The 72,089-nt window shown below is 38.6% G+C and overlaps 2 protein-coding genes across 2 annotated transcripts; both read right to left on the bottom strand.

Moving 5' to 3' along the window:
- Positions 1 to 5,231: 5,231 nt before the first annotated feature.
- Positions 5,232 to 6,029, bottom strand: LOC148802393 (uncharacterized). Its single transcript, XM_088897887.1, has 2 exons — positions 5,677 to 6,029; positions 5,232 to 5,592 (listed from the first exon to the last, which is right to left on the bottom strand). Exons 1-2 carry the CDS (start codon positions 6,027 to 6,029, stop codon positions 5,232 to 5,234), a joined length of 714 nt encoding a protein of 237 aa, XP_088754013.1.
- Positions 6,030 to 28,613: 22,584 nt separating this feature from the next.
- On the bottom strand, positions 28,614 to 43,964 carry LOC104590267 (DNA repair REX1-B protein). The gene is made up of 4 exons (XM_010248855.3): positions 43,735 to 43,964; positions 34,317 to 34,410; positions 34,129 to 34,233; positions 28,614 to 29,049 (listed from the first exon to the last, which is right to left on the bottom strand). The coding sequence occupies exons 1-4, from the start codon at positions 43,896 to 43,898 to the stop codon at positions 28,780 to 28,782; spliced, it is 633 nt and encodes a 210-aa protein (XP_010247157.1). The 5' UTR covers positions 43,899 to 43,964; the 3' UTR covers positions 28,614 to 28,779.
- Positions 43,965 to 72,089: the final 28,125 nt, after the last annotated feature.

Genomic DNA, 72,089 nt, shown 5'->3' with positions numbered 1-72,089 from the left:
CGTTTAAACCAGATCATATATCTTCCTAACATAAATCGAAAACTTGTCCATAATCAATTATGTTAGTTGCCACCATGATTAAACCTACCAATCATATACGAAATTGGAGGTTCAGTCGGCCATATCTTATTCTCATTGAATGAGAAAGAGATCCTTCTTGCTTAATCAATAAAAATAATCTTCATAGGAAATCGTAAAAAACACATGAATACCCATAAACAATGATCTGAAATAAAAATCAATTAGATCTCACAATGTTTATAGAATCAAAGTTTCCCTAACCTTTCAACCAGAAAATAAAAGCTTACACACACTTCATGTAAAAATCGCAGCTTCCAGATGAGAGGGAGCGAATTCTGCTTCTTCCTCCTTGGTTGTTGATTGCTCCCTTCGAAGGTTGAAGCTCTCTTGGATGATTTTTTATGCCCCTTGGGTGCTAGTCCGCCCCGTTTATATAGACTTAGGAGGGAGCTGTCTCCTGCTCCTCTTAGGAGTTCTTTCTCCATTGGGAGTTCAGTTCTCTAATAGATAATGCCTAGATTAGATCTAATCTACTCCTATCTCTTATCTAGTAATTTTAATCTCTTATCTTTCTAGAAATACAACAAAAAATTGAATATGGTAGGACTCTTTGATGATTCATCCAAATTCTTATTCTTGCATGCTAAATTCGTATTGGGCTTTCTCAACGATTTGGGCCGCTGCAAGGCTTCTCTGCGAACTGGGCTTCTGCTGCGAATTGGGCTTCTCTACGAACTTGCTTAGACTTCGGGCCCAATTTTGACCTCGATGCAGTCCGAATCTATCAAAACACAAAACATGAAAGTTGTAGAGTTTTTTTATATTTCCAATGCATCTTGAATCATCTCAATCGAAGTCTGGATGGAAGAGTTATGCCCAAATTACCACACTGCACCGAAACTGTGCAAAATTACTCAATTAGCCTTGTTTTTCACCTAACGCCTTCTTTCATGCCCTAAATCGAAATACAAGAATAGTGAGTTCAATTAGGCACTAAATAAGTATAAAAGACTGAATATTAAGGGATAAAAACAAAACAAACAACTATCCTACCGATCTTTAAACTCAACTTGAAGGGATTAGAGATCCATCATATGGATGGCTGAACCCTACAGGTAGGTTGGGTGAAATTTCAAAAATTTCCTCTCCCCTCATCTGGGAATCACATTCCCTGTTTTAGAAAATTTGCATTTTGAATGATCAATCTTGAACCATAAACCGAACCAGATCTGAAAACAAAAGAAGGAGAGAGATATACCTGATACGGAGAAACAGTATCTCCCAATAGAGGTGTTCACGCCCAAGGAAGGAACCAAAAACTGCTCCCACTAAAGATGGCGCAGTGTAGGATGGAGCAGAATCAGCAATGTTCGTCCAACGAACCGAATCCTTCACAAGAATTCGCTGGAGGCTATGAGTACAACTTCATATCAGCCTTTCCCCAAAGGCTGATCTCAAGATCCAATCTTGATCGTTTCTACTTGAAATAGGATATCGAACTGGAAGTTATGGCGGCGGTAGGAAGGAGGCGGCAAGGAGAAAATAGCTCAGTCTCACTAGGTGCTATGTTCTCTCTCTGATTTGAATGTGATGATCTTCTAAAAGTTGCCGCCCCCTTCTCCTTTTATAACCTTAAAGGGATCAGTTCGTAATCCCATTAGGAGTTGCTGATCCAAATCATATTTGGATCTGAATTCCCTTTAAGAGATAATGATAGACCCTTATCTTATCTGCAGATTAGATCAGCCCTCTCCTAATTTGATTAGGAGGTTTCCAGATCTGAATCTGTATTCAGATTTGGACTCTCTGAGTGGATAGGGTAAGACCTTATCCTATCTGCTAATCTAATCTCAGATTCGCCCCTTTCTTTAACTGATCAAATCATCCCAATACGAAATGGGCTTTAGGCCCAATAAGTATATGTGCTCACTTAGCCTTCCAAACTGCTGCCCAATTGGGCTTTCTTGTATGGCGTGGGACCCAAGCATTGATCTACACTACACATCAGCCACAAGGGTTGGGCCCAGCCTTTGTTACAAGGCCTAGCCGAATTCACTAGAAAGCCCAGTGAACCCCCTGAGCCCATCTCATGGACTCTATGTGCCCAACACTTACACTAAGTGGTCCTTAGGCCAAGCCACCTTGTAACACCTAGGGATTGTGGGCAGATGCAAGATTAGCCCATCAGGCATTACCCTCAATGGTCTTACACTTAACCTCAAGGCCCATAATGATCATACACTGCCCAACAAGAGATGACCTCTCCCTCGGCTGCAAGGGACAGTGTTGCACTCTCTACTCACATAGAACCCGGGAATAAAAACCTTTTGCAAACAATTTGAAACCGTAACATATATATATATATATATATATATATTTATATCTGTATATAAAATATATTTTGCAAAACAAATCTCAACGATTGAAATCGGCTGCCAGCAGTCTTGGTTTCCATCAGAGAGAGTGCATCCCCGATCATTACCTTTGTCCGACAAAGGGGCCGATCCTGTCACTATGATCACCCACTCAGATGAATTCTCAGACTGTCCCAACAGACCCAGGTTTTGACCCCCTCTAAGGATCTCACTGATTGGCATATCAAAGACAACCCAATCCGACAACTAGTGCAGTATCATAATCGAGTCTAGGGGTCAGGTGTAACTTTCCAGTTTTACCCACTAATCTCCAAGGTTCAGGGCAATACTGGAAATCTGGTCCGATTCAGGGTTTCAAGTAAACTTACACTACATGTGCTTTGGGACTCACCCTGGCAGCTGAGACAGGCACCCCAACACTTGGCAGCACACCAGTGTCAACCTTAGCAAGATAAATCTCCCCAGACTTATCCAACGGCTGTGAACATTCTAAACTAACACGAGTCTCAATGAGTGTCCAGTTTAAGAGTATTACAAAGAAACACACCACAAGAATCATGAATCAAATATGCACTTTATTCATTTACAATAAATGTCAAAAGTACATCAATCTGATTGGAACTAAGGGCATACAACTGTCTAACAGCTCCCACTTGCACTTAGATCCAATCTAGTATAAACTGGAGTCCATACTTTCCACGTGTTTCTCAAACACTTTCTGTGTCAGTGGCTTAGTCAATCGGTCTGCTACATTTTCCGCTGATGCTACCCTCTGAATCAGGACGTCCCCTCTACCAACAATCTCCCGTAGTACGTGGTACTTCCTCTCGATGTGCTTTGACTTCGAATGGGCAAGTGGCTCCTTAGCCTGAGCAATAGCTCTATTGTTGTCACACAACAAAAGGATGGGTGATGTGCTGGACGGAACTACTCCCAATTCATGAATGAACTTTTTCATCCACACGGCTTCTTTGGCAGCTTCACTTGCGGCAATGTATTCAGCTTCGGTTGTGGAGTCTGCCGTGGACCCCTGTTTGCTGCTTTTCCAGCAAACAGCACACGATCCTATCGTGAAAACATACCCAGATGTAGACTTGATGTAGACTTTCTATCATCTGGATCCGACTGGAATTCAGCATCAGTATACCCATGGACTTGTAATGAACTACCATCGAATACCAGACAAAACTCTTTTGTCCTTCGAAGGTACTTCAGTATATTTTTCAGAGCGGTCCAGTGCTCCTACCCTAGGTTAGCCTGGAATCTGCTTACCACACTCACTGCCTGAGCAATGCCAAGACGAGTGCACAGCATGGCATACATGATGCTCCATACATGATCCTATCACTATGATCACCTACTCAGATGAATTCTCAGACTGTCCCAACATACCCAAGTTTTGACCCCCTCTAAGGATCTCACTGATTGGCATATCAAAGACAGCCCAATCCGACACCTAGTGCAGTATCATAATCGAGTCTAGGGGTCAGGTATAACTTTCCAGTTTTGCCCACTAATCTCCAAGGTCCAGGGCAATACTGGAAATCTGGTCTGGTTCAGGGTTTTAAGTAAACCTACACTGCATGTGCTTTGGGACTCACCCTGGCAGCTGAGACAGGCACCCCAACACTTGGCAGCACACTAGTATCAAACTTAGCAGGATAAATCTCCCCAGACTTATCCAACGGCTGTGAACATTCTAAACTAACACGAGTCTCAATAAGTGTCCAGTTTAAGGATATTACACAGAAACACACCAAAAGAATCATGAATCAAATATGCACTTTATTCATTTACAATAAATGTCAAAAGTACATCAATCTGATTGGAGCTAAGGGGCATACAACTGTCTAACACAACTCTCCTTCATCTTTCTCCACAAATATTCTTGGTTAACTATTGCAAGTCGTTAAATCAACACTTTCAATTTATACACGACTCATCTATCAACCAATTCAATTTTTGCTACTACAAACCAGGTAGTAAACTAGGGAAAACATTTTTACTTCCTCTCTCTCTTTTTTTATCTCTCCTTGGTGGAAGTGAGTGCATTTTATTCTCCATCTCACTTTTAGGATCACTTGGTCAGTATGTGCATTTTATGTTCCATCCTACTATTTGAATTGCTGGCTAGTAGGTGCATTTTATGCTCCATCCTACTATTGATTTTTTTGGCTGGTAGGTGCATCTTATGCTCCATCCTACCAATTGTAGTAATGGTAAAATATTTACCCCATTTACTTAAACTTGAATTTAGGACTAGCTTAAAAGGGATGGCTTCAGATGAATGGTGTACTCCCTGATCATATTTCTTTACTCGGTTCACAAGAATCTTCCCAGAATATTGTTTCAATTGATTTCAAAAGAGTTGAGTTTTTTTTTTTGAACTGAAATAAATACTACTTATCAGATCCTATACTCCCCCCCCCCGCCCCACACACTTAATCTATGCATTGTTGAAATGTAAAGGAAAGGGGGAAATAACTAAACTATAGATGCAAAAACAAGAAGAAAAAGAAAAAACAAACTTCCCTATTTTTAATCATCATAAACCGGATCCTCTAGGTCTTGTAATTGCAACTTCTGGTGCTTTCCCCTTTCATCCATCATGGGTGGGTTCAAATCTGGAATAGGGGCCTGCAAAATAGAGGGTAACGGTTTCTTGTCAGAAATCGACAACATAATATAAGGAGCATTACCTGACTGTTGTAACTCCGGAGAACCATTCAATGCTGCAATAGTTTCTTGCAATTTAGAACTCAAGGTTAACTCTTCTTTCTCAGGATGCTTACTAATGGTGACTTCCAATACATCCTTTCCATCAAGTTCAAAAACTTATTGTGCTGGATCCTTGCATTTAGGAGGTAATTTCTTTTGAAAAATTGCTGAAACATTTTCCCCTATGTGGACTTTCTCATCACCTTTCAACTTCTTTTTAATGGTGCACAACTCCTTAAGGAATTTAGCATAGCGGGGTACTTGCTTGATTGCATCAAGGAGGAGAATATTTACCTCAACCTTGCAGAATGTCTTAAGAATATCCTTGTCTTGCTCCTCCTTGGATTTTGCAAATCGGCTGGGAAAAGGTGAAGTGGTCACTATGGCTTGGGGTTGTTTACCGCTTGGATCTTGAGTTTGGGGTGGCAGTGCTTCCTTTTCTACTTCCTCTTCAGTTGTATTCTTGGGCACTCCCTTGCTAGGTCCATTCAGATCATTTCCACTTCTTAAAGTGATTTCACTAACATTCTTTTTCGGATTAGCTGTGGTCTAGGAGGGTAACCTTTCTGATCCTTGAGATTCTAATCGACTCACAGCAGTTGCCAATTGGCTGAACTGATTCTCTAGGTTTCGGATGCTTGTCCTTGTCTCCTGTTGAAATTGTTGGGTGTTAGTTGCAAGTGCTTTAATAATTTCATCTAGAGATATACCTGGGTTAGACGATGAATATTGTGGAGTCGGTGGTCTAGACTGATATTGTTGTTGGAAGCCAAAGGGCTTGGCTCCGTAGCTAAGGTTAGGATGATCCCTCCATCCTACATTGTAAGTATTTGAATAGGGACCGTATCTCCTTTGCCGGAATCCTCCAACAGCATTGGCTTGTTCATAGGGTTCATCTTGCAGTGTAGGGCACATGTCGGTTGGATGACCCGTAATTGAACAAATGCCACAGGTCTTTACCTGTTGTACGTGGCCTACTACCAATTTTTCCATAAGAGAGGTGAGGGTATCTAATCTTTGATCAATGGAAGAAATACTTACTTCACAGACCCTCCTCGGAACGGCCTCTTGTCTATTGCTGAATTATTGTGCATTGGCAGCCATGTTTGATATTAATTCCCTTGCTTGAGTAGGAGTTTTATGAAAGAATGGTAGGATCCATCTAATGGACGCCATAAAGGTTGCGGAATGGGTGGGGCGAATTTCAAAAATTTCCTACCTTCTCCCAACTGGGAATCATATTCCCTGAATTTAGAATACAATATTCAAGGATCTACTTGAACCCTAATCAAACCAGATCTGTACCAAAAGATAAATGGGAGGATTATACCTGATCCGGAGAAGCAGTATCTCCCAAAGTTGGTGTTCACGCCCAAAGAATGCTCCAAGATCTGTCCCTGCTGAAGATGACACAGCTGTGGATGGAACAGAACCAGCAGGGTGCGTCCTACACACTGGATCCTTCACAAGAATCCCCTGGATGTACTAAACACTGAATTCTTTCAGTCTTTCTCGCAAGACTGATGTCAAGAACTGGTTTCTTGACTTTCTTTTCTGCAAAGATCAAATCTTGCAACAATGCAGATGGCGGCGGCAGGAGGAGATTTCCAGAAACGAAAAAGCTGAACTGTTTTCTTTTCTGGAGAGAATGAGATCTAATCTCAATTCGCAGGAACCTTTCTTGCTTACCAGAACCTCTTGGATCGAAATCTTATTTCTCTCTCTTGGTTCATTCGAAAATCTCCTCTCTTTTCTTCTTGATTAAGAAATCTCCTAATTAGGAGTTATCCCAATCCAAATCAGTATTTGGATAGGGGATAATCTTAATCCCTTTCCCAGATAGAGTTAGCTTACTCCTGATCTTATTAGGAGGTTACCAGATTCAAATCTGATTTGAATTTGGTCTCTAAGAGTGGATAAGGCTAAGAGCCCAATCCTTTTTGCTAACTTCAATCTCAAATTCGCCCCATTGATGGGTGATCATATCAGCCCACTTCGAAATGGGCTTTTGGCCCATTAAGCATTCAGTGTTTAATCAGTTTCCAATCTGCTGCCCAGTTGGGCTTCTTTGTATGGCGTGGGACCCAAGCATTGATCTACACACCAGCCACATGGGTTCGGCCCAGCCTTTAATACAAGGCCCAGCCAAATTCACTGAAAATCTCAATGAACCCCTTGAGTCCATCGTATGAACCCTATGGGCCCAACACTTACATTAAGTGGTCCCTGGGCCAAGCCATCTTATAAAAACCCAGGGACTGTGGGCAGGTGCAAGATTAGCCCATCAGGTATTATCCTAAATGGTCTTACACTTAACCTCTCAGCCCTTAATGATCAAGCACTGCCCGACAAGAGAGGACCTCTCCCTCGGCTGCAAGGAACAGTGCCGCACTCTCCTCTCACATGGATCCCGGGAATTAAAACCATTTGCAAACATTTTGAAACCGTACATATATATGTAAATATATTAATTTTGCAAAAACAAAATTCCAACGATTGAAATCAACTGCCGGCAGTTTGGTTTCCATCAGAGAGAGTGCATTCCTGATCATTACCCTTTGTCCGACAAAGTGGCCGATTCTGTCACTATGACCACCCACTCAGATGAATTCTCAAACTGCCCCAACATACCCAGGTTTTGATCCCCACTAAGGATCTCACTGATTGGCATATCAAAGGCAGCCTGATCCAGCACCTAGTGAAGTGTCATAATCGAGTCTAGGGGTCAGGTGTAACTTTCCAGTTTTGCCCATCTATCTCCAAGGTCCAGGGCAAGACTGGAAATCTGGTCCGGTTCAAGGATTCAAGTAATCCCATGCTGTATGTGCCTCGGGTCTTACTCTGATGGCTGAGACAGGCCATCCCAACACTTGGTGGCACACCAGTATCAGCCTTGGCAGGATAAATCTCCCCAGACTTATCCAACGGTTGTGAACATTTAAAACTAACATGAGTCTCTACAAATGTCCAGTTTTAGGGTTTTACACAGAATTAAACCAAACAACATGAATCAAACATGCACTTTATTTATTTCCACTAAATAACAAAAGTACATCAAAATGATTGAAGCTAAGGGCATACAAAACTGTCTAACATTTTATTCACCAATACACCTCCACTGGCAGCATCGATCATACTCCTATCCATTGGCAGTAATCCTTCATAAAAATATTGGATAAGGAGTTGATCCGGAATTTGATGTTGAGGGCAGCTTGCACATAGCAGTTTGAATCTCTCCCAATACTCGTAGAGAGTTTCTCCACTGAATTGTCTTATCCCACAAATTTCCTTTCTGATATTAGTAGCTCATGAGGTAGGGAAGAACTTCTCCAGAAATTGCTTCTTCATCTCATTCCATGTAGTGATGGAACTGGAGGGTAAGTAGTAAAGCCAATCCTTAGCTTTATCAGCTAATGAGAAAGGAAAGGCACGCAACTTGATCTGCTCCTCGGTAACACCTTGAGGTTTCATGCTCAAGCAAACCACATGGAATTCTTTTAAATGTTTGTGGGGGTTTTCACCTGAAAGTCCACTGAAAGTAGGAAGTAAGTGGATAAGACCAGATTTGAGTTCGAAAGGTACCGTTAAATCTGCATATTGGATGCAGAGTGGCTGTTGCTGTAGATCTAGTGCAGCAAGCTCTCTAAGAGTTCTTTCGTTGGCCATGATTTCTTCTTCAGGGTGGTTAAATAGCTCGATGGGTTCTGTAGCCGACTTCACCTCGGGAGATGGGAGTGATGTTGATTGGTTGCGGCGTTGCTTGGATTCCATTCTTAAACGGCAAACTGTGTTTTTGATTTTGGGATCGTATTGGAGTTCACCTACACGAGAAGAACGAGGCATAAACCGAGCAAAAGAAAATAAGTCTTACTTATGACACCAATCCCCGGGCGCCAAAATTTGGTGGGTGTAGAATCCAACCAAAGATAAAAGTCCTACTCGAATTAAATATTTTTGTAGAAAGTGATGAGCAAGGTCGTCTCCACAGGGATTGGGTGGATTTATTTCCAAGAGAAAAGAAAATAGAGGGGTTGTTATAAAAGCAAGGAAAATAAAATAAAACAAGGATTAAATCGATGGGAGGCAGCTTCTGGTTGAAGGGACAAGTTCAGCTTTGGTTCTTATCATTGATCATCAACGCAAGGATAAATTCATATGTTTATGAATAAATTGGTTATAGCCATTAACAAGCTCTAACAACCAACCTCTACTCGTATTATTCGGCAACCAAAACAAGCTCTTTGATTGCTTCTCTTATTAATAGACAGTCCTAAAGAAGCTCTTAGGATTTAATCTATTAATAGCATTAAGAGGGGAGAGACCCAATTCTGGTCAGCGATCTCACAAGCTCGGACCGTTTAAACCATATCATATATCTTCCTAACATAAATCGAAAACTTGTCCATAATCAATTATGTTAGTTGCCACCATGATTAAACCTACCGATCATATACGAAATTGGAGGTTCAATCGGCCATAGATTATTCTCATTGAATGAGCAAGGGATACTTTTTGCTTAATCAATAAAAATAATCTTCACAGGAAATCGCAAAAAACACATGAATACCCATAAACAATGATCTGAAATAAAAATCAATTAGATCTCACAATGTTTATAGAATCAAAGCTTCCCTAACCTTTCAACCAGAAAATAAAAGCTTACACACACTTCATGTAGAAATCGCAGCTTCCAGATGAGAGGGGGCGAATTCTGCTTCTTCCTCCTTGGTTGCTGATTGCTCCCTTCGAAGGTTGAAGCTCTCTTGGATGATTTTTTATGTCCCTTGGGAGCTAGTCTGCCCCTTTTATATAGACTTAGGAGGGAGCTGTCTCCTGCTCCTCTTAGGAGTTCTTTCTCCATTGGGAGTTCAGTTCTCTAATAGATAATGCCTAGATTAGATCTAATCTACTCATATCTCTTATCTAGTAATTTTAATCTCTTATCTTTCTAGAAATACAGTAGAAAATTGAATCTGATAGGACTCTTTGATGATTCATCCGAATTCTTATTCTTGCATGCTAAATTCGTATTGGGCTTTCTCAACGATTTGGGCCGCTGCAAGGCTTCTCTGCAAACTAGGCTTCTGCTGCGAATTGGGTTTCTCTACAAACTTGCTTATACTTCGGGCCCAATTTTGACCTTGATGCAGTCCGAATCTATCAAAACATAAACATGAAACTTGTAGAGTTTTTTCTTATCTTTCCAATGCATCTTGAATCATCTCAATCGGAGTCCGGATGGGAGAGTTATGCCCAAATTACCACGCTGCCCCAAAACTGTACAAAATTACCCGATTAGCCTTGTTTTTCACCTAACGCCTTCTTTCGTGCCCTAAATCGAAATACAAGAATAGTGAGTCCAATTAGGCACTAAATAAGTATAAAAGACTGAATATTAATGGATAAAAATATGATAATTTTCATTCTCATCAATGTGTTGGATGGAACTACTCCCAATTCGTGAATGAACTTCTTCATCCATTGATGAACCTATAATTTATCTATAATTTTTGAAGACTTTAGCATGGATTTTTATGCCGATTTTATTAATTTTGCCTTAATTTAACTTAATGCTAAGAAAAAGTTCTAGGGGTAATTAATCTAAGAAAAAGAAGGAAAAAGGCAAGGAAAGAAGGTTCATAAAGACCAAATTTAGCCCAGCCCGGTTGTGGAAGCAAGAGATAGCACATTGGCTCAAGAAGAACAAGTGGATTCCTTGAGAAAACCCAAGAAAATAAAGCCTAACTAAGAGTAGAATTCGGCCCAACAAAGAAGGCCCATTCTTAGCCCAAAAGAGCAGCTCAAAGTATACCTATCATGTGCTAAGAGAGAGCCTAAGTGCAGTCCAAAATAGCAGCACAAAGAACTAGGGGCGGCAACCCTTAGGAGGCTTTCAAGAGAACTCTAAAAAGTTCAAGAAAGGGGTGTAATACACCCCATTCTAGATGCTTCAATAAGAGGCAAGAACCCCCTTGAAAAACTATATAAGGAGGCCTCTATGAGGGGGGAGAGGTTTTCAATTGCTTGAGAGGAAGGCTCTCCCACTCTTAGAGGTTCGGCCACCTTGAGAGAAGAGAAGAGAAGAAGGCTAGGCGCGAGAAAGAAGAAGAAGAAGGGCTGAAGGAGTTCAAGTCAAGCAAGTAAGAAGAAAAGGTGAGTTCGAAATTGGGGGTTTGTGATTCAGAGATCTTTTGTAATAACTCAATTATAGTTTCATTCTCCTTTGATTTGAATTCAGTTTCTTTGTTATATTTTCTTTCTTCTTTCTCCTTCTTCCATTCTTCCTTGATATATTTCAGCTTGTAAAATTTCAGTTCAGCAATCAAATACTTTTTGATTCATTCGAATGGTTATGAATTGTACTTGAAGTTTCTTGAATAAGGGTATTATTATAGCTTAATTCGACCAATTAACCTAGAAAAATCAGATCTGAATTCTCAGATCTGAGATTGCAAGATCTGAATTGCTTGAAAGAGAATTCAGATCTGCAAATTTCAAATTGGCCGAATGGATCTAAAGCTTGGAATTCCTAGAGTGCTTGAGAGAGACTCTAAGAATTCAGATCTTCTATTCAAGAACTGAATTGGATGCAAGATTAGAGATAACTTGCACAATTCAGTTGGTGATCAATTCAATTTTGAATTGATACCTTAGATGTGCTTGAAGAAATGCATGCATGAGGATTAGATCCTTGATAGAGATATGGGGATCATCACTCATGCATAGATTGAACATGCACTCGGAAGAGGCTGTTCATGAGCTTGGGGTCTAACCAAACCAAGGCTCAATCATGATTTATTCGAATGATCCAAGTTGATAGATTGTTGAATTCTGAGATTGACATTTACTGCTTACTCTTCTAACCTGATTTGAAGGCAATTGGGCCAATGATTTAGATAGATTTTAGTTTAGGATTTTTAGCTTTCATTAAAGTTTTGATTTATTTGCTAATCAGATAAGAAGTACTTAATTTAGTATTAATACTTGTTTCCTAAATCCTTGTGGGAACGATACTTGATTCATTACTTTACTACTTGAACGGTTAGTGCACTTGCTAGTGTCACAATGAGCCACATCAAGTTTTTGGCGTCGTTATCGGGGATTTAGGGAAACAATATTATGAAACATTGGGCATTCTTAATCTAATCTCATTCAGCATTGCATTCATAGTTGGTTTAATCTGCTTAATTTTTCATTTCAGCTTGGATTACAACTGTTGTACTACTGTAGTTGTGTTTTAGTAGATTACTTTCTCTTCCCTATTTCAGTTTAACTTTAATAAAGGGATACCTATTTTCCTTTCTATCTTGGAGTTATTGTCTTCTAAAAAAAAAGAAAAAAAATTGACAACATGAGTGTTGCAGATCTGAGTTGCATTCGGCACTCAGATCTGCTATAGCAGAACTGCAGCACTCAGCTGAAAAAAAATCTGTTCATATTTCAGCCCTTTATTATTCTTTTCTTTCATTACAAAAAGAAGAAAAAAATATATTTAGACAATGAAAAAAAAAGAGAGAGAGAACCATATAACCAAAAGAATGGAAACCAATGGTTTGGATCAGAACTCAGATCTGAGTTTTGCTATAGCAGATCTGCAACAGTTCAGATCTGAGTTCCCTTGAACTCATACCTGAACTGATGTAAATTTAAAGGGTAATTGGGGGTTATCATCACCCCAATACACCCTAGAACAAATCTGATATCGCCAAAAAACAATTGGATAGCCATGGGTAAAGAAATTCAGATCTGAAATCACCCAGATTTGAACTGGGGTTGTGAACAGAGCAGGATACAGGGCAGACTTTGCAATGTTAGATAACTTGTACTCTGATCTATTTGAACTGATTTGGTTGAGGAAAAGTTTGTTTATTTTGAGATTTTTTTTGATGCCTTAATAGTTTTAATGCAATGCAGCACCTCCACACAATCTTTTATTTCAGACTTCTCTTCTGATATTGTAGATCTGCAACAGTTCAAATCTGAGTTCTGATGAACTCAGACCTGAACTGATGCAATCATGAGGTGAATTGGGAGCCATAATCACCCCAACTCACCCTATTATCCATTTGCACGCCCCAAAATAATTGGATAGCAAAGAAGGGCATTTAAGACCATAACTCAGATCTGGATAGCAAAGGAACTCAGATCTGAGTTCAGTTATCACTTCGACTATTACAGATCTGCAACAGTGCAATTTTGAGGGGAATTGAGTGTCGTCACCACACTAATTTACCCTAGGGGACTTATGGTGTTCCCCCAAAAGAACTTTTGGTAAGCAGCATCTGAAGAAATTTAGATCTGAACTAATTCAAATCCGAATTGCAGTTGAGGACTGAACCAGAACTTTGAATTTTTGATGAACTGTTTTCTCTGCCCTATGCACTTATAACCAAGGTAATGTATATGAGGAGATGTATGTTTGAATTGAAAATTTAAGTTACCTCAGATATCTAATGAAAAGCAGCACTTTCTAAGTGTTTCTAGTAAGTTCAGACCTAGCAGATCTGCTATAGCAAGGTTGAATCTGGGCAGGTTTGAGAACAGGTTTGTATTACAATTAACATTACTAAATTGGCATTATGAATGGTCCTGGGCTGATCCTTGAAATTTCTCAAGTTAGAGAGCTCTTATTTTCAGTTGTGAATGATTAAAAAGTCTAAAGATTTGAACTCAATTCAGATCTGCTACTGCTACACTTTAGCTTACAATACAACAGCCTTGAATTTGAAAATGTGTGGAATGATTATTTTGTTACTGTTGCACTATGGGTTGCTATTTTTGGCTTATAGGACATTTGAATTCATAAGGAATCTGAACCAAAATATTGATTGGATTCATTATGAACTAAACTACTTTCAATAGCAACAGCTTATGCATGTCAATATCAGACCTGATTTCAGGTCATAAGAATTCTTCAAGATTTCTTGAAGCCATACACTTGCATAGCTCATAAACCTGAACCCAAACCTGGCTCAGGTCGAGTTATAGCCCAATTTAAGTCCTCTAAAGGCACATTGACAATTCAGCTCTAAATAGCAGCCCACAGTATAGCAGATGTAAATGGTGATGTGCAATAGTTCCAATAAGTATATTCAATTCAGACTCCAATTATTTTGGTTTGTTAATTGCATATTTGAACTCAGATAAATTGTATCTGAATTCAAATGCTATAATTAAGGAATGTAAATAAGATTGTTGGTTTGGATTCCCTTTTTAATAATCAAAATCATTTATGATCTAAAATCAGTGGTTATTTGAATGCTAATAACCACTGATTTCAATATAAATGACTACTGTAATTTCATATCTGAACTCATATCCAAAGGTGACTGTTCTCAGTAGATAAGTTTGCAGATCTGATTTCAAGTCTCTGCAATTTATTGAGGCATACAAGACATATAAGTTGGGACTTGAAATAAGAAGTCTTAAACTCTTGAGTTCAGACTTATTTCCGACCTAATTGCATCATAATTCAGACTTATTGATGTTAGGTGTTTTTTGTAAGACTGTTCTCAAAAGCTAAGACTTCAGGTTTGATTCTATTAAGAGCCTGAAGAGCAGTCTAAAGATACTAAATTTAGCAATTGATTTTAGATCTGATTACAGTAGATGTTAGATATGTTTACTTCTATTTAGTCTAGAATAGTGTGTAATAATATCCATTGCTAATTTAACTAGCTTTCTTTTTCATTAATGATCTACTTCACACTTGAATAATGGTTTTCAATAATGGAGCTCTGTTTAATTGTTTATGAAAAAAAAAGAGAGAGAAAGAAAAAGAGAAGCAAATGTCTATGGTTTGTCTTATTAAATAGAAATTATTTGGCTTTGTAAATTTTTCTTGTATAGCTGATAGATTAGGATTACTTACATTCTTTTGAATTGTGAATAGTAGTCTTTTATTATTTGGTTTAAATTATTTTTAGTTAGAACAAAGCTCTTGATCTCTCTTGCAAGTAAATTCTAGCAGAAGAGGCTCCACCAAACGCAGTTTTGAAATCCATTTGCCAAATCTCGTATCATGGTACGCTACTACATCTAGCAGGATCCTAATGGATTTAAGCATGGCGACCAGTGAAAAGTTTTTCTCATAATCGATTCATTCTTTCTAAGTGTACCCTTTCGCCACAAGACGAGCTTTGGAGGTCTCAACCTTACCATCGGGGCCCTTCTTCCTCTTATAGATCCATTTGCAACCAATTGCTTTTATCCCAGGGGGCGAATATAACAGAGTCCAGACTCCATTGGTCTCCATTGAGTCCATCTCAGCAGCTCTCATGGCATCTACCCACTTCAAGGAGTCTACGTCCAACATAGCTTCCATATAAGTCACAGGATCCTCCTCACTAGTCGTGGCTTCCATCAAGTAACAATCCTAGTCATAGCCAAAACGAACTGGAGGCCTGGAAGCCCAAGTAGATCTTTTAGGTTGGTCATATACTGGAGCTTGTGGGACATCTCCCACTACCCCTGAGCTCTCATCATCAAGAACAACTTCTTGACGATGATTGTTTAGGATGTAATCATCTTCCAAGAAATGGGCATTTCGACTATAGAATACCTTCCGTTCTCCTGGGTTATAGAATAAATAACCCACAGAGCCTTTGGGGTAGCCTATGAATAGGCAACAACTAGTCTATTAACACGTGTCGGACAACCCCAAATGGCTCACACTTGGTTTCTTACTGATCCAAATCTCATAGGGAGTCTTCGGAACTGATTTGGTTGGAACCCGGTTCAGCACGTATATCACAGTCTCTAATGCGTAACCCCAAAACGATGTGGATAACTCTGAGGTTACGGGAAGTGATCGGCCCATATCTAATAAAGTCTGGTTCCTCCTCTCTGACACACCGTTTAGCTGTGGTGTAGCAGGAGGAGCTAGTTGTGATACTATTCCATTGTCCTTTAAGTAGTCCCTGAATTTGTTAGAGAGATACTCGCCACCTCGATCATCATCTTCCAAGAAATGGGCATTTCGACTATAGAATACCTTCCGTTCTCCTGGGTTATAGAATAAATAGCCCATAGAGCCTTTGGGGTAGCCTATGAATAGGCAACAACTAGTCTATTAACACGTGTCGGACAACCCCAAATGGCTCACACTTGGTTTCTTACTGGTCCAAATCTCATAGGGAGTCTTCGGAACTGATTTGGTTGGAACCCGGTTCAGCACGTATATCACAGTCTCTAATGCGTAACCCCAAAACGATGTGGATAACTCTGAGGTTACGGGAAGTGATCGGCCCATATCTAATAAAGTTTGGTTCCTCCTCTCTGACACACCGTTTAGCTGTGGTGTAGCAGGAGGAGCTAGTTGTGATACTATTCCATTGTCCTTTAAGTAGTCCCTGAATTTGTTAGAGAGATACTCGCCACCTCGATCTGATCGAATGGTCTTAATTTCTCTCCCTAACTGCTTCTCGACCTCTTGTCTGAACTCCCTGAACTTTTCAAATGATTCAGACTTGTGTCTCATCAGGTACACGTAACCATACCGTGAGTAATCATCAGTAAATGTTATGAAATAAACGTGCTGGTGACGTGTCCTAACACTCATGGGATCACATACATCAGTATGTACAAGGTCAAGCGTGTCTGTACATCTTTTAAGTTTACCGTTAAATGGTCGTTTCGTCATCTTACCCTGTGAAAGAATGGTAGGATCCATTTAATGGACGCCAAGAAGGTTGCGGAATGGGTGGGCGAATTTCAAAAATTTTCCTACCTTCTTCCAACTGAGAATCATATTCCCTAAATTTAGAATACAATATTCAAGGATCCTACTTGAACCATAATCGAACCAGATCTGAACCAAAAAGAAAAGGGAGGAATATACCTGATCCGGAGAAGCGATATCTCCCAAAGTTGGTGTTCACGCCCAAAGAAGACACCAAGATCCGCTCCTGCTGAACATGACACAGCTGTGGGTGGAATGGAACCAGCAGAGTGCGTCCTACACACTGGATCCTTTGCAAGAATCCTCGGGAAACTTTGAACACTGAATATTTTTCAGTGTATTTCGCAAGACTGATGTCAAGAATTGATTTCTTGACTTCTTTCTTCAAAGATCAAATCTTGTCAGAAAGAGTGGCGGCGGCTGGAGGAGAACTCCTGGGACGAAGATGGCTGAATTGCTTCTCTTCTCTCTGGAGTATGAATGAGATATGATCTCAATTCGCAGGAAGCTTTCTTGCATTTCCACAAAAGCCCTATTCGAGATCTGATATGTTTCTCTTCTAGAGTTTTCCTCCTTTCTTCTTGATTAAGAAAACCTCCTAATTAGGAATTATCCCAATCCAAATCAGTATTTGGATAAGGGATGATCTTAATCCTATCTGCAGATTAAGTTAGCTTACTCATAATCTTATCAGGAGGTTACCAAATTCAAATCTGATTTGAATTTGGTCTCCCAGAGTGGATAAGGTTAAAGGCCCAATCCTTTTGCTAACACTAATCTCAGATCCGCCCATAGATGGGTGATCATATCAGCCCAGCTTGAAATGGGCTTTTGGCCCATTAAGTGTTCAGTGCTTAACTAGTTTCCAATCTGCTGCCCAGTTGGGCATCTTTGTATGGCGTGGGACCCAAGCATTGATCTATACACTAGCCACATAGGTTCGGCCCATCCTTTATTACAAGGCCTAGCCGAATTCATTGAAAAACTCAGTAAACCCCTGAGCCCATCACATGGACCCTATGGGCCCAACACTTACATTAAGTGGTCCCTGGGCCAAGCCATCTTATAAAAACCCAGGGACTGTGGACAGGGGCAAAATTAGCCCATCAGGTACTATCCTAATTGGTCTTACACTTAACCTCTCAGTCTTTAATGATCAAGCACAGCCCGAGAAGAGAGGACATCTCCCTCGGCTGCAAAGAATAGTGCCGCACTCTCCACTCACATGGATCCCGGGAATTAAAACCATTTGCAAACATTTTGAAACCGTACATATATATATATATTAATTTTGCAAAACAAAACTCCAACGATTGAAATCAACTACCGACAGTTTGGTTTCCATCAGAGATAGTGCATTCCCGATCATTACCTTTTGTCCAACAAAGGGGCTGATCCTGTCACTATGATCACCCACTCAGATTAATTCTCAGACTGTCCCAATATACCCAGGTTTTGATCCTCGCTAAGGATCTCACTAATTGGCATATCAAAGACAACCCGATCCGACACCTAGTGAAGTATCATAATCGAGTATAGGGATCAGGTGTAACTTTCCAGTTTTGCCCATCTGTCTCCAAGGTCCAGGGCAACACTAGAAATCTGGTCCGGTTCAAAGATTTGAGTAATCCCATACTGCATGTGCCTTGGGTCTTACCCTGGTGGCCGAGACAGGCCATCCCAACACTTGGTGGCACACCAGTATCAGCCTTGACAGGATAGATCTCCCTAGACTTATCCAACGGCTGTGAACATTTAAAACTAACACGAGCCTCTATAAGTGTCCAGTTTTAGGGTCTTACACAGAATTATACCAAGCATCATGAATCAAACATGCACTTTATTTATTTACACTAAATGTCAAAAATACATCAAATCGGATTGAAGCTAAGGGAATACAAAACTGTCTAACAACTCCCATTTGCACTTAGGTCCAATCTGGTTCAAGCCGGAGTCTCATACTTTCCACGTGTTTCTCAAACACCTTTTGTGTTAGTGGCTTAGTCAATGGGTCTACCACATTATTCGTTGATGCTACCTTCTGAATAAGGACGTCCCCTCTACCAACGATCTTCCGTAGTATGTGGTACTTCCTCTCAATGTACTTTGACCTCGAGTGGGCCCGAGGCTCTTTAGCCTGGGCGATCGCTCCATTGTTGTCACACAACAACGGGATGGATGATGTGCTGGACGGAATCACTCCTAATTCGTGTATGAATTTATTCATCCACACGGCTTCCTTGGCAGCTTCACTTGCGGCAATGTACTCGGCCTCGGTTGTGGAATCTGCAATGGACCCTTGTTTGCTGCTTTTCTATCAAACAACACACGATCCTATCGTGAAAACATACCTAGACGTAGACTTTCTATCATCTGGATCCGACTGAAAATCGGCATCAGTATACCATAGAACTTGTAGTGAACTACCACCGAATACCAAACAAAACTCTTTTGTCTTTCGAAGGTATTTGAGTATGTTCTTCACAGTAGTCCAATGCTCCTGCCCTGGGTTGGCCTGGAATCTGCTTACCACACTCACCGCCTGAGCAATGTCCGGGCGAGTGCATAGCATGGCATACATGATGCTCCCTACGGCTGAGGCATAGGAAACATCTCTCATGCTCTCAATCTCCTTAGAAGTCTTTGGAGACTTCTTCTTAGAGAGAGTGACTCCATGCCTGAAAGGAATGTTTCATTTCTTGGAGTTCTCCATGCTATATCTTTTGACAATTTTGTCAATGTAAGCAGCCTGGGATAATCCAATTATCTGCTTCAATCTATCTCTATAGAGTCGAAGACCCAATATGTATGAAGCTTCTCCAAGATCTTTCATGGAGAACTGTTGTGATAGCCATACCTTGACCGAAGTCAACATTCCTATATCATTCCCAATGAGTAGGATATCGTCCACGTACAACACCAAAAAGGTGACCTTATCCCCACTGGACTTCCTGTAAACACATGGCTCATCTTGATTCTGCTCAAAGTCAAACGTTTTGACAGCTGAATCAAAACGGATGTTCCAACTCCTAGAAGCCTACTTAAGTCCATATATGGACCTATTAAGTTTACATACCATGTCTTCCTGACCAGTAGCAATGAAGCCTTGCGGCTGCTGCATGTAGATATCTTCACCAAGATCTCCATTCAGGAACGCAGTTTTGACATCCATTTGCCCAATCTCGTAGTCATGGATTTAAGCATTCAGGATTCTAATGGATTTAAGCATGGCCACGGGCAAAAGTTTCCTCATAATCGATGCCTTCTTTCTGAGTATACCCTTTCGCCACCAAACGAGCTTTGTAAGTCTCAATCCTGTCATTGGGGCCCTTCTTCCTCTTGTAGATCCATTTGCAACCAATTGCTTTTACCCCAGAGGGCGGATCTACTAGAGTCCAGACTCCATTGGTCTCCATCGAGTCCATCTCAGCTCTCATGGCCTCCACCCACTTCTGGGAATCCATGTCTTACATAACTTCCGCGTAAGTTACGGGATCCTCCTCACTAGTCAACTCTTCCACCAAGTAACTATCCTGGTCATAACCATATCGGACTGGTGGTCTGGATACCCGAATGGATTTTCTAGGTTGGTCACTACCTGGAACTTGTAGGACATCTCCCACTACTCCTGAGCACTCTTCATCAAGAACTATTTCCTGACGATGGGTGTCCAGGATGTATTCGGTTTCTAAGAATTGGGTGTTTCGACTGCATAACACTTTTTGCTCACTTGGGTCATAGAATAGATAACCCACAGAATCTTTTGGGTAGCCTATAAATAGGCAACGGCTGGTCTTGGATTCCAACTTGTCCGCACTTGTTCTTTTAACGTGTGTAGGACAACCCCAAATCTTCAAGTGTCTTACACTTGGCTTCCTTCCGGTCCATAGTTCATATGGAGTTTTCAGAACCGATTTGGTTGGAACCCGATTCAGCACGTAGATATCAATCTATAATGCATATCCCCAAAAGGATGTGGGTAATTCTGAGCGTACGAGAAGTGATCGGACCATGTCCAACAAGGTTCTATTCCTCCTCTCTGAAACATCGTTGAGTTGAGGTGTGGCAGGAGGAGCTAGTTGTGACATTATCCCGCTAACCTTTAAGTAGTCCCTGAATTCGTCAGAGAGATACTCGCCACCTCAATCCGGTCGAAGGGCCTTAATTTCTCTCCCTAACTGTTTCTCGACTTCCTGTCTGAACTCTTTGAACTTTTCAAAAGATTCAGACTTGTCTCATTAGGTACACGTAACCATATCGTGAAAAATCATCATTTACCAGCTTTGTGATTCGGTCAACACCGATATGGCCAAGTCGGTAATGCCAGAGGCACGTGGAACTTACTGTATCACGATTCCTTTTCTTGGGATTTTCGACCGACATAGTTTCGGTTAAGTTTGTTTCTAGAGAAGGATGTAGAACATAGAGACCGTTCTCCAGTTCCCCGCACACGATGAATTTGTTATTCCGTTTAACAGTAATCATATTACTAAAATAAACAGTATATCCATCTGCACACGATTTAGAAACAGAAATTAAATTTCTTCTCAAGTTCTGTACATAAAGACAATCTTTAAGTACAAGCACTCCTCTAAAAACTAATTTTATGGTTCCTATTGCCGCAGCTGCAACACTTGCAGTCGTTCCCAAGAATAGTGTCATTTCGCATTCACTCAATCTTCTGCTAATTTTGAACCCCTGCAGTGAGTTATACGCATGAGTTGAAGCCTCGGAGTCAACACACCAGTACACAGAAGTAACTAACATATTAGTTTCTATGACACAAGTTTTGACGTTACCTTTCTTAGATTCCAGGTAGGCAGGACAGTTCCTCTTCCAGTGGCCGGTCTGTTTGCAAAAGTGACAGACATCAGATGCCTTGATCTTCTTCTGCTTCTTAGGCTTGGCGGTTTTCTTCAAGGGCTTCTTTGCCTTTCTCTTTTTCTTGCCCGATTTGTTAGCTTCAGAAAGCATAACCACAGGCTCATCCTTCTTGAGTAGATCATCGGCCCTCTACAACATATTGCTGAGTTCCTGGACGCTGACATTCAGCTTATTCATGTTGTAGTTCATTGTGAACGCATTGAAGGAAGAGGGCAAAGAATTCAGGATGGCATCCACTTGCGTGCCAAGATCTAGCCCGGATCCAAGAGCTTCTAGTTCATTAATGTAGCCCATCATCCGAAGGCAATGGTCATGAACTTTCTGCCTTTTGGACATCTGCGCGGTCATGAACAATTTCAGGACCTTCTGTCGGGTAGAACGGTTCTGCTCTTCATACATCGTCCTTAGACAGTTCGATCTGATCGAACTGCCTCTGTATTGAGTTGTCTAGTGATGCAATGACAAAACAGCGGGCTAGGGAGTTCTTATCCCCCCAATCTTGGTAGTCTCTCCTACGGGCCTCAGAAGCCCTATCACCCGGACGCTCCGGGGCAAGATTTTTCACCACCTTAACTAACTTTTCGGAAGTTAGGACCAGCATAAAATTTATGTACCATTCGGCATAGTTTGGGCCCTTAAGCTTATTATCGTGTAGAAGCTTTGCGAATTGACCGTTTGTCATTTTCTGATAAAACAGCAAAATCATTACTCCACAACCTTGTTTTGATTCATGTTACCTACATAGATATGGCTTTTAATCTATGTTCCATTCCCATTTGTTCATCTCTGAGATTTCCCTCCTTTCTCAGCGACGGAGACGACGAAATGTCTCTGGAAATGTGGGAAATCACATGGGGTGCGTGAAACCAACTGTTTCAGCTGCATAACCCCACCACCTTTCTGTGACGGATTATATCCACTCATCAAATGAGTTTCCCTTTGGCCTCTGTCAAACAAGGTTCAGAGCCGTTTTCAGGTAAACCTTTCTGTCCAGTGAGTGCACACCCATCATATTCAGGTTACGCCAAGGTACCGTGAGAGAGTTCTCATTTTCTGGTGAAGCCTCTCCCACATCAGTCTATGACGCCCCTATCATCTTATGAAACACTCTAATAGATCCAACAGCAAATGGATAGCCCAATTTTATGGTGTGTTTCCTCATTACTGAAGGACCTATCATTGTGCTAATGACGGAAGGCCTTTAGAGAGTCCATCAAATGGATCTCCCTATCACATGCATTCATATTTGCCGGAGGGACCAAAATTATGCCATATTTTTAATTTAGGTCAAACCAGAGTGGCTCCCACTGACTTTCATAAAGTCAGATTTCCGGTGGGCCTTAATCGGCTAGGGTTTCCGTACGCATCCCTTTTCAAGGTTGTGGGGCCCACCAAGCAAAGAGGGGATCATCCAATGACCTCTAGGGACACCATGGCAATGATGTGCATTCAACCATGGTGTGCGCAAGAGCCACTAACGAGTCATCATGGGCCAAGTACTTATGGCCCATGGTCGCAGCACATCAAACATCCAAACATCACATGTAGATGAGGAATTGATCCAATCAATTAACTGCTGTAAAGCCCATCGAATAGCCCATTTAAAATCCAAGTCATTAACAATTAATGTCTACTAGGTGTATGGGCTGAATCGCAAATAACAGTTCGGTCCATACAGCTCATCTCACAATAATGGGCTTTTGTAGTTTTAACCCTTTAAAATTGGGCTTTACAGGTGGGCCAAATTAATCCCTGTAATTGAACATCATATTTGGAACAATAAATGTGAGAAATATGGACTGAAAAACAGTCCCTTTCGAACCCCAGATTCGGTCCAAACAGTTTTGGTCCAATCTGGTCCGAGAGGATCTAGAACTGATTTTCAATTCAAGAATTAATTCACGACAGATCTGAAATTAATAATTTTGATTTCAAACAATCACAAATCAATCCATGGACTGTTCGCACCACCTGCAAAACAGAGGTTAATCACAAGGGTTGCAGTTTCACAAACTGCAAATCGCAGAAAGCGATTTCTCCAACTGCAAATCTCCAGCGCCGCCTTCTTCTTCCTTCTTCTTTAATCAAGAAAAATAAAAAACAGAAATCATATTTCTATTAAACAATTACATTCTTGATCAAATCCTATACATTCAGTCTAGAATTTCAAAAATTTTCCTACATTCTTCCAACTGAGAATCATATTTCCTAAATTTAGAATACAATATTCAAGGATCCTACTTAAACCATAATCGAACCAGATCTGAACCAAAAAGAAAAGGGAGGAATATACCTGATCCGGAGAAGCGATATCTCCCAAAGTTGGTGTTCACGCCCAAAGAAGACACCAAGATCCGCTCCTGCTGAAGATGACAGCTGTGGGTGGAACGGAACCAGCAGAGTGCGTCCTATACACTGGATCCTTCGCAAGAATCCTCGGGAAACTTTGAACACCGAATATTTTTCAATCTTTTCTGCAAGACTGATGTCAAGAATTGATTTCTTGACTTCTTTCTTCTTCAAAGATCGAATCTTGTCAGAAAGAGTGGCGGCGGCTGAAGGAGAACTCCTGGGACGAAGAAGGCTGAATTGCTTCTCTTCTCTCTGGAGTATGAATGAAATCTGATCTCAATTCACAGGAAGCTTTTTTGCATTTCCACAAAAGCCCTATTCGAAATCTGATATGTTTCTCTTCTAGAGTTTTCCACCTTTCTTCTTGATTAAGAAAACCTCCTAATTAGGAATTATCCCAATCCAAATCAGTATTTGGATAGGGGATGATCTTAATCCTATCTGCATATTAAGTTAGCTTACTCCTAATCTTATCAGGAGGTTACCATATTCAAATCTGATTTGAATTTGGTCTCCCAAAGTGGATAAGGTTAAAGGCTCAATCCTTTTGCTAACATTAATCTCAGATCTGCCCATAGATGGGTGATCATATCAGCCCAGCTCGAAATGGACTTTTGGCCCATTAAGTGTTCAGTGCTTAACTAGTTTCCAATCTGCTGCCCAGTTGGGCTTCTTTGTATGGCGTGGGACCCAAGCATTGATCTACACACTAACCACATGGGTTCGGCCCAGCCTTTATTATAAGGCCTAGCCGAATTCACTGAAAAACTCAGTAAACCCCTGAGCCCATCACATGGACCCTATGGGCCCAACACTTACATTAAGTGGTCCCTGGGCCAAGCTATCTTATAAAAACCCAAGGACTGTGGATAGGTGCAAAATTAGCCCATCAAGTACTATCCTAATTGGTCTTACACTTAACCTCTCAGCCCTTAATGATCAAGCACTGCCCGACAAGAGAAGACCTCTCCCTCGGCTGCAAGGAATAGTGCCGCTCTCCATTCACATGGATCCCGGGAATTAAAACCATTTGCAAACATTTTGAAACCATACATATACATATATATATATTAATTTTGCAAAACAAAATTCCAACGATTGAAATCAACTACCGGCAGTTCGGTTTCCATCAGAGATAGTGCATTCCCGATCATTACCTTTGTCCAACAAAGGGGCTGATCCTGTCACTATGATCACCCACTCAGATGAATTCTCAGACTATCCCAACATACCCAGGTTTTGATCCCCGCTAAGGATCTCACTGATTGGCATATCAAAGACAGCCCGATCCGACACCTAGTGAAGTATCATAATCGAGTATAGGGATCAGGTGTAACTTTCCAGTTTTGCCCATCTGTCTCCAAGGTACAGGGCAACACTAGAAATCTGGTCCGGTTCAAAGATTCGAGTAATCCCATACTGCATGTGCCTTGGGTCTTACCCTGGTGGCCGAGACAGGCCATCCCAACACTTGGTGGCACACTAGTATCAGCCTTGACAGGATAGATCTCCCCAGACTTATCCAATGGCTGTGAACATTTAAAACTAACACGAGCCTCTATAAGTGTCCAGTTTTAGGGTCTCACACAGAATTATACAAAACAACATGAATCAAACATGCACTTTATTTATTTACACTAAATGTCAAAAGTACATCAAATCGGATTGAAGCTAAGGGCATACAAAACTGTCTAACACCCTGAAGGCAAGGTTCACAGGTTGGAAGATCTTCTACAGTTAGAAAATCCAAAGGAACATCCTTTACCAACCTTGTTAGGCTGTTCACGGGTCGGGTTGGGTCAGTTTACTACAGTTTTTCCAACCGACTCGACCTGGTCAGGTTTCCTGACATAGAAACCCAAACCGACCTAGTGTTAAGCAAAACCGACATTGTCGGTTTGAATCGGGTTGGGTCAGTTTTGGTCGGTTTCGGTTCTAAGTTCATCCCTATAATAAAATCTTGCTAATTTTAAAAACAATCATAAATTGAACATCATTTCAGCCATCTCCTATGATAAAATTTAAATGAAAAGTTAATCACAAAAGTTGTTCATTAATCACTATTCACTAATCCAAAGTTTCTTGCAACCATTCAAAAACTCGGTGGCCTAATGAGCTTTGGAACTTCATGTTTGAAGTAGGAACTAAGTCGGTTCAATTCGGGTCGGTTTCGGTTTTCTTGTGTGAAAACCGAAACCGACCCGAATCATCGGTTTAGGAATTTGCACAACCCGAAACCAACCCGTGCTGATGAAAACCCAACCGACTCGGGTTGGGTCGGTCCGGGTTGGTCGGTTTGGTCGGGTTGGACCTTCTTATGAACAGCCCTAAACCTTGTGATACGATCTATGTTGATGTGGCCAAGTCGGTAATGCCACAGGCACGTGCTTGAATCCTAAACCAGACCAGATCTGAAACCAAAAGGTAAGAGAGGATATACCTGATACAGACTAGTAGTAACTCCCAATGAAGGTGTTCACGCCCAAGAAGATCATCAAATACTGCTCCCACTGAAAATGACACAGCGTAGGGTGGAGCAGAATCAACAAGGTAGTTCTTTAGCAAGAACCTGATTCTTCACCAAGAATCTGATGGATGGCGAGTGAACACAACTTCAAATCAATTTTTCTCCTAAAAACTAATATCAAGAACCTTTCTTGATCGCTCCTACAAGTGGAGATCGAACTAGCAATGGCAGCAAAAGCATGAGAAGGCAAGAGCAGAAGATGGCGTCAGTTCAACTGTATGTTGTCTTCTCTCTTGTATCAGTAATCCAATGAATCAACTGGGGTTCGCCCTTCTCCTCTATTTATAACCTTAAAGAGAGGTTATCATAATCCCATTAGGAGTTTCTTAATCCAAATCTTGTATTTGGATCTGGACTCACTTTAAATGATAAGGATAATCTCTTATCTTATCTACAAATAAAAATCAGTCATCCTAATCTGATTAACAGTTTCCTTATCCAAATCTCTATTTGCATCTGGACTCTCTGAGTGAATAGGGACAATAGTTTATTCTATCTACTGATCTAAATCTCATAACCATCATTATTTAATTAATCATATTAAACTAGTTCAAATTGGGGTTTAGGCCCATTAAGTCAATGTGTTCACTTATCCTCCAAACTACCGCCCATTTGAGTATCCTTGTATAGCGTGGGACCCAAACATTGATCTACACATCAGCCACATGGGTTCAGCCCAGCCTCTGTTACAAGGCTTGGCCGAATTCATTGTATGAGACAGTAAACCCCTGAATCCATCACCATGGGCTCTTAATGGACCCAACATTTACACTAAATGGTCTCTGGGTCAAGCCACCTTATAAAAACCCAAAGGCTATGGGCAGATGCAAGATTAGCCCATCAGGTATTACCTTCAATAATCTTACACTTAACCTCTCAGGCCATAATGATCAAACACTTCTCGACAAAAGAGGACCGCTCCCTCGACTGAGGAACAGTGTTACTCTCTACTCACATGGATTCCGGGAATTAAACATTTTGCAAACATTTTGAAATCGTAATATATATAAGTATATCTCTATATAAATATATTTTGCAAAACAAATTTCAACGGTTGAAATCCACTACCGACAATTTTGATTTCCATCAGAGAGTGCATCCCCGATCATTCACTTTGTCCGACAAAAGGGATGATCCTATCACGATCATCACCCACTTAGATGAATTCTCGGACTATCCCAACATACCCAGGTTTTGATCCCTCTAAGAATCTCATTGATTGGCATATCAAAGACAATTCAATCCGACATCTAATGTAGCATCATAATCGAGTCTAGGGGTCAGGTGTAACATTCTAATTTTGCCCATCAATCTCCAAGGTCCAAGACAATACTGGAATTTTGGTCTGATTCAGAGTTTCAAGAAAACCCACATTGCATGTACTTCAGGTATCACCCTAGCAGCTGAAACAAGCTACCCCAACCAACTTGACAACACATCAGTGTCAACTTTAATAGGATAAATCTCCCTAAATTTATCCAACAACTATGAAGATTTTAAACGAACACGATCCTATATGTGTACAGTTTAAGGGTATTACACAAAAACACATCTTGATAACATGAATAAAAAATGTACTTTATTCATTTACATTAAATGTTATAAGGTGCATCATTCTGATTAGAACTAACTTGAGAGATAGTTTTGTCATTTTGGAAATTTTATTAATTGACAAGAAAAAAGTCATTAATATGTGGATGCCCTTCATTTCTAACCTGAGGGGTAATTTGATCATTTTGGAAAGTTTATTTGTTGGTAAAATAAATAGTCATTAATAAGTGAATAGACGCATCAATCTTAACCCAAAGGGTAATTTGGTCATTTTAGAAAGTTTGGTAGAGTTGGAGAAAAAAACATAACAAGCCAAAGCGAGGGTTAAAGTTATTTTTTTGAACAAATAGCTTATTGGAGAAAAAGGCCCCAAACACTCGATATGAAATAAGTGCTTATTCGAATAAACACTTGTTTTTAAACACTTATTCAGTAAACCTTTATTTTTAATATAAGCACTCCCAAATATGACCTGAATGTTTAATCCTACCACCGAGCCAACAACTTATTCTAGTGGGAAATAGATGAAATTTATAGAATAAAAATTACATGATAAACATATTAAATATAAACTAATATCCATGTAGTTTATGTATATAACTTGAGTATAGAATTCAAAGTTTCCATTCCTCTATAAATGAATAATGTATGTTAAATTGAATTTTTTGGTGCTAATACGCTTCAAGGGCGTCAATCTCATACCTAACTTCTTCTAAATACTCATTTATACTTGTCACTGCATCTTGCACCCCTCTGATTGCTTCCTTGAGAGCATTGTCATAATCAGCATCTGCCTCCGCCTCCTCTGTTCCAGTAGCTTCTGTTATCTCATGCACATGTACACACTCATGTTCTACTAGATTCCTAAATCTACAGTGTTCATGACTGACAATACGTTCTGATGGACGACCAATTTTCTTCAAAACCTGAATTTTTGCAGTCTTGGAGAAAGAATATTCGTCCAAAAGACAACCGGCATGAATGGCATATAAAATTTTCATGCAACATAATCACAAGTAAGAATTAGCAAAGATAATAAAAACAAACCAGTTGAAAACACAATAATAATAATAATAATAATCAACTCAATATGCATTGTCCCAATTACATCCTGTTTGGCCATTTCACTCTGTTCACTATCATTTTCTTATTCAATGTTGATTATGGGCTCTCAAACCATTTTGTACTACTTCAAACGATACCTATTTTGGCCTGGCCTTAGCTCTATTAGACCCTACACATGACCAAACCATCTTAATGTCTGTTCGTTGCCTCTTAACGCTGAATGAAAAGCATTCATGCGTTTGTATTTCAGCCTTAATGTCTAATCCATCCTTTCTTTTCGGATAATTCCACTTTTTGTTTTTCAAAAATTACCCTCAAAAAAGCTTTCTTCTTTTATGTATGTTACAATTTGAAATCCTATGTATGCTATTTAATTGTTTATTATCTAGTGATAATTATTTTATTATTCATTAAATTACTTAATAATTCATCATTTTCATTAATTAAAAATTAAGTAATTAATTATAAAAACATAATTGTTAATTATTAGTTAATAATTTATGTAATTAATTAATAATTAATAATTTAATTAATTATAAATGTAATGAATAATATAATTATTTTAAAAATGATTAATTAATTAATTAAGCAAGATTATTATGAATTAGATAATGAATAAAAATTATGAATAGTTAGTTACAATAATTAATTAATTAATAATGTAGTTATTTATTTTAAATATTTATTAATTAATTAATTAATAATTACTCAATTCATCAAAAATATTTAATTATTTATAATATTTTATCAATTCCATTATTTATAAATTATTTTATGTTATAATATAATAAATATTAATTAATAATATTATTACTAATATCAGTAATAATTAATAATATAATAATTTATTGATTATTATATTATAATATAATATAATAATAATTATTAACTATTATTACTTTTATTAATTATTTAATATTTGTTGTTGTTGTTGTTGTTATTATTATTATTATTATTATTATTATTAGAACTCAGCATTCATATTTTAGAACATTCTCTACATTCAGACTTCAGAATGTTCACCAACTCCAATACACCTCTAAAAGTAATTATTATAGTTTTAGAGGCATTCAGAGTTGTGCAATCCCTATCAACATTTACATCTTTGCTATATCTGTTTTTCAGATTAAATTGCTTCATACTGTCCACAAAAAAAATAATTGCTAGTCTATATTTAAAAACAAAGGCTATATATAAAGTTCAAATAGTTACCATGAGATCTTGTGAGCCAGAGTGATTAGAAAACCAATTTGCTATCACGCTAAGGAGAACAACTATTGAAGCTAATTGACAGAAGAGTTTTGGGAGAAGAATACAGATATTCACATCATATTTAATGATTTGAAGAAAGCATATGAAATACTCTAGAAAGATAATATGGTAGTCAAAATAAATGAAGAAATAAATAACTAAATAAACAAACAAACAAATACAGTTCCAATAGCTCAATCATAAAAGCATGCCAAATATATTGTCCCAACGATCAAGGGAATATTTCAAACATGCAACCAGATAAGTATATGGTCATAAAAAATAATAGTTTTACCACTACGGTTATATTACTGTATTCACTAGAAAAGAAAACCAAACAATTTTTCAATTCAGATTAAAATTAGTGCCATGTGTATGCATCTACCTGTTTTCTGCAGGTAACAACTCCTATGCTAGTTGTACAAGTTGCATATAATTTTCCCAGACACAGATATCAACTACCCCACGCATGGGGAAACATGTTAAGCCAACATCTAACTAGATAATAAGTGATATCAGTGAGCTCCACTGAATCACAACTATCCAACCTACAAGTTGCAGTTTTGCACAAAGAATTCATTGAATTGCCATAATTTCATTTTTAAACCTGAACAAATGCTATATGGGTAGAAAACCTTGAAAGAAACTTCAGATTTTACAGTTGTGATGGGTTTTCATCAAGGCTCAACACTTAAATCTTAATTATTTGAACTCATCCCATGGTGTCTGTTGTTTGCTGATGACATTGTATTAGTTGTGAATCTAACAAACAATTAAAAGAACAATTAAGTTTATAGAGAATATCATAGAAACAAAAAGGTTTTAAAATAAATATGACCAAAACAGAAATTATGCTATGTAAACTTAATGATAATAGGAGTGCAAAGAAGGATAAACTTAGGATCAGAGATCAAGAGATAAATCAATGTTACCTTTTCTGTTACCTTGGTTTGGTAATTCATAGTAAGGGAGATAAGAGAGATTGAAGAGGATATCATAGAGTAGGATGGGTGAAATGAAAGGGTGCATCCAGAATCTTATGTGACAAGCAAATACCACTTGGGTTAAAAGTAAAGTTCTATACAACCATTGTAAGGCCAACAATGCTTTAATGGAGCAGAATATTGAGCAGTCAAGAAACATGTCCTAAAAATGAGTGTGGCAGAAATGCGTAAGATGAGACAGATAAGTAGAAAAACTGGAGAGGATAGGATCAGAAATGAAATTCTTAAAAGGAACCTAGAAGTGGATCCAATATGTGATAAAATGAGATAAGACTGTTGCTAGTTGAAGAGGCTACAACCAATAAGGACATGGGTTGAAGTAGTAAGAACCGATTAAAGCACTCATAATTTAACGATGAATATGGAACTAAACAGAAGGGAATGGCAAAATAGGATTCATGTAGCCAAACCCCATATAGCTGTGACAAACATCAAATGACTGATGAATAAACTCTATTGGTGAACCAGTAAGCAAAGTAGTTTAGTTATGGTCTACATAGTTAAGTCACCTAATTCAGATTAGGATTTCTGCTAACTGCAGTACGGTGTTCAAGGAATCAGAGAACTCTATAAATATATAGATCATATTACAAGGTAGGGGAAAAAAGAATGTAGTGTTGAAGATCTTAAGAACAACTTTGAGACTTAACTTTATATGAAGAGTTTCTTTAGTAGGCAAAAAAGGTTCTAGTCCAGATCTCCTCCTGCACTTCCATTCAGTTTGTGACAGGTACCATTACATGTACTTGGATATTTACATACGTGTAAATGGGATTAATAAAGTATTTTCATTCATCAAAAAAAAATGGGATACCTGTCAGACTGAATGGTGCAGGAAAGATCAGGAGATCCAAATTCTAAGAGTTAATACTTATGGGATCTAGTCTTTTCATTATATTTTGCAGCTATTGATTGGAATTGAAATATGTGTAACAATTTGAAATATATTAATATGTAAATAACATTACTTTGGATTAAGCTCTGTTTGCTCTATTTTGGAACATTTAGAAGGAACAGATTTTTGAACAAAAGATTTGTGCTGAGATGCTAGTTGTATTGAAAATCCTTTTTCTGGCGGCATTTCAGAATTTGAATTTCAATGACTAATAGCTAGACCTGTTCATGGGCCGAGCCGGGCCGGGCTCGGGCCGGATTTTCACTCTGTATTAACAGATTTTTCTAAGGCCCGAGCCCAAGCCCAGCCCTCATAAAAAGCCCGAAGCCCGGGCCTGGGCCCGAGCCCAAAATTTAGCCCATACTGTTACTATTGCTGAAGCGGCTGAATAGAGAGAGAGAGAAATTATAAAGAAAAGAATAAAAAATGTATATATTAAATTATAAATATATATATATATATTTCAATAAATATTATATTATTTATATATTTTATATAATATATAAAATACATATTATATATTTTATAAAATATATAATGTTGAGTTGGGCCGGGCTGGGCTTTTTTGACAAATCCCAAGCCCGGCCCAAAACACAGTCGGGCTTACTGTGTTAGGCCCGAGGTCAGGCCCGCGGGCCTAATTACATGACCAAGCCCGACCGGGGTGTGGGCTGGGCCGGGCCGGGCCATCGGGCTACCCGGCCCACGAACAGGTCTACTAATAGCCATGTCCCTGTGCCCAGGTTTCTAGAGGTAAACATCAACCCCTCTTGATGCTTGGACAAGCACTAAGACTGGGAGAAAGCATTTGATTGAGATTGGAACTCCCTCCAGAGGTGCTACACTGTATCAACAAATAGTGGTATCTTAAAGGACTGCAACAATAAGGACAAAGAATTACCATTGCAGATCATAAACATCATAAGAAGCAGATCATTGGCTCACAAAGTCTATAGAAGCAACAATACACCTAGCCAATTCAACCATGTCATGTAGTATACCTAGCAAAGTGATAGGGCTTCTGAACTTCAGGGTTTCCACAATCATCTAAAACATGTTCAATTATTATTATTATTATTTGATTTTTATAAAACACAATTATCACAAGCAATCCCATTACACCATTAAACTATAATGATTTTGTAAGGCCTCTGTTAATGGATGATTTGATGAATTGAAACAACCTTAGGATTTTCTCCAGAAAAAAAAAAAAAGAAAATGCCACAATTAAAGAGCAGAGTTGTTTAATACAGAGTGAAGCAACCAAATAAACAATAATACATGGAAACTACATAAATAATTACACATAATAGTTGGAAGGACATGAAAGGTCAAGGTAATCCAAATGAAGTAGGAACATATTTCTGAAACTCAAGTATAGCATCGCATTTGATCCAAAGATGTTCTTTTCTTTTCTCTTTTTTTCTGGGGGATTGGGAGGTGCTGCATATTTTAATTCTCCACAGAACATTAAAGGGCAAATGGATAAAAAAATGATTATGTTATCTTAAACCCAACATAGGAAATACTGCAAGAGTTGGGATCTGATGCACTATTTTCCTGCACTTGCTGCACTAAGCAATCAGTGTGCAAGAGAGGTCCGGAACCCTAATTTCTTAGTGCGCACAGGAGCAAAAAGTGAAGAAGATCCAAACAAATCTCTTACATGCAGATATCCCAGTTAAATGCATGTGCAACATGCATGGCTTTACCTCTATCATAATAATTACCTTTTATAAAATTCAGATCCTAGACATTTCTCCATTTAAAATAGTAAAAGGATGAAGTGAAAGAAGAACAAATACCAGATGCAACTTCTGCTTCTCCTGTTCTTGAACAAGTCTCAAAAGGTGAGCCAGATCATTTCTGCAGTATTCAGGGTTCAAAAGCAGAGATTCCATTTCAAGGACCTGCATGTATGTTGAAAAAATTTTGCTAAATAGGATGTGGTAGAAGAGATGAACCAATTATTTCATCAGATTCAACAGCCTACATGTTTAGAGCAATCATTGAACTCTACTGTGATCTCATTACAAAGTTGTTGGTATGCTGAATCCCTTCCACCGACCATATATTCAGCAAATCCCCTGCCATAACTCCCAAGTGTTAGCAATCCTTCACATTGTTGTAACATTTAGTATATTAGGCCACATAACCTATTATCAACAGACTCTATTGAAATAGGGCATTGAATCATCTAGATAACAATTTCTCAACTCAACATATTACCAAGAATTCTGTCACATCATTGTGCTCTACATAAGCCATATTTTCTAACAAATTATAATTCTAGCTGAATCCAGGTCATTGTTTACAAACTTGATTGAGTACCCGAGAAACCCCAACCATATAACATATTCTCACCAATGTCTGAAAAACAACCTAGAAACAGAACCACTTTTCCCTCCAGGACAATGGGTCAGCGGTTTAATCACCATGTGTCCAGCATTTTGCCATGTCATCATCGTCCACCTTGCTCGCCTTGCTTCCATGGACAATGCAACCCAAACTTCAAACCATAGATCTTTGGACCAGAGCTCAAGCTTATGGGGAATGAGAGCCATCTTTTCTCCCACCATCTTTATCACCACCACCCTGAGGTCTTGTTATGGGCCCGGGCATAGGATCTCATCACGGGTCGGTCCATAGGGAGAACCTCTAGTTTCCCCTTGCCCCTCCCTTTGCGTGCTGACCCTATCGTGGCGACCTAAGGGGTGATTTGTCCAAGAGATCACCCTAACTCTCCTTAACTCTTTTCTTGACTGAAATTCTTGGATGCCTTTATTCAATAATAGTGGCTCCTTAAATAGGAGATTACAAGAGTCCTGCTCTTAGGGAGACTCCTTGCTGAATAGGGAGACCTCCAACTCTATCTTGATAAGATAAAACTGATAAGATAAGATAAGTCTCTCTTAATCCTAATCTAATAAGATAAGATAATCTCTCTTAATCCTAATCTAATAAGATAAGCCTCTCTTAATCCTAATCTAATAAGATAAGATAATCTAATCTACTAACTTAATAAGATAAGAATAACAAGATAGTCTAATCTAATATGCTGAATGGATAAGACTGTTGCTACCGAATTGGATAGGATGAGAACACCGGATCATTGTTGTTGCTGCTCCCAATACGCGTCCACATCATTACTCCCCTCTTGGACTACGAGCTTGTCCTCAAGCTCAAATTCAGGATGGGTGTCGGGAAACACCGTCAAAGGAATGCCAGATAGGTGGAATGACTTTGCCCCCTCGCCCCGTCAAAGGAATGCCACATCATTCCTCTTGTTTCACCAGGAGGCAAAAAAATCTCTTGCATTTGTGCCCTACTGAGTAGAGTTCATCGCAATTAAAACATTGCCCCCTCGCCCTGCATTCTGCCATCTCAGCCCTGGACAAGTGCTTAATAAGGGGTGCAACGACGCTGCTCCCCACACTGGATGCTGATCTGGAATTGTTGCTCGTATGTGGCTTCCGTTCTTGGCTGGCTGCTGAATATGGAGCCATTGCGAGTGGTTCCGGGGATGTCCATGCTGATGGAGGCCGCCCCATACTAAAGGTTCTGCGGCTGAGTTGTAGTTTGCATTTGAAGGCGCAAGCTATATTCATGGTTGTAACTAGGTTGGGGGGATTCTGCATTTCCACGTCCACCCGTAGGGGTTCTGCTAACCCAGCGGTGAACATGTCTACCTGTTGGTCCGGTCGCACTGAAGATGCCCTCACAAGGAGGGTCTGGAACTGGCGCTGGTATTCTGCCACTGTGCTGGTTTGTTTAAGGTTAATCAGCTCGCCTAAGGGGTTGCTTGTTAGTGGGGGCCCAAATCTAAGAAGGCAGTAGGACTTGAACTGGGTCCAACTGAGCCCGGGTTCTTCCTGTTCTAATCGATAGAACCAGAGTTGCGCTTCCTCTGTTAGGTGAAAGGCGGCTAGGCTTACCTTATCCCGGTCGTCTGTCCGTTGATTTTGAAAAAACTGCTCGCACCGGTACAGCCAACCCAAGGGATCTCCGTTGTCGTTGTACAACGAGAATTCCAACCTGCTGTACTTGGGGATGACTGCGGCCCCCTGGTTGACGAACTGTTGTTCGCCGGAAGACTCTGACAGATCTGGTCAGCGGCGGCTAGTGGCTGTCACCCCTTCTGTGTTCCTCTCTTTGCTAGAAAGGAATAACTCCATTAGATGCCGCAGCTCCCTAACTTCGTCCTTGATCTCACATACTTCTGAGCTGGTCTCCATGAGCTGGTGCTCGAGTTCGTGGACCCTGGACGGCAGCTGCTCCAGATCACCCATGACACCTTGCTCTGATACCAAAATGTTATGGGCCCAGGCGTAGGATCTCATCACGGGTCGGTCCACGGGGAGAACCTCTAGTTTCCCCTTGCCCCTCCCTTTGCGTGCTGACCCTATCGTGGCGACCTAAGGGGTGATTTGTCCAAGAGATCACCCTAACTCTCCTCAACTCTTTTCTTGACTGAAATTCTTGGATGCCTTTATTCAATAATAGTGGCTCCTTAAATAGGAGATTACAAGAGTCCTGCTCTTAGGGAGACTCCTTGCTGAATAGGGAGACCTCCAACTCTATCTTGATAAGATAAGACTGATAAGATAAGATAAAGTCTCTCTTAATCCTAATCTAATAAGATAAGGTAATCTCTCTTAATCCTAATCTAATAAGATAAGTCTCTCTTAATCCTAATCTAATAAGATAATCTAATTTACTAACGTAATAAGATAAGAATAACAAGATAGTCTAATCTAATCTGCTGAATGGATAAGACTGTTGCTGCCGAATTGGATAGGATGAGAACACCGGATCATTGCTGTTGCTTCTCCCAATACGCATCCACATCAGGTCTGTTATCTGATATCTATTATCCCACCAGACAGCTGCAGTTATCTTAAAGTTCCTTCAGTCCACAAATGAAACAGTAATCCCACAACTCATATTTCAATCCTCCTCTCTGCTTCAAAGTTTCTTGAATTGCTAAGTGGACACCACTTTACCACAGTGACCGCTCATACTTTGTATCCACCATAATTGTTGCAATTTCTGGGTCTTCCAAAACTTCTAATACAGACTTCTTTCTTTCAAAGGGTGAAAAAAACTAAAGTACATTTCAACTTGAAGTGATCAATAAGCTTACCCATCACTTTCTACAAGTCATCGGTGTCACTTTTTCCGAGATTATCAATTTTTTATTCCATTCCTCTCTAGATGTTGTGGTCATTACTCTTGGGTTGACCACCTTCACTGTTAACTTTACCTTTAAGTTAGCTCCTTGGTTTTTTATATCTGCTTCTATCGTCGCTCTTGATTTCACCTCCTTTTCTTTGCATTCCTCTGCTTGGTTTTCTTCTTTAACTTTCCCTGCCTTCATCATCTTAACCTTATGGATCTTCTTCTCTTCCATTGCCTTAAGAAAATCCTGTACCAGCTCTGATAAAAAAACCCAGACCATCACTTTCCTCTTCTCTGGAAAGCAAACCATTTGTTTCTTCCCATCACCATAAAACCCAATCAAATCCACAAACTGACCTTTGTGAATCCTTCTCTCTACAAAGTACTTCCTGACTGCTACAGTCCAGCTCCTCCACTTGATTGTACCTCTGGTATGTATTGCTCTGTCAAGAATGCGTTGAAACCAAAATGTTGCACGCCTGCTATCATCACAGTTGCCTGGTTCATTTCTTTAATCATCACCTGTATTTCTCTTCCATCACTAAGTCTTAGCCTAAACCTTCAGTTTGCTTCTTCCATTGAGTCACCAGTGTGAATGTCCTTCCCACTTCTATGGTCTCTATCTGCCTTCAACCATAAGACCTATTGTATACATAACTTCCTTCTACTGAAAACCGCCTTAGGACTTGGATGTTATCTCTATTCTGCCTCCAGACAACTCTGTCACTCACCTTGGTAAGGTAGTTGTTAGAGTCAGCTGTCAAAGGGGAGTTTGGTCCGTTTGTTTTACTTTAATTGATTAGTGTTATGTCTTTTATGTCTCAATTTAAGTGCTAAGTCCCATAATTAGGGGCAATAACTACCACTGTACTTCATACTAGATACATATAAATACAACCTCGTCAACAAGAGAGAATAGATTTGAATCCTCTAAATCAAACCAAGGGCACTCTCTCTCTCTCCTGTTTCTTCTATTCTTCTCTTTCATTCTTGGACTGAAACCAGTGCAGATCGAATCAATAACATGGTATCAAAAGGATACCAGAAAGGAATGATCGTTTCTTTGTTTAGGAGGTTTTCAAGCCTCCAGTTGGTGCTGATGTGAGTGTGTCAGGTGGTCGGCAGAAACCCTCTAATTGATTAATGAAGAGGGCCATGTAGTGGACAGATTAGTGCACAGTTGGTTTCTATGTAATAGTCAGCTTGGTTGTTTGGGTGTTGCAGTGGAGAATAAATGTAAATTGATTGTTGACCTACAGGTATGTGTTTGAGGTGTTTCTTTGTGGTTTTGTGGTGCTGAAGGTGGGTGACAGCCTTGACCATTATTGCTAAAACTTGTGACAATAGATTTTTCAGCAATAATTAGTCATTAGTGTAGTGTGGTGTTATACTAGTGAGAAAGTTTTTTTTTTTCCAAACCCATGGCAACCATAGGAGAAAGTACTGAACACAAATCCAGTGTTCTGATTCCCCCTAATTACTTGAAGATGCAGATGATCTCTATCAAACTAAATGGTGAAAATTATGTTCCTTGGGCTAAGTCAGTGGAAGTCTTAGGGCTAAGAAGAACACAAAACATGTGAAAGATGACAAACCCTCAGTTTTTTCTCAAGGGTACAATGAGCGGGAACAAGAAGATACACAGATCATGACATTTGTGGAATAGCATGGACCCAAAATTAGTGTGAAATTTATGTTTTTAGATACAACCAAGGAAATTTGGGATATTGCTAAGAAACTTTATTCTAGGCAAGACAATAGAACAAGAGTATATTAGCTTTACCAAGAGCACTTTAATCTACAGAGAGGAAATCAAAGCCTTAAGTAGTATTATACCAACATGAGAAATCTTCAGAATGAGTTGAATGTCTATCATCCCCTTGCATCTAATGTCAAAATTCAGCAACAGAAGTAACAACTTGATGTGACCAGATTTTTAATGGGATTGAAACCTGAATATGAGCTTGTGAGAGCACAACTATTAGGTGGCTCTATTCTTCCCTCTCTTAAGGAAGTGTTTGCTTGTCTCTATAGGATTTCTATTGGACCTTCAAAGAACTCTACTATCTCTGATATCTCTACCTTTGTAGTGGCAAGAGGGAGAGGTCGTGGAAATAGAGGAGGAGGCCAAGGAGTTTAGACAGGTCCTGGTGGTGGTTCTATGTTTAACCAAGGTGGTAGGCATGATGGAGGTAGAGATTCAGGGGAGAGGTCGTGGTAGAGGACGTAGTAATGGCCCAAGGAAGTGTACCTATTATGGAATGGAGGGGCACACTTTTAATTTTTGTTATAATCTACATGGGCCAATCATGTGGTGACAAGTGGTGGTGGTACAAGAGATAAAATTCAACAAGTCTATTGGACACCTTCTACACCTACAAATGCCTTAAAAAGAAATGTTGAGTGTTACACGTGATGAATATGAGTGGTTTCTTTAGGCTACCTTACAGCAAAATACTACTACCATTTCCCCACTTAGGTATGTAATTTTATGACCTATAATGGTTATAAGTATTTTGTAATTTTTGTTGTTGATTATTCAAAGATGACATTGGCCTTATCTTATGAAAGGAATGAATTTGAAAGGGCTGCGCCTAGGACCTAGGCAAGATGCATACCCTAAAATGCACCTCGCCTGTGCGCCTAGGCGCCCTTTTAAATCACTACAGCAATATTTGGAACAGCATAGCATTATTCATCAAATTTCCTATACTTACAGCCCTCAACAAAATGGGGTGGTTGAACAAAGGAATCACCATCTCCTTGAGGTTGCTCAATCACTTTTGCATCACATAAGTGTTCCCAAGCATTTATGGATGATGCTATAATTACATCTTGTTTCCTTATTGATCAAATGCCCATGTCTATCCTTGAAGGTTGTTCTCCCTTCTCCATTTTATTTCCTACTTTATCTCCTTTTCCTCTCACTCCCAGGGTTTTTGGTTGTGTGTTTTTGTTCATAATCTAGGGCCCAGGATGGACAAATTGGATGCATGATCTACAAAGTGTGTCTTTGTTGGCTATTCTAGAACCCAAAAAGCGTTTAAGTGTTATAATCTCAATTCCAAACATTCATTTTTTGTCCGAATGACACTTTCTTTGAGTTTGCCCCTTTCTTTACTAGGTCTAATGTCTCTCCCTCACCTTTTGCACTTCCACTTCTTGTTCCAGTTGATGACCCCATTCCTCTTGTTCCAACTGCAACCAAGCCCTCGACTCCAATGCAACTTCCTAGTAAGCGACCACCAATCAGGCAAGTGTATACTCATCGACATGTACCAGCTCCTCCTCTACTTTCCTCTCTATCAACAAATCCAAATGTTGTTTCCCCACCAATTTTGCCCCCTTCTTCTAACCTTGGTCTTCCCATTACATTGTAGAAAGGTAAATCCATTTGCACTCTTCATCCTATTTCTAACTATGTTTCCATTTCTCATCTTTTTGCTTTCCGTTGCTAGTTTGTTTCTCTTTTATCCTCTATGTTTATTCCTAAGAATGTCTAGGAAGCTCTTACCTCTCCAAGGTGGCACCAAGCAATGGAAGAATAACTCTTTGCTCTTGCTTAAAATCACATGTGGGATCTTACCACTCTTCCTCCTAGCAAGCATGCTATAGATTGTAAATGGGTGTACGCTATCAAATACCTAACAGATGGCAAGATAGAGTAGTTGAAGGCTTGATTGGTTGCAAAAGGTTACTCACAATTATATGGAATAGATTATACAAAGACCTCTCCTATTGCTAAGATTGGCTCAATTCGTGTATTGATATCCCTTGCAATTATATATGATTGGCTCTTGTTTCAGCTTCATTAAGAATGCTTTCTTACATGGTAATCTTCTTGAGGAAGTTAATATGGAACAACCACCAGGGTTTGTTGCTTAGGGAGAGGATGGTAAGGTGTGCAAACTCAAAAAGGCAATTTATGGGCTAAAGCATGTGCATGGTTTGGTAGATTTAGTGAGGTGGCAAAAGATTTTGGCATGAGACAGTGTTAAGTTGATCGTTCAATATTCAACTATGATTCAGATACTAGTAAGATTTTGTTGGTGGTATATGTAGATGACATTATTATAACTGGCAGTGAGAGGATTGAGATTGATAGACTAAAGACATTTCTTCGGAAGAGTAGCAAGGTCAAAGCATGGTATTAACTTCTAACAAAGGAAATATGTTCATGACTTGCTAGAGACAGGATTATTGGGTGCCAAACTAGCTGAAACACCCATGGAGACAAATGTCAAATTAAGTACTGATGCAGGTGAGGAATTTGAGGATACTGGGAGGTACAGGATTGGGTACTCGGTTGACAGCCTTATGAAATTGTATTGTGACAACAAAGCTGCATTCCACATCTCTTCTAATCCAATTTTGCATGGACCTAACCTCTAGCATTTTTTGCATAAAGTAGCTGCTGTCAAACTTGACCCACATTTACATCATAAGTTCTATATAAAACAATAGGAAGTGGAAACATGCCTTATTAAATATATCCTGTAAATTACTTTACATATTTGTCCAAAATCATCCCTACATGACAAGGTTCCTTGTAACCCAGTTTCATCCTAAGCCTTAAAAACTATGCCACTTATGGTAATTCTTATATGTTATTTAAGAAGAAAGATTTTAATGAGGACTTTTTGAAGTGTTAAGTGTATACGTATGTGCATCAAGAATTTTTTTTTTTCAATCAGTATTTACATCAGGGAACTTCTATGAAGTTTATTTGGAAGATTAGTTTGCACTTGAAGTAGAGTTTCTAAAAAAATCTCCTTGTTTACAAAATCACTCACAGGTGAGGTTTTACTGAATAAAATATGAATTTTGTTGTTCATTTACTCTTCCAATATCTTTGGTTAAATGTTCACTATTACCAGTGAAGAAATTTGAATAGTCATGTCATTTGAGAACAAATCATTTGCAGACACATTTATCAGATAGTTTTCTGGAGGACCAATGCAGATGCAGCATGCAATCTATTGGTCACCGCAGATGGAAGAATGGAAGGTACTTTGGTAATTCTGTAATGATCAAAAATCTAAACATCACCAACAGGTTGAACAGAAAATATAGATTGGAGCAACTACTGATCTCAAGTCGGGCATCAGTATAGTTGTTAGAGACCACTCTGGAGCCTTCCTTTGTGCACAAGCTATATCATTTAAGCCTCTATGGCCGCTAGTAACCGAAGCTACAGCCCTTCTGGAAAGCAATCACTTTTCCATCTCTTTGGGACTCTATCATATCATCTTTGAAGGTGATGCAGGAGTTTACTGAATCACCTTGTTAGGTCCTCCATTACTTTCTCTCTTAGAAGCGGAAACCAGGTAGCTCACTGTATCACTAGATTTGTCTTGAGTTGTAACTCTACTTAACCTGGTCTACTATACCATATTTTCTGCTATCCGTTCTAAACTTAGATGTAACTAAGAGTTAATTGATGAATGGATTAGCCTACGGGCCTTTAAAAAATATCTGGAAGCTTTCCAAGTTGTCCAGTAGCCTAATTTGCACTCATTCCATATTGATCATGAAAGTTCCCCTATTTAAAATCATAAGCCCAAAAAAAAATCAAAAGTTAGTTTTGTTGGCTCCATATTACACATTTGGACTGAACACATTAATTGAATACCCAACAGTAGGTTCCATCTATCTGGCAACATCCTTCATCTTGTATAATGGAGATATAAACAATGCATTGAGAAACTTCTCTCTTAATCTAATTTCAATATGCACTGGGCCACTTCCGCTGGTATAAACCATTAAAAATAGCTTCTCAAGAATCCCGGAGGATAAAATCGTTTTTCAGAACCTCCTTATTGTTAGTTCCAGTTTTGCAATTGAAACTCGAGCTACTTGAAAAGGAATCCATACACTAAGACTCCATGGCAACCCGTTACAAGTAATAACAACCATTACAACCAAGGGAACCACAACCATTGTCAGCATGTTTACAAACGTAGTCTCTAAAAAAATAGCAAAGGTAAAATTATATTCCAACCTAAACCCGTAGAGATTATAAACTAATACAAAAAAATAAAAAAGGCAAGAACATGAATTGGAAAAATCCAACCAGGTCATGAATCACAGAGCTCGATCAGGAAATAGAAAGCCCAATTAGAAATAGTCAATTAGAACACCAAGTTACTAAATCCTGAATAGACAATAAAGTTGCCAGCTCTACCAAAGAAACAAGCCGAAAACACTTATAAATCTTTGTACTGTGTTTGTACCTTCGTAGCTTTGTATATGCTTCGGCTCTTCGTTGCTGGACCCCGAGAAATCTCCGAAGCAAATGAACGACTTTGGTGGATTTCGATTGGCTTTCTACGCCATCTACCTCCATGGTTTCTTCCATTGCAATCTTCTGGAAGACTTCCATCGTCTTGTTGTCCATTGGGATCCCTCCTTGGTTCCGATAAACAGTCTAGTGAGCCGGTTTGGGTGATTTACGAGGAGTCGGGATTTGGTGCGAAGACAAGACTGTGATGCCGGGGACCGGATCTGCTCCTCACATCTGGCGCCTCACAGGCATATCCTACACGCATTGGGAACCTCCCGTACTTGTTAGTCATTATTGATGGGAGATGTTCTCAATGCACGGTGGATGTACCTGTGAGGTGCCCATTTGTAAGTAGTAGATCCCACTTCGTGATGTCGAGCGGCTTTCTTTAGGACAAGTTCGTACCCACACCATTCCAACCACCATTTGCAACCTTGCATTGGGAATATCTCCCCATGAATAAATATGTTATGAGATCAGATCTGCTCCTCACATAGGGCGCCTCACAACGACCTCACAGGCACACCCCACCATGCATTGGGAATACCTCTCGAACTTATACGTTATTATTATTCATGGGAGATCCCAATGCATGGTGAGATGTGCCTGTGAGGTTAGTGTGAGGCGCCCTGTGTGAGGAGTAGATCCGTTCTCTTTCAAAGGTCAATTCGCTACCCTTATGGTTTAGTGAATTGATTAAGTGTACCCCTACTATTTGAAAATTGTCTAACCTACCTTTATTGTTTCCGACAATTGACTAAGGGCATTTTGTTTCTTCTTAATTCTTATCTCAAAACAGGAATTTTTTGACTTTAGGAGAAAAATGGTTGTTCATTTCCTCTTTTCTCTTATTTCTTAAAGTGCAATCATACAACATTTTGTTTTTCAATGATACCCCAAAATAGATATTTGATCATTTTCATAATTTAAAATTCGGAATTCAGAACAACATTCTCTGCATTTAGAGTTCAAAGGAAAGAAAAGTTCACCACTACCAATATGCCTCTTAAAGTAATTATTGCACTTTTAGATGTTAGACTTCAGAACAAACGAATAGGCCCTAAGTCTTACGAGTGTCGTTAAACATGGACAAAATGATTGCAATGTCTGTTTACCCTTTAACTCAAACTTAAGACCAAAAGTTAAATTTACCTTTTCATCCCTTGTTTTAGTGCATATGTGCGGGTTTACTCAACATCATCATAGGCAACAGGGCCGCTGCAACTTCCGAACGTCGGAGCTTTGGTGAGAAATAGTATTTTTTTATACATTTTTTTTTTTATTTAAGGTCATGGTGACCTTAACCAAGAAGAGATCATCAACTAATAACTGTCGAAGCCAAATCTGATGTAGGCTAAGAAATGGGAGCCCAATATGATGGATGATTGTCCAACAACCTTCAAACTAAAATCTAAAGCCTGACTTGATGTGGGAAAAGAAACGGGTGCCTGATCTAATGGCGGGTAGAAAAGATTGGGAGGTCTTTGGATAGTATTCCATCGGATCTGGCTTCGACCATTGAGGCTGGAAGGATTCCTAGAGAGATCATTTTTTGTTACTTTGATCAAGAGAAGTCACTGGATCTGGCTTTGATGATTGTTGGTATGGTTCTAGCCAGAGCCCTATCTTTGCACAAATGGAGGTGGTGGTATGGTTCCAGCTAAAGCTCCCTCCATGTGTAGGTGGAGCCCTGTTTTTGCTTGAGTTTTTTCCACCTATCATCATCAAAGAGTAGGATGACCTCAACCGAAGGAGAACTGACATCTAGTGAAGGAGCTAGGATGAATCGTGTCTTTCACTTGCAGGAGCAATACGTAGTGGTGAAGCAGGTGGTGAAATTTTTGAAGTCAAACAAGGCCATCATCATCTTGTAGTGGTGATACGTTGGTCGGAAGGCAATTATCATTTGATCATCATGGTCTTCTTGTTCAATTGGTAGTTTCATTATGTCTAAACCAACTTCAATCTTGCTTTCTCCCTCTTGAGTTAATACCAGTGAACCATAAAAGGTACTTAGACATAATTGTCTCTCCTAAATAAGAGCATTTTCGAATATAAAAGGGTATGTTGGGAATTTTTGAAAATATAACAGTAACGTTATGGCACATATGAATAGTTTAAGACAAAACGTTAACGATAAGGCAATATTTTCAACCCACCATTGACCCGGTCGAGCGAACCGTTCGAACTGTCATCCGGCCAGGATTCTAGGTCCAGTTTAGTCAAGACCTGTTAGATGGTAAAAACCGTTGACTTGGTCAAGAACTGTTTGACTCGGCCAATTTGACCATTGACCCATTCGACCCAGTGACTAGGTTGCCTTGCCCTACTATTTTTGCAAAAAAAAACTTTTTTTGGCCTCAAATTGTAATTTTTATTATTTTTTATAAATAAAAACAAAAAAAAATGAATTAAAAAACATATTGTATATACAATAATACATATAACATAATAACATATCTAAAGCATATTTATACATTACTTTTTGCTAAAATATATATTTATACACACACACACACGCACACACACACACATATATATATGTAAATAAATATAAATATATATACTTAATGCATATATACGCTGACGTGGCATGGTTTAAACCGTTCGACCCAGCCAGTTGAACCGGTAACCCGCGACCTGGAGGCAAAAATAGTTCGACCTCCGGGTTAGTTTTTAAAACATTGCAGTAAGGGAAGTATTAGTCAATTGTTAAAAACAATAGGGGTGCCATTAGACAATTTTCAAACAGTAAGGGTACACTTAGTTAATTCGCTAAACCATAAGGGTAGTTTAAGAAATTAACCCTATTTCCAACATGTTCCAAATGCACCGCTAAACGTGTTGTGAGGTCGGTGTCAGGCACGCTTTGTGAACAGATTTGAACTAAAATGGAGGCAAATTTATGTATGTATGTATGTATATTATGTCTATACTACTATTAAAAGTGTGAATGTTAGTGTGAAACTTTTGTTTGATTAAATACACCATTTTTTAAATTTGGTCCCTCTCTAATTGTAAGGACAAAAATGTAATTTGAATACTCACTTCTTTCCTCATTTGAATACCCACTAAATACACCATTTAAATCTTTACATCAAAAAGATAAAGCATTACAAAAGAAGAATCTAGCCAATTAGATAGGTCTGTCAATGATACTTGAAACTTCACAACTTGATCCTATTATTACATATTTGGATGAGATGTTTATGTAATAAAATTTGGATTTTGCAACCTGCATCCAATTAATACTAAAAAAATAAAAAATAAAAAATACATATTTATAGAAATTTTTTGATACATTATTACTATCATTAGCATAATCTAGAATGGCATGTAAAAAGCACATACACACTTAGTGTTGGTTTATAATGGCATGGGGAAGTATAATTAATTCTGAAGAACATTGTGATAGTGTTGGTTTATAATGCAAAAGAATCATTCGATTCCGATTGTTAGACAGTGTATGCCCTTATCTCCAATCAGATTGATGTACATAAACATTTATTAGTAAATGAATAATGTACATTATTATTTCATGTTTTATTGGTATGTTTCTATGAATTACTCTTTAAATTGGACACTTGTGAGACTTATGTTAGTTTAGAATATTCTCAACCATTAGATAGATTTGAAAAGTTTATTCTAACAAGGTTGACACCGATGTGCTACCCAACTGGTGGAGTAGTTTGTCTCAGCCAAGGTTTTAAAAGGCTAAAGACAAGACAGTTGAGGTGTAATGGCCCAAAAAGGTGAGGCATAAGCCTCAAAGTTTAAGGAAAAACTTTAATTAAAGTTTATAAATTGATGAAAATAACATATAATATGCCAAATTGAAATGATAAAAGTATACGTATCCATAAATCAGAAATTTATAAGCAATAAGTTTAGGCATTTAAGCATTAAATAAAATAACAACTAATCAACTAACAATTATTAATATTAATATTTTTACATTTCATGTAAAAAACCAATTTAGAAGAAAAGAAAAACTTAGTTGATTTTTTCTATAATAATAATAATAATAATAATTATTATTATTATTATTATTATTATTATAAAGAAAAAAGATCCATTAGTAGAAGAAATGAGAAAAATAACAAACTTGGGACATTGCATTTAGAATAATAAGAAAAATCTCACTTGATTCATCCAAAAGAAACTAAGAACTTAATTAGTCATTTTTGCATTAAATGCTCTTAAAACACTAAGAAAAACTAATTTAATTTTATTTGCCTTATCTTTTTTCTTTTCTACTTTTTTATTTGGCCTATAATTATTAAAGTGTTTTTTGTATTTTTTTAAATTATAAAAATGTATATATTTTTTACACTAAATCACTAAGTAGTCATTGATAATTGAGGCTTACACCTTTTTATGCCTCACACCTTGAGGCATGAGTCTTATGCCTCATTCTAACAAAGGTTTAAGCCTCACATAAAGTTGTGAGGCCTAAGCCTTGAGGCAAAATCTATGCACCTCGCCTCAAGGTGTACACCTCACGCCACAAGGCTTAAGCCTTTTAAAACATTGGTTAGATCCCAAGTACAACCAGTGGGTGTTTAAAATAAACATTGAACCTAGACAAATTTCTAGTTATGCCTTAGACATTGGAGATAAATGGGCAAAAATAAAAAGTTGCACTTAGATTATTATATTGCACTAGGTTTTGGACTGAATTGCCTTTGATATGCTAACAAGTGAGATCAATTAAGAGTTAAATATCTAGGTATATTGGGGCAATTTGGAAAATTACTTGAGTGGGTGATCATAGTGGTAGGATCGACCCCTTTGTTAGACAAAGTGAATATCAGAGTTTACACTCTCTTTGATGGAAACCTCAAACTGAGGTTTTAATCTTAAGATCCATCTGAGTAGAGAGTGTGACACTGAATTTTGTAGTCAGGGAAAATGTCCCTTCATATGGGTAGATTTTTGATGATTATAAGTTGAGAGATTAGGTGTAAAAGACCATTACAAGAATGATTACCTAATAGGATTTATCTTAAATAAGTCCATTATCATTTGGTCTTCTTCATAGGGTAGTTGAATCTAAGGATCATTTATGTGTAAATGCTAGGCCTAAACTGAGCCTAAGTTGATTAGGTCAGGGGTTCACTACCCTTGAGTAATGAATTCGGCCTAATCTCTACCAGAGGTGGGACTGAACCATTATGGACCTGTGTGAAACCTTTGTGGGTCTCACACCATACAATATTTAGGCTCAAAGTGGCCATGCAACACATTGGGACATGAACCATTAAAAAAGAGGCATAAGGCCCATTTCTAATATGATTAGTTAAGAGATCATATGACAACTTAAGTTGTTATATAATTTTGATTGAAAATGAGTATGGATATGGGCATGGAGCACCTTTTATCTTAAGGAGATAATGATTATCAATTAAAGATAAAGTCTTAACGCAAATTTGATTTGAATGAGCTCCTAATTAGATTAGGAGAGTGCTCTTCTATTTAAGGGACTAAGAGGGGAGGGGTGAATTCACTAATTCTCTCCACTTTCTTGATCTCTTCTCTTCTCCCTTGCCCCCTAGAATTAGAAACACTAATTCAAACCAGCTGTGATAGGGGCTGATTTCAATCAGTTCTCTACTGTATTTTTTCAAGAAAAACATTAGAGGATATCATGCTCACACACCCACATCAATCCAAGCAAGTTGGAGACCGGGTTTTGCTAAAATGGTGTTTGTTGAATTGGCTTCACGTACACACTATGCCATCTTCAGTTGGAGAAAGATTTTGGGACTGATATTGGGCATGAACTACCACTTTGGTAGTTATATGTTGTGGTATCTGTATTAGGTATAATCATTCTTAATTTGTTTTTCAAATCTGGTCCAGCTCAATGCAAGTTCGATCTCGAAATTTAAAATTTCAAAATTACCAAGAAATTGGTTCCCGGATGGGATTAGAAAAATTTTTAAAAATTGGCCAATCACTAAACCCAATTCGGCCATGTTTAATCTGATTTCTAACCCTTCCAACACTGATTTCTCAAAAAACGACTTTGGAAGGGTTAGGATGCATTTGGTATCTAACCTGTTTGATGTACGAGTATTGTTAAAAGAAATTGTGGTAAAATGAACCTTGCAACACTTCTAAGTAGGTCAAGTAAGATTGAGTTCAGTCTAAACATTATTTTTTCATTATGTTTTGTTGGATAAATTAGTGTTAAAATTAATTTTTATTAATTTAGAACTAAAAGTGTTCTTACATTATTAATTTTATTAAGAAATTTATAGTAGTATTTATTTTTATTAACTTTTTACTAAGTTTTACTATTTTATATTAAAAGTTTTAATGTTTCTATTTCTAAATTGATTTTAAGTCAATAATTTTTTTAAAATATATTTACTATTTTTATTAATTATAATTATAATTATTAATATTATTATTGATTTTATCATTATTTTTAATGCAATTTTAATGGATATTAAATTATAAAATTAATTTCAGAACCAACAATGACTTAACTAAAGGAAGATTAGGAGCAAACTACCTAAGGTGTAAATCAAAACTAAGGCGAAAATAGATATAGAGTGAACCACATCACTTAAGTCCAAAGAGTTTATGAAGCATGATCAATTATATTCAGTTCATTTATGCTTCAAAATGAAATGGGAAAAGCAAATACTCCCAGTTCAGATTTAACCCAAAACAGGGTCTCACAATAATAGAATTTTCTACTCTTTCCTATTATACTAACAAAAGAAAAACAAACCAAATCTGAGAGATAAGAGTGAAAACCAAGCTGAATTTTTCTGCCCATTTTGGGATCAAACCAGCAACTAAAATCACAAAGTTATGCAAAGGAAATGAGTACAAGAGGAAAATCAATTTCAATTTGTAACCCCAAATGAAAATTCAATTAAAAAAACTAAAAACAAAGGTCAAATTACTACCTGTAGCAATGTAACCGACATCATGAATTATAATTTAAAACCACCTTGCTCTTCGATTTTTCTTTTTCTTTTCATATCACTAGAAGCTAAGCAAAACAATATGCATAGAACATATAACTAAAAGAAACTTAAAACACAAAGAATGAGGGTTAGAAACTACCTTTTCTCCTTTTTATTTTTATTATTTTTTGTTTTACTTATCCTAAAAGCTAAAAACTAATGCAACAGGAAAACAAATCATAAACATGCTATTAGGAAGCAAATTTTTGGAACCTTAAAAGTTTGGATGAAAACCAATGATCGAAAGGAGTATGACAACACCCCCTTCAAAGAAAATAGGGGAAGCGCCACTTGCATAGCCCTCACTACTCCCTAGTGGAGTCACCGTTTTGTGAATGTCAAAAATCGACTATGAGTAGGGAGGTAAGGCTACATACGGGGGTCTCCTTGAAGGACAAAGGAAATCCATGAGTAAAGGATAGGCTAAAGGCTAAAGTGAATAAGATGATAGAAAGATGTTCTCGTTATGAGTTAGAAATTGCAATATGCATATCGATCTCCATCTACAAGCTCTGTCTTCTCCGCAAGCTCCAATGACTCCAATGTAAAAAAATAGAAAAACCCTAATTTCTATTACTTAAATAAAAAACCTAGTACATTCTTTCTAGAAAAGAAAATTAATTAATTACAAACCACATAATCAAATTAATAAATTCAGTGTGCACAAAAATTTCCACCATCAAGATTTTGATCGCCATCACACTTTCAGCCCAAGATTTCAAGAATACATAATAAAACAATTCTATAAAATATCAAAATATATTTATCAAAATTTCAGATCATTGGCCCACTCTGAGATCCGAATTCTTAGAGTTTTTTGCTAACTGCTCAAATCAGCTAGACTAGTTCTTACCGATTTGAGTTTTGGTTCAAACCCAATTTGGTTCAGTCCAAGGGATGAACTTAGTGCTCTAATACTACTATTGGAAGGGTTAGGATCCATCATATTGATGGTTGAACCATGTTAGATGTCTAGGCAAAATTTGAAAAATTTCCTAATCCTTCTAGGAATCAAATTCCCTACGTTTAGAAAAACTGCATTTTTCAGGAATGGTCTTGTATTGAACCGGACCAGATTTGAAACCAATTAAAGAGGTTAATTTATACCTGATATGGATATTACAAATTCAGATCCCAAAGTGGAATTTCACGCCCAAATCAGTCCTAAAACTGGCCTCCACTGAAGATGGCACAATGTGTAGGTGAAGCTGATTCAGCAAAACTGCAACCCAACTGCTTGGATCAAACTGGGGAAGGTGACCCTGAAGTTCTGAATTTTTCTTGCAAAAATTAGAAGGAAACTGATCTCTATTAGTCCTTGAAAGCCTAGGTCGTGATAGGGTTTCTTGGAAGATAAAAGAGAATAAGAGAGAACAAGAGAGAGTGGTATTCTAGTCTATTTTGCCTTCTTCTTCTTTTATCTCTTTATGGAGCGGTTCTCCTAATCAAATTAGGAGATTATCAAAATCTAATTTGGATTTGGACTCTATTAAGAGATAATCCTTATCCTATTAAGAGGATAGGTGCTTCATACCCATTTCTAAACCCAGATTCAACACAGAGCACATGTGACAACTTACTTAATCTTATTAATTAGGGACCTTAGGCCCATCAACTATAAGGCTCATGACCCAAGGGTGTTGCATGGCCAACTTAGGCTTGATTTGTATGGAGTGGGACCCCACAATGACCTCACATAAGTCCACATGGGTTTGGCCCAACCTCTGTGAAAAGGCTTCGCTGAATTCATTACTAACGCAATGAAACCCTGAGCACATCACTATGGGTTTAATATGGGTCCAACATTTACACTTAAATGATCATTGAATTCAACTATCCTATGAAGACCTAAGGATAATGGACTTAAGTAAGATAAAGCCCATCAGGTAATCAACTCTTAATGGTCTCTTACACTTAACCTCTTAGCCCATAATGATCAAATACTGAGTAAGAGGGATGGACCTCACCCCTGGCTACAAGGTATAGTGTGACACTCTTTGCTCAGATGGATCTTGTGGATTAAAACCTCTTGCAAACATTTTTCATAAAACATAATATATATATCATATAAATATATTTTGTAAAACCAAATATTAAACACATTTGAAATCCACTACTGGTAGTTTAGGTTTCCATCAGAGAGAATGTAGACCCTATCATTCAATTTGTCCAACAAAGGGGTCGATTCTATCACTATGATCACCCACTCAAATGAATTCTCAGACTGCCCTAACATACCCAGGTTTTGATCATCAATGGATCTTACTGATTGGCATATCAAAGACAACCTAATCCAACACCTAGTGTAGTACCATAATCAAGTCTAAGGGTTATGTGTAACTTTTCAGTTTTGTCCATTAATCTCCAAGGTCCAAGGCATAACTAGAAAATGGTCTGGGTTCAGTATTTCAACCAAACACACATTGCATGTACTTTGGTTCTAAGCCTAGAAGCTGAGATAAGCTGCCCCAACTTCTTTGACAGCACATCAGTGTCAGCCTTGGCAGGATAAACTCCTAAAGTATATCCAATGGGTGAGAACATTCTAAACTAACACGAGTCTCATAAGTATCTAGTTTAAGGGGTAATTTCACATAAACATACCATTATCAACATGAAACAATAATGTACTTTAATTCATTTACAATAAATATATTTGCACATCAATTTGATTGGAGCTAAGGGCATACACTATCTAATAGCTCCCACTTGCACTTAGGTCCAATTGAGTACAAGCCTCAGTCCCATACTATCCATGTGTTTCTCAAACACTTTCTGTGTTAGTAGCTTAGTTAATGGGTCTTGCCACATTCTTCACTGTTGCTACTTTCTAAATTTGGATGTCCCCTCTACCAATAATCTTTCATAGATCTAGTGTTGTCACACAATAGTGGAATGGGTGATATGGTAAGATTCCAAATTCTATGACGAATTTCTTTATCCATACTACTTAGTTGGCAGCCTCACTTACAACAATGTGCTTGGCCTCATTTGTGGACTATTTTTCCTACTACATAGTGTCCCAAAATATCTCGATATAGACTTTCTATCATCTGGGTCAGGTTGGAAGTCGACATTAGTATACATGACCATCTATAGAGAACTACCACCAAAGACAAGACAATAGTCTTTAGTCCTCCATAGGTACTTTAGTATGTTTTTCATAGTAGTGCAATGCTCTTGTCTTGGGTTAGATTGATATCTACTTACTACACTGATGGCCTGAGCGATATTTGTTGAGTGCACAACATAACATACATGATGCTCCCTACGGCTAAGGCATATGGAACATCTCCCATGTTCTCTATCTCCTCAGGGTCTTAGGTGACATTCCTTTGGAGAGAGTGACTCAATGCCCGAAAGGAATGAATCCATTCTTGGAGTTCTGCATGTTGTATCTATTGACAATTTTTCCAATATAAGTAAATTGGGATAATCCTATTATCCTCTTCGATCTATTTGTATAGACTCAAAGTCCCAAGCTATATGATGCTTCTCCAAGATCTTTCATGGAGAATTGCTATGAAAGCCATACCTTCACCGTAATTAACATTCCTACACCATTTCCAATGAATAGAATGCCGTCTACATACAAAATCATAAACGTAACCTTATCTCCTACTATCTTTCTGTAAGCACAGGGTTCATCCAAATTCTGCTCAAAATCAATCTGTTTGATTATTGAGTTAAATCGGATGTTCTAGCTTATGGAAGCATGGCCATAGGCGATGTGTCCTTATAATCGACTCATTCATTTTGAGTATACCCTTTCGCTACAAGCCAAGCTTTATAGGTCTCAACTTTTCCATCAAGGCCTTTCTTCCTCTTACAAATCCATTTGCAACCGATTGTTTTCACCCCATGGGGTGGGTTTACGAAAGTCCAGACTCCATCGGTTTACATCAAGTTTATCTCGACTTTCATGGCATCTACCTATTTCAAGGAGTCTATGTCCAACATAGTTTTTGTATAAGTCACGGGATCTTCCTCACTATTCGTGTCTTGCATCAAGTAACTATCTTCATCATAGTCGTAACGAACTAGAGGTCTAGAAACCTGGGTAGATCTTCTAAGATGGATATTATTATCTAGAATTTGTAGGTTATCTCCCACTACTCATGAACTCTCTTCATCAAGAATAACTTCCTGATGATGTTTGTTCACGATGTATTCATCCTCCAAGAAGTAGGAATTTCAACTAACAAACATTTTTTGTTCTCATGGTTCATAGAAAAGATACCATAAGCAATCCTTGGGGTATTCTACAAATAGGCAGCATTTGGTCTTTGATTCCAATTTGTTCGCACTTGTCTTTTTGACGTGTGCTAGACAACCCCATATTTTCAAGTGTCTTACACTTGGTTTCTTTTCTCTAGCACACCATTTAATTGTGGTATAGTAGGAGGAGATATCTGTGATATAATCCCATTGTCCTTTAAGTACTCCCTGAATTCATCAGAGAGATATTCACCTACTTGATTTGATCGAAGGGTTTTAATTTGTCTCCCCAACTATTTCTCGATTTATTGTCTAAACTCCTTGAACTTTTAAAATGATTCATATTTACGTCTCATTAGGTACAGGTAACCATACCAAGAATAATCATCGATGAAATTTATGAAATAACAATGTTGGTTCCGTGTCCTAACATTTATGGGACCACATACATCAGTATGTATAAGGTCAAGTATGCTTGCAGTTCTTTTAGGCTTACCTATAAATGACCTTTTTGCCATCTTACCTTGGAGGCAAGGCTCACAAGTTGGTAGATCTTCCACAGTGAAAAAATCTAGAGGACCACCCTTCACCAATCTTTTGATACGTTCTATATTAATATGGCAAAGTCCGTAATGCCACATGTACGTAGGATCAACTATTATCATGTGTTCTTTTCTTGGGAATGTGCTTTGACACAGTTTCAGTCATGTTTGTTTTTAGAGAAGGATGGAGAACATAAAGACCATTCTCAATTTCTCCATGAGTAAGGAATTTATTATTCAATTTAATTATAATCTTATTATAAAATAAAATAACCATCTTTACATAGCTTAGAAACTGAAATCATATTTCTTCTAAGTAATGGTACATGAAAACAATCTTTTAATGTAACAATTCCTTTACTAAAAATGAAATCTACTGTTCCTATAGTAGTAACCACAACAATTGTAGTCGTCCCCAAGTGAAGCACAACCTTATCATCATTCAGCCTTCTACTTTCCTTGAACCTCTACAATGTGTTACATGCATGAGTAGAAGCCCCATAGTCAATACACTAGGATGCAGAAGTGACCAACATATTGGTCTCTATGAAAAGAGATTCAAAATTACCTTCTTTGTTCTTGGAAGATTCTAGATACTGAGGACAATTCATCTTCTAGTGCCCAATCTGCTTGTAGAAGTGACATTCATCATATGACTTGTCTCTCTTCTGCTTCTTTGGTTTACCTCCTTTTTCTGAGGCCTCATCTTACCCTTCCTCTTCTTTCTACCAGATTTTCCACCTTGAACAAACATGGCTACCGACTTGTCCTTTTTAATCAGTTCTTTGACTCTTTGCAACATATTGATGAACTCCTACAAGCTAACTTTTAGCTTGTTCATGTTGTAGTTCATGACAAATTGATTGAAGGATCAGGGTAGAGAGTTCAGGACAACATCGGTCTTGGTGTTATCGTCAAGTTGGGAGCTAAAAGCCTCCAATTAATTTATATAACCTATCATCTGCATGACATTGTCATGAATTGGTTGGCTTCCGGTCATCCTCATAGTCATCAATAGTTTGAGGACCTTTTGTCTTGTAAAACGATTCTACTCCTCATACATGGTTTTTAGACTATCCAGGATATCTTTATAGATATCAATTTTGTCAAATTGTCTCTAGATAGAATTATCCAAGGAGGTTATGGCATAACACCGAGCAAGAGAATTTTCTTGCCTCAGAAGCCTTATCACTTGGACGTTCTGGTGCTAGGTTTTTGGCAACCTTGTTTAATTTCTTGGATGTGAGCACTCGGTTTAGGTTACGAAACTAGTCTGCATAGTTGGGTCCTTTCAATTTGTTGTCATCTAACAATTTAGCGAGCTACCCATATGCCATTTCTAATAAAAGGCACAATTAATTAGTCAACGACCTTCATATTGTTTCATGTTATCTTTTGTAGAATGGACGTTTATCTATGTTCCATCTCCTTTTGTTCACCTTTGAGATTTCCCTCCTATCTCAGTGACGAGGACACAGTTTATGTCCTTGGAAATGTGAAAAATCATATAGGTGCATGGGGCCAATTGTTTTATCTGCATAACCCCACCACTTTTTGTGAAGGATCACATATCCACCCATCCAATGAGCTTTTCCTTTGGCCTCCATCAGACAAGATTCATTGCCATTTTAGGTTAAATCTTTTTGTCTGGTAAGTGCAGACCCATCATATCGAGAGCCCCAAGGTACTGTGAAAGAGTCTTCCATTTTAGGATAGGCCCCTCCCAGTAGTCTATGATGCCCTGATCATCTCATGAAGCAACCCCACTGACTGTCTCAGTGAAATGGATAACCCAATTTTATGGTGCATCTCCACCTATCAATTCAGCCCGTTTTCATGCTAATGACGAAAGGCCTTTAAAGAAATCATCTTATGATATTCCCTATCTCATTTCACTTATATTAATCATGAGGGAACGTGTATATCAGTCCCGAGGTTAAATTTAGGTCATATCATATTGGCTTCCATTGACTTTCATAAAATAAGATTCAAATGGGTCCTTAATGGGCTAAGGTTCCCGCAAGGTTCCTCTTGGGGAGGAAGCTATTAAGGGGGCCCATTATAAAAAGAGATCATTTAATGATCAATGACATCATGACAATGATGTGCATTTGGCCATGTTGTTCATAGAGAGCCACATAAGTCAATACATGGGCCAAACACTTATGGCCCATGAACGAATAACATCCATATAGCACATCACATACACATACATAGTTGATCCATATTAATTTAAAATTTTTAAACCCATATCCATTTAGATTAGCACATTATCAGCCCATCAATGGACCAAATTATTTAATAATTTTGTCTAGGATATGGGCTAAACTGCAAGAAACATTTTGGCTCGTATAGCAGTCCATGCTAAACTGGGCTAGTCTTACTTTAATCTAACATAAAAGGGGTTTTCAAGTATGGGCCGAATTGGTCCACGCAATGGGTCATCAAACCCCTAGCCTGAAAATGATTTTGGGTCACTCAAACCGGCTGTGGTTAGACCCCAAAGGACCATAGGTTTGGTCCAACATGATTGGACTAAAACTAGGTCAAATCGGCCTAGGGTTTGGTGTTCAAAACATGCATCAATTCACATAGGTAATGATTTGAAATTCTCAGTTATGGTTCACAAACATATCACCAAATAAATAGCATATAATAAAAAATAAATGGCTAGGGCTGATAGTGTAATGGTCCAAATCAAATCCGGACAAAAACTGCATCCCTACGAAACTGCAGTCAGTTCATTGCCATCTCATCTCGGGCATACTATGCCATGCTTTCATCACAGATGTGATTCCTTTTTGGACCATCGCCGAATGACTTGGTCATTTCATCACACTTCAGAACGCTAAGTATTTAAGGTATTTCACTGTGTTTGGAATTACCGAAGGCTTTACTCTATCAAAGTCCTTTGGTGTATTTTTGATTGTCAAGGCTTTCCTGGTCTTGCCAAGTTATGTCATCGCGCTTGAGTTTGCTGAGTACTGAGATTTGCTACCGTGCTTGCTATTGCTACGACATTTGTTGCTATTGTCTATCATCGACCTTGGGGTATCTAGGGTCTTACTAGATTTTCTAGAGCATGTTACCATGTTTGGGAGATTAAATGTCGGGAATTGACATCACACCTAGTGTTGCCAAGGCTTTCTTGGGTCTGTTGGGGTAAGTCGCCGCACTTGAGATGGACAAATGCTGGGATTTTACATCGTGCCTAGTGCTGCCATGGTCTTCTTGGGGTTGCTAGGGTAATTCATCGTTTCTTATGAAGCTTAGTAATATGGTTTTTCCTCGCATTTTTAGATAGATAAGTGTTGGGATTTTTCTATCGTGCATGGTGTAGGGGGTGGATCTGAGATTAAGATGAGCCCAAAAGCTTATATAATCTGCAGATAGGATTAAGAAGAGTCCTAATCCAAATATTGATTTGGATAAGGGAAACTCCTGATATGAACAGGAAATCTTTTCTTAATCATTAAGAAACTGGAGGAAACCCTATTCGAATTACAAGAATTTGAACCCTAGGGTTTTGCATAGAACACACCCTGCAGTTTTGTGAGATAGGATCTCAGAAACCCTAGAGAAAAGAAAAGCAGTTTGCCATCTATTTCTCTAGCTCCCTCCAGTTGCAGCCACCATCCATCTATCACAGTTCATTTTTCTCTGTCAGAGAAAGATCAAGAAAAGTTCTTGATATTAGTCTTTGTTGAAAGGCTGATTCAGTTTGGTGCTCATTGTCATCCAAAGAATTCTTGTGAAGGATTCAGTGTGTAGGACGCACCCTGGTGGTTCTGTTCCACAGTTGTTGTGTCATCTTCAGCAGGAGCAGATCTTGGTGCCTTCTTTGGGCGTGAACACCAACTTTGGGAGATATTATTTCTCTGGATCAGGTATAATTACTCCCTTTTCTTTTTGGTTCAAATCTAGTTCGGTTCTGGTTCAAGTAGGATCCTTGAATGTTGATTCTAAAATTAGGGAATGTGATTCCTAGTTGAAAGGTAGGTAGAAAATTTTGAAATTCGCCCACCCATTCTACATCAGTTTTGATGTCCATACGATGGATTCTACCATCCCTTTCAGTTCTTAGCCATTGGATAGGCTTGGGGAGTTTATCCTACCAAGGCTGACACTAATGTGCTGCCAAAGAAGTTGGGGCAACATATTTTAGCTCCTAGGGTTAGACCCAAAGCACATGTAGTGTGTGTTTGGTTGAAACACTAAACTCGGACCATTTTCAGTTATGCCTTGGATGTTGGGGATTGATGGGCAAAATTGGAAAGTTACACATAACTCCTAGAATTGATTATGGTACTACACTAGGTGCCAGATTGGGTTGTCTTTGATATGCCAATTAGTGAGATCCATGGTGGGTCAAAACTTGGGTACGTTGGGGTAGTCTGAGAATTCACTTAAGTGGGTGATCATAGTGATAGGATCGGTGCCTTTGTCGGACAAAGTGAATGATCGGGTTTGCACTCTCTCTGATGGAAACCTAAACTACCGGTAGAAGATTTCAACTGTGTTTGAGATTTGGTTTTGCAAGATATATGTATATGATATATATATATATTAAGTTTTATGAAAAGTGTTTGAAAAAAGGTTTTAATTTCTAGGATCCATCTGAGCAGCGAGTGTGACACTGCACCTTGCAGCCAGGGGAGAGGTGCTTCCCTGTCGGGCAATGTTTGATCATTATGGGCTGAGAGGTTAAGTGTAAGAGACCATTAAGGGTTGATTATCCGATGGGATTTGTCTTACTTAAGTCCATTATCCTTGTGTCTTCATAGGATGACTGGATTCAATGATCATTTAACTGTAAATGTTGGGCCCATTTTGAGCCCATAGTGATGAGCTCAGGGGTTTACTACGTTTACTAGTGAATTCGGCCAGGCATTTTCACAGAGGTTGGGCTGAACCCATGTGGTCTTATGTGAGGTTATTGTGCGGTTCCACGCCATACAAATCAAACCTAAATTCTCCAAGCAACACTCTTGGGTTGTGAGCCATAAAGCTGATGGGCCTAAGGCCCATAATTAATATGATTAATTAAGATGTCACATGATAGCTTAAGTTGTCATGTGACATGGGGCAAATTTGGGTTTGGAAATGGGTATGGAGCACCTATCATCTTTAAAGGATGAGTCTTATCTCTTAATAGAGTCCAGATCCAAATAAAGATTTGGATAATCTCCTAATTTGATTAGGAGAAGTGCTCCATAAAGAGATAAAACAAGAAGAAGGCGAATTGATCTAAAACACTTGTCAATTCTGCTCTCTCTCTTCTTCTTTTGTCTCCCAAGAAACCCTAATTCAACTACAACTTTTGGGACTGATAAAGATCAATTCCTTCTCTGAATTTTACAAGAAAAAATCAGAGAAATTTCAGGCTCACCTTTCTAGTTCAATCCAAGTAGTTGGATTGCAATTTTGTTGAAAATTGCGTTGCTGAATCGACTTCAAGATCAAGCTGCGCCATTTTCAGTGGAAGTCAGTTTTAGGAATTGATTTGGGCATGAAGTTCCATCTTGGGATCTAAACTTGTGGTATCTGTATTAGGTATACATCTCCCTATTTGTTTGGTTTCAAATCTGGTCCGGTTCAGTGCAAGACTGATCCAAGAAAATGCAGTTTTTCGAAACTTAGGGAATACGTTTTCCGGAAGGTCTGGAAATTTTTGAAATTTCGCCCAGCCATCTAGCATGGTTCGACCATCCATGTGATGGATCCTAAACCTTCCTTCAATGGTATTAGAGCCTCAGGTTCAGCCTTGTACTGAACCAAATCAGATTTGAAACCAAAACTCAAATCGGCAAGAACTAGTCTTGTTGATTTGAGGAGTTAGCAGTTTTTCTGTGAAATCGGTTCTCAAAAATTAGGCAAATTATCTGAAATTTTTGTGATTATATTCTGATATATTTTAGAACTGTTCAATAGTGAATTCTTGAATTCTTGGGATAAATGTGTGATGGAGATTGAAATCTTTATAGCGCCAAGTTCTGTGTACTTGATATTCATTATTTTGATTATCTGGTATGTAATAATTTTTTTTTCCTTTTAGAAAAATTGTATTAGGTTTTTCTTGAAGTAAGAAAAATTAGGGTTTTTTTCTATTTTTTTACATCAGAGAAATCACTGGAGCGCACGGGGAAGACAAAATTTGTAGATGGAGAACAATATGCAAATTGCAGGATTGCAGTTTTGTCTGGATCGGATTCGGACCATCACACTATCAGCCCTAGCTTTATTATTTTCTGTTTATTTGCTGTTTTGATTATGAATCATAAATGATAAATTTCAGATCATTAATTATAAGAATTGTTGCATGTTTTTTAGACCAAACCCTAGGCCGATTTGACCTAGTTTTGGCCCAATCTTGTTGGGCTGAATCTATAGTTTTTGGGGTCTGATCAAAGCCACTTGGATCATGGTTTGAGTGATTCCATTTCAGTTTTAGGCCAAGGATTTGATGGCCCATTACATGGACCAATTTGGCCCTCACTTGAAGACCCCTTTTGTGTTGGACAGTGTATGCCCTTAGCTCCAATCAGAATGATGTATACCTTATGACATTTATTGTAAATGAATAAAGTACATATTTGATTCATGTTATTGTGGTGAGTTTCTGTGTAATAACCTTAAACAGGACACATATGAGACTCGTGTTAGTTTAGAATCTTCACAGCCGTTGGATAGATCTAGGGAAATTTATCCTGCCAAGGCTGACACTGATGTGCCGCCAAGTTGGTTGGGGTGACTTGTCTTAGTTGCCAGGGTGAGACCTGAGGTACATGCAGTGTGGGTTTTCTTGAAACTCTGAACCGGACCAGAATTCCAGTATTGCCCTGGACCTTGGAGATTGATGGAAAAAACTGGAATGTTACACCTGACCCCTAGACTCTATTATGATACTGCACTAGTTGTCGGATTGGGTTATCTTTGATATGCCAATCAGTGAGATCCTTAGAGGGGGTCAAAACCTGGGTATGTTGGGACAGTCTGAGAATTCACTTGAGTGGGTGATCATAGCGTCCGGGAGATAGGGCTTCTGAGGCCCACAGAAGGGACTACCAAGAATGGGATGAGAAAAATTCCCTGGGGCGATATTACATCATTGCCTCCCTGGACAATTCGATATAGAGGCAGTTCGATCAGATCGAGCTGGTCAAGGACATATTGGACAGTCTAAAGACAATGTATGAAGAGCAGAATCATTCTACTCGCCAAAAGGTCTTAAAGCTGTTAATGACCGCACAAATGTCCAAGAACCAGCAGGTTCATGACCATTATCTTTGGATGATGGGCTATATCAATGAACTTGAGGCTCTTGGATCTGGGCTTGACCATGTTACAAAGGTAGATGCCATCCTGAATTCTCTACTTCCTTCCTACAATCTGTTCATCATGAACTATAACATGAACAAGCTAAATGTCAGCATTCAGGAACTCAACAATATGTTGCAGAGGGCCGAAGAATTGATAAAGAAGGATGAGGCTCTTGCTATGCTTGTTGAAGCTAGCAAGTCAGGCAAGAAAAAGAGGAAGGCGAGAAAGCTCCAGAAGAAGGCCACCAAATCCAGGTAGAAGAAGGACAAAGCATTAGATGCTTGTCACTTCTGCAAACAGACCGGCCACTGGAAGAGGAACTGCCCTCAATACCTGGAATCCAAGAAAGGTAATTTTGAATCTTGTGTCATAGAAACCAATTTGTTGGTAAATTATGCTTCCTGGTGTATTGACTCTAAGACTTCGACTCATGCGTGTAACTCACTGCAGGGGTTTAGGATAAGCAGAAGACTAAGTGACGAAGAAGTAACTCTTTACTTGGGGACTTCTGCAAGTGTTGCAGCTACGACTATAGGCACCGTAGAGTTAATTTTCAGAGAAGGAATAATTGTACTGAAAGATTGCCTTTATGTACAGAATTTGAGAAGAAATTTGATTTCTGTTTCAAAATTGTGTGCGGATGGATATTCTGTTCTTTTTAGTAATATGATTACTATCAAAAGAAATAACAAATTCCTCGCATATGGAGAACTTGAGAATGGTCTGTCTCTATGTTCTCCATCCTTCTCTGGAAACTAACATAGCCAAAACTACGTTGGTTGATATCCCCAAGAAAAGAACCCGTGATACAGTTAATCCCATGTGCCTGTGGCATTACCGACTTGGCCATAATAATATAGATCGTATCACAAGGTTGGTAAAGGATGGTCCTTTGGATTTTCTAACTATAGAAGATCTTCCCACATGTGAACCTTTCCTTCAGGCTAAGATGATGAAATGGCCATTTAACGGTAAGCCTAAAAGATGTACAAACATGCTTGACCTTATACATACTTATGTATGTGGTCACCTGAGTGTTAGGACACGTAACCAACACGTTTATTTCATAACATTCACCGATGACTACTCTCGGTATGGTTACATGTACCTAATGAGACACAAGTCCGAATCCTTTGAAAAGTTCAAGGAGTTCAGACAAGAGGTCGAGAAACAGTTAGGGAGAAAAATTAAGACCCTTCGAGAAACAACAATAGTAAGACTGCACTATCTTCTCTTTCGCCCTCCTCCTGCTGCCGCCATTAACAGTTCGTTCTCCACTATTGGAGCGATCAAGAAGGGTTATTGATATCAGTTTTTGGAGAAAAACTGATCTGAAGTCATGCTCACATACCCTCCATCGAATTCTTGTTGAATGATTCGATTCTTGTGAAGAACTACCTGCTGATTTTTCTCCACCCTATGCTATGTCATCTTCAGTAGGAGTAGTCTTTGGAGCTTTCCTTGGGTGTGAACACCTTCGTTGGGAGTTACTGCTACTCCGTATCAGGTATATCCCTCTCTTACCTTTTGGTTTCAGATTTGGTTCGGTTTAGGTTCAAGATTGATCATTGAAAATGCAGATTTTGTAAAATAGGGAATGTGATTCCCACATGGGAGAGAGAAATTTTTTGAAATTTCGCCCAACTTACTTGATGGGTTTGCACTTACTAAATAGAAAGGCTTAACCTAAAATGGCAATGAACCTTGTTTGATGGAGGCCAAAGGGAAAGCTCATTGGATTGGTGGATATGTGATCCTTCACAGAAAGTGGTGGGATTATGCAACTGAAACAGTTGGCCCCATGCACCTATGTGATTTGTCACATTTCCAAGGACATGAATTGTGTCCTTGTTACTGAGACAGGAGGGGAATTTCAAAGATGAACAAATGGAGATGGAACATAAATACAAGTCCATTCTATGAAAGATAACATGAAACAATATTATGGTCGTGGACTAATTATTCATGCCTTTTATAAAAAATGACACATAGACAGTTCGCCAAATTGTTAGACGACAACAAATTGAAAGGACCTAACTATGTAGACTGGTACTGTAACCTTAATCTAGTGCTCACGTCCAAGAAATTGGATAAGTTTGCCAAAAATCCAGCACCGGAACATCTGGGTGACAGGGCTTCTGAAGCACAAAGGAGGGAATATCAAGAATGGGAAGAGAAAAATTCTCTTGCTCGATTTTATGTCATAGCCTCTTTTGACAACTTTATCCAGAGACAATTTGATAAAATTGATATCTACAAAGATATCCTAGATAGTCTAAAGATGATGTATGAGGAGCAGAATCGTTCAGCAAGACAGAAAGTCCTAAAATTGTTGATGACTATGAGGATGATCGAAAGCTAACCAGTTCATGACCATGTCATGAGGAAGATAGTTTATATAAATGAATTAGAGGCTCTTGGCTTCCAACTTGATGATAAGACCAAAACTGATGCTGTCCTGAACTCTCTACCCTCGTCCTTCAATCAGTTTATCATTAACTACAATATGAACAAGCTAAATGTTAGCTTGCTGGAGCTTAGCAATATGTTGCAAAGAGTTGAGGAACTGATAAAGAAGGACAAGCCGGTAGCCATGCTTGTTGAATGTGGAAAATCCAGCAAGAAGAAGAGAAAGGGTAAGAAGAGGACTCAGAAAAAGGGAGGTAAACCGAAAAAACAGAAGAGAGACAAGTTATCAGATAAATGCCACTTTTACAAGAAGACCAGGCACTGGAAGAGGAATTGTCCTTAGTATCTGGAATCCTACAAGAACAAAGAAGGTAATTTTGAATCTTTTGTCATAGAAACCAATATGTTGATTACTTCTGCATCTTGGTGTATTGACTCTTGGGCTTCCACTCATGCATGTAACACATTGCAAGGGTTCAAGGAAAGTAGAAGGCTGAAGGATGATGAAGTTGTACTTTACTTGGGACAACTGTAGCTGTTGTTAGACAGTGTATGCCCTTAGCTCCAATCAGATTGATGTACATATACTTTTATTGTAAATGAATAAAAGTACATAATTGATTCATGCTATATATGGTGTGTTTCTGTATAATTACCTTTAAACTGGACACTTATGAGACTTGTGTTAGTTTAGAATGTTTTTAGCCATTGGATAGAGTTGGGGAAGTTTATCCTATCAAGGCTAACACTAATGTGTTGCCAAGTCGGTTGGGGTAGCTTGTCTCAGCTGCCAAGGTTAGACCCGAAGCACATGTAGCATGTGTTTGATTGAAACACTAAATCCGAACCAATTTCCAGTTGTGCCTTGGACCTTGGAGACTGGTGGAAAAAACTGGAAAGTTACACCTAACCCCTAGACTCGATTATGGTACTGCACTGGGTGTTGGATTAAGCTATCTTTGATATGCTAATCAGTGAGATCCTTCGGGGGTCAAAACTTGGGTATGTTGGGGAAGTTTGAGAATTCACTCAAGTGGGTGTTCATAGTGATAGGATCAGCCCCTTTGTTGGACAAAGTGAATGATCAGGACTACACTCTCTCTGATGGATACCAAAATTGTCGGCAGTCAATTTCAAACTTGTTTGAGATTTGTTTTTGCAAAATATATTTATATGTATATATATATATATAATATAATATATATTATGTTTTAAGAAAATGGTTTGGAAAAGGTTTTAATTCCTGGGATCCATTCGAGTAGAGAGTGCAACAATGTATCTTGTAGCTGAGGGAGAGGTCATCTTTTGTTGGATAGTGTTTGATCATTAAGGATTGAGAGGTTAAGTGTAAGACCATTTAGGGCTTTTATACCTGATGGACTATATCTCACTTAAGTCCATTGTCCTTGGGCCTTCATAGGATGACTGGACTCAGGGACCATTTAGTGTAAATGTTGGGCCAATTAAGAGCCCATAGTGATGGACTCAGGGGTTCATTGTGTCAATAGTGAATTCGGCCAGGCTTTGTTATAGAAGCTAGGCTGAACCCATATGGACTTTTGTGAGGTCATTATTAAGGTCCCACGCCATACAAAGAGAGCCAAGTTAGTTAGCAATTAATAAGGAACGTGATCCACCTCCTTAATGGGCCTAAGAGGATAAGCAAATAGGATAAGAGGATAAGCCTTATCCACTTAAAGAGTCCAAATCCAAATAAATATTTGGATTAGGAAGATCCTAATTAGATTATGAGAGCTGCTCTTTAAGATCTATAAATAGGAGAGGGCGAAATGCTCCAACACATACAATATACTACTCTTAGTTCTACCTCTATGCTTCTGCTCTTGCCTCCATACATACCTAAATTGTTCTCCACCTTTTATAGAAATCAGTTCCTACCTCTGATTTTGCAAGAAAATCAGATCAGATTTTGTACTCATACTCCTCCCTTACTCGATCCAAGCTATTGGATTACAGTTCTTGCTGAAGGACAACATTGTTGAACCTGCTTCATCCTAGGTTGTGCCATCTTTAGTGGAAGCGGGTTTTGGTACCCTCTTTGGGCATGAACACCTACTTTGGGAACTACACGTGTGGATTCCATATCAGGTATTCTCTTCCCTTTCCTTTGGTTTCAGATCTGGTCCGGTTTGGTGCAAGAATGATCATTGAAAAATGTAGTTTTTCTAAAACTGGGAATATGATTCCTAGAAGGGAGAAAAGAAATTTTTGAAATTTTGCCCAGCCATATTGCATGGTTCGGCTATTCATATGTTGGGCCTCCCTTCCCTTCAGTGGTATCAAATCTAGGTTCAATCTTGAACTAGATTTAGATCAGATCTAAAGCAGATCGAAATCGGTAGAATGGTTCTACTCGAAATGTACAGTTTATTGTTTTTCTGAGAAACCGGTTCTCAGTTTTGGGTGATTTGATCTGAAATTAATTTTATAATATTATGCAATATTTTTAGAATTGTTCTATTATTGTTTCTTGATTTTTTGGGTTGTTGGTGTGGTGGAGATCGAATTCTTTATTGGCACCATGATTTGTGCACCCTGCGATTTATCTATTCAATTTTGGTTTGTAAATAATTTTTTCAGACAAAATGTATTAGGATTTATTCTGATGTAATTAATAGAAAATTAGGGTTTTCTATTTTTTTACATTGGAAGACTTGCTGGAGCGCGCAGAGGAGAAGAAGAAATTTTTGCTGAGAAATCTGCAATCTGTGATTAATAGCTTCTTACTACTTTGCAATTCATCTGGATTAGATTCAGACCATCACACTTGCAGCCCTATGTTAGGTGTTTCCTGTGATTGAATGTCAATTTTGGCTGTTAATAATTTCATATCAAAATCTTGGAAATTGTAACATGTTTTGGACACCAAACCCTAGGCTGAATTGACCTAGTTTGGTCCAAATTGGTTGGACCAAACCCATGGTTTGATTGTGTCTGATCTCAGCCCCATGGGTTACGTTTTAAGTGGCTTAAATTCGGTTTGATGGCCCATCACATGTTATAATTTGGCCCTCCCTTGTAAGACCTAATTTTGCTAAGTTAAAGCAACATCATCTCATTTTTAGCATAACTATTATATGGGTCGTACTGCTTTTTGTAGTTTAGCCCATATACCTAGATTTTATTATTTGATAATACATGAGCTTAATGGGCTGATTGTGTGTTAACATAAACTAATTAGGATCTTTACAAGTTATTAATTGATTGGATCAATTTATGGATGATCTCCACAAATTGGATGATCTCCCTTCTCAATGGGCCCCTTGATTAGTTTCCTCCGCAAGAGGAATCCCGCGGAACCCTAACCCCTTTTGGGCCCATTTGAATCTAACTTTATGAAAATTAGTGGGAGCCACTTTGGTATGACCTAAACCAAACCTAGGGACTGTTTTAATTTGTTCCCTCTAGATTAATATAAGTGCAAGTGATAGGGAATATCATATGATGAAATCTCTAAAGGCCTTCCATCATTTGCATGAAGGCGGGCTGAATTGTTGGGTGGAGATACACCATAAAATTGGGCTATCCATTTGCTGGTCCAGTCAGTTGGATTTCTTCAGGAGATGATAGGGGTGTCATAGACCAATGTGGGAGAGGCCTATCCTAAAATGGAAGACTCTTTCATAGTACCTTGGGGTCCACGATATGATGGGTCGATACTTGCTAGACAGAAAGGTTTAACCTAAATTGGCAATGAACCTTGTCTGATAGAGGCCAAAGGGAAAGCTAATTGGATGAGTAGATATGATCCTTCACAGAAAGTGGTGGGGTTTCATAGCTGAAACAGTTGGCTTCATGCACCTATGTGATTTCCCACATTTTCAGAGACATGCACCATGTCTCTGTCACTGACATAAGACCTTTCTATGTAATTAACATTAATCAATTTTAGGTCATGGACTAATAAGTGTTGCCTTTTATCAGAAATGACAAATGGACAATTTGTCAAGTTGTTGGATGACAATAAACTTAAGGGAACTAATTATGCTGACCGGCTTAGTAACCTTAATCTTGTTCTAATGTTCGAGAAGTTGGACAAGGTTGCCAAAAATCCTACTCCGGAACATCAGGGTGTTAGGGCTTCTAAGGCACGTAAGAAAGAGTTCCAGGAATAGGAGGAGAAGAATTCTCTTGCCCGGTGCTTCATCATAGCATCTTTGGACAATCAAATCCAAAGATAGTTCGATAAGATTGAAGTGTCCAAGGATATCCTAGATAGTCTAAAGACTATGTACGAGGAGCAGAATTGTTCTGCCTGTCAAAAGGTCTTCAAGCTGTTGATTCTCCTTGAAAGATGAAGATGGAGTTGGACTTAGGTTAGGGTTACAAGTTGAGGTTGTGAGTGTGCTTTGGTCTCTAAGGAGTCTTGGGGGTCTCAGGTTATGGTAGTGATAATAATCATGATCCACAAGATTGTATTCTGTCCCCCCCTTTTATAGGGAGGATCTCAAAACTATAAGGAGAAGGATCTAAAAGAAGATGAATCCTATTAGGAAAGGAGATCTTTGTCCTTATTTCAACTATTATGGGAGCACCATTGGGATTTTGCCACATGTCTAGTGAGATTCCTCAAGGACAAAGTTTCCTTTCTTTTAAGGATTTTCACATGGTACGTGTAGAATACATCCCCTCACATTCTCCCTAGTGGCCACATGTTAAGGATGGTGTTTGGATCTGACTAGCATGTCCAAATATCTGTTTAGTCACCATTGAGATGCCTTGTCACAGCTTACTGTGACCAGAAAAAATATCCATCATCCGTAGGTAGGCACTATTGGTCTCGGGGTTTGTCCCCATTCATTAAAGTATGGGCTACAACTTTGTGTTCATCGCAAGGTGCTAATAAATGTATTGGATTTGTTTCAGACTAGCAGTGTTAGTTTATGCCCATCGGAAGTCTCAAGTGATGTATATCATTCATTGCAAGTCTTGGATGACCTTTTATGCTCATCGCAGGTTTTGGGCAACCTTTTGTGCTCATTGCAAGTCTTAGATGGCATTTCATGCCCATCACAAGTTCTGGATGGCTATGCGTGCTCACTGTAAGTGTGCAGACCTACAATCATTTTGATAAAGTGTCTCTATGCCCTTATAGGGGTGTCTCGGCTGGGATTTGTTAGTGTGATTTTGCTTTGATGTCTTCATTATAATCTTGGTAATGGTAAACTACATGTACTTACACTAATCCTTTTTGGTTTTCGACCAGCATCTTTCCTAACATCTTCAAGAAAGTTTTTTTGGTGCCTCCGTCTTCTCATTACCTTGTGGGTAGTAAGTAGCAAATGTTCATATTCGTACCCCATATTGAGCCAATAGGTCTGAAGCGATGGACAATGTACTACCTAAGAAAGTTTGCCACATTCCCGGTGACTACCGTGTTACGGGAATTGCCTTAGCCCACCTGGTGAAATAATCTGTGGCTACGATGATGAAACAATATCCCTTGGATGTGGGGTTTAATTTTGCAATGTGATATACTCCCCATGTGTGGTAAGGCCAAGGTGCTACTACTGGGTGGAGTTCATTAGCTAGTTGATGGATTTGATAACCATGCATTTGATAGGTATGGCACTTTCACACATGTTTTTTCGTATCTTCTAGAATAGTTGGCCAATAGAAGCTGAGGTGTAGGATATGATTATACAGGGCCATTTGTCCCTAATGGGTGACAGGCTCAAAGCTATGGTTGCATCCAAGATTTCTTTTATTTTATCACCTACGATACATCGCAAATGTTGCCTTGTGTATAACTTTATTTAAAGTAGCTCATCTTGTAGATAGAACATCTTCCTTAATATGGTTTCAGTGGGCATGGCATCTCTTAGGTTTGCGATGTATGTATCTCTCTAGTCTGCTTCATCCACTATGTGTTAGGCAATGTATGCCCTTAGCTCCAATCAGCTTGTTGTACATGAACATTTATTTGTAAATGAATAAAGTACATTTTTGTTTCATGTTAATAGTGGTATTTTTCTATGTATTACCCTTTAAACTGGACACTTAAGAGACTCATTATATTAGAATGTTCTCAGCCATTAGATAGACTTGGGGAGTTTATTTTGACAAGGTCGACACTGGTGTGTTGCCAAGGAGTTAGAGTAGCTTGTCTTACCTGCTAGGGTTAGACCCCAAGCACAACTAGTAGGTGTTTATTAAAAGCACTGAACCCAGACCAATTTCTAGTTACGGCATTGGAAATAGATGGGCAAAACTGGAAACTTACACATAATAACCCTAGACTTGATTATGGTGTTGCACTAGGTGTTGGATTGGGTTGCCTTTGGTGAGACCAGATCTAGTAGGCACAATATAGTAAGCACATTCAATGAGAACTTGATAAACATTCTAAAAACATTCAAAAGTGGTTTTTAATCTTTTCCAAGGGTTGGTTGTGGGTATTTTAAGGGTTAGATGTCAAAAGATTTTATAAGTGCTCATTGTACATGCTTGCAACATTGGGCATACTTGATCCGGACTAGTCTTTGATATGGCAACTAGTGAGATCCATTAAAAGTCAAATACCTGGGTATGTTGAGGCAGCCTAAGAATTTATCTAAGTGGATGATCATAGTGATAGGATTGGCTTCTTTGTCAGACAAAGTGAATGTCAGGGTTTACACTCTCTTTGATGGTAACCTAAACTATCGTCGGTGGATTTCACTTGTGTTTGAAATCTAGTTTTGAAAAATGTATTTATATGTTATATACCACTATTTTATGAAAAATGTTTGCAAAAGATTTTAATCCCAGGATCCATCCAAGCAGAGAGTGTGGCATTGCACCTTGAAGCAAGGGGAGAGGTCCTTCCCTAT

Source organism: Nelumbo nucifera, chromosome 2, assembly GCF_055504915.1.
Source record: "Nelumbo nucifera cultivar China Antique chromosome 2, China Antique-T2T, whole genome shotgun sequence".
Taxonomy (NCBI): domain Eukaryota; kingdom Viridiplantae; phylum Streptophyta; class Magnoliopsida; order Proteales; family Nelumbonaceae; genus Nelumbo; species Nelumbo nucifera.
The sequence above is the reverse complement of the archived record's forward strand: the minus strand, read 5'-3'. Positions and strand labels throughout refer to the sequence as shown.

Excerpts from the sequence above, each read along its gene's own strand:
- LOC148802393 (XM_088897887.1), bottom strand. The coding sequence starts at position 6,029 with ATGTGCCCTACACTGCAAGATGAACCCTATGAACAAGCCAATGCTGTT. Across the intron at positions 5,593-5,676 it reads GAATCTCAAGGATCAGAAAG|CAAGGGAGTGCCCAAGAATA; the intron begins GTTACCCTCCTA and ends GAATGGACCTAG.
- LOC104590267 (XM_010248855.3), bottom strand. The coding sequence starts at position 43,898 with ATGGACAACAAGACGATGGAAGTCTTCCAGAAGATTGCAATGGAAGAA. Across the intron at positions 34,411-43,734 it reads GCATATACAAAGCTACGAAG|GGGATTTGCTGAATATATGG; the intron begins GTACAAACACAG and ends GAGTTATGGCAG. Across the intron at positions 34,234-34,316 it reads TCAATGATTGCTCTAAACAT|GTCCTTGAAATGGAATCTCT; the intron begins GTAGGCTGTTGA and ends ACATACATGCAG.